Genomic DNA, 72,089 nt, shown 5'->3' with positions numbered 1-72,089 from the left:
GTCCTATCTGGTCCAGCGATGGTGGGTTTGTGCCCAAAGGCGACGTTGTTGCCGGTGCTGTCTGGTGAGGACTTACCTTGCAACAGGCCTACAAACCCTCAGTCCAGCCTTTCTCAGCCTATTGCGGACAGTCTGAGCACTGATGGAGGGATTGTGCGTACCTGGCGTAACTCGGGCAGTTGTTGTTGCCATGCTGTACCTGTCCCGCAGGTGTGAAGTTCGGATGTACCGATTCTGTGCAGGTGTTGTTACACGGGTTCTGTTGTTACACGGGTTTTGTGAATTATCTTTGAAAGACAGTGTCCTGAAAAAGGGACATTTCTTTTTCTGCTGCATTTTGATGCACCTCCGAATTGGATAAGGACGTGTGCAGTCGTGTCCCCGATGTGACCTCTCTGGGATATGTGGGACGCTAGCGCCAGTGAAATTGCAGGGCGCCAAATTCAATCAACAGAAATCTTATAATTAAAATTCCTCAAACATACAAGCATAATACACCATTTTAAAGATAAACTTCTTATTAATCCAGCCAAAGTGTCTGATTTCAAAAATGCTTTATGGCAAAAGCACACCTTGTGATTATGTTAGGTCAGCGCCTAGTCACAGAAAACCATACAGCCATTTTCCAAAGAAGGAGAGGTGCCACGAAAGACAGAAATAGTGTTAAAATTCATCATTAACCTTTGATGATCTTCACCGGATGGCACTCCCAGGACTCCATGTCAGACAATAAATGTGTGTTTTGTTCAATAAAGTTCATCTTTATGTCCTAAAACCTCATTTGAAATTGGTGTGTTATGTTCAGAAATGTATTGTCTCAAACAAACATCCGGTGAAAGTGCAAAGAGCCACATCAAATTAAAGAAATACTCATCATAAACATTGATCTAAGATACAAGTGTTGTTCATACGATTATAGATAAACTTCTCCTTGATGCAACCGCTGTGTCAGATTTTTAAAAAACTTTACGGTAAAAGCACACCATGCAATTATGTCAGCGCCTAGCCACAGAAAATTATACAGCCATTTTTCAACCAAGCAGAGGTGTCACAAAACTCAGAAATAGCATTATAAATATTCACTTACCTTTGATGATCTTCATCGGAATGCACTTCGAGGAATCCCAGTTCCACAATAAAGGTTTGTTTTGTTCGATGAAGTCCATAATTTATGTCCAAATACCTCCTTTTTGTTTGCTCGTTTAGTTCACAAATCCAAATTCACAAGGTGCAGGCACTTAGTCCAGACGAAAAGTCAAAACAGTTCCATTACAGTTCGTAGAAACATGTCAAACGATGTATATAATCAATCTTTAGGATGTTTTTATCATACATCTTCAATTTTCCAACTGGACAATTCCTTTGTCTTTAGAAATGAAAGGGAACACAGCTCACTCTCACGTCCGCGCACGTGACTTAGCTCATGGCATTCTGCCAGATACCTAAAGACTGTTGACATCTAGTGGAAGCCTTAGGAAGTGCAATCTGACCACATTTACACTGTATATTGTATAGGCAAAGACTTGAAAACATACAAACCTCAGATTTCCCACTTCCTTGTTGGATTTTTTCTCAGGTTTTTGCCTGCCATATGAGTTCTGTTATACTCACAGACATTCAAACAGTTTTAGAAACTTCAGAGTGTTTTGTATCCAACTCTACTAATTATATGCATATTCTAGCATCTGGGCCTGAGTAGTGGGCAGTTTACTCCGGGCACCTTATTCATTCAAGCTACTCAATATTGCCCCCAGTCCCAAATAAGTTAATCTTCACTTGTAGCCTGTTAGAAAGACCCGATCATGTGATGGAGAGCTGTGTGAGTGAGAGGTGCTTTGGAGCAGGCAGCACTCAGGGAGAAGGGCCGCAAAAGGCATGGATTTTTTTAGGTTGCATTATGACTACACGAAGGGGATGCTGCTGGGAAACTCGAGGCATTATCAAGTGCTTCTCAAATTGTGAATGATAGACTGACAAAGTTTGTACAGCCTGCGCAAAAAAAACAAAGCAGAGCTCATGCCTTTCAAGCTACTTTTTTCAAATCATCATTAGTCTCACAATATATAAGAGCCTTACAATATCTTTAAAAAATGAAACATATAGCCCAACGTTTGTAGAACAACAAGTTACATTATTAACTTTAAATTATGCATATAGTAGTACTTATTTAATGGTTAACTGCTCAACATGGAACAGCCGCATGTGCGCACTCCCTCAAATCGTTTGAAGAAAATATAATTCATATTTTTTCTGCTATGTTCAAATGTATTCTTCATACATAAAATAATGCCACAAAATTCTAAGCAAATCTAGTCTGCTAAATGAACTAGTGTAGTTGTCACGTTCTGACCTTAGTTCCTTTGTTTTGTCGTTGTTTTAGTGTGGTCACGGTGTGAGTTTGGGTGGGCAGTCTGTTTGTTTTTCTAGGTTGGTTTTTGAGTTTGGCCTGGTATGGTTCTCAATCAGAGGCAGGTGTTGTTAGTTGTCTCTGATTGAGAATCAAACTTAGGTAGCTTTTTTCCACCTGTGTTTCGTGGGTCTTTTCTGTTGTGTGTCTGCAACAGCCAGAACTGTTTTCGGTTGTTTCTCTTTGTTATTTGGTTATTTCCGTGTTCATTTATTAAATATGGACACATACCACACTGCACTTTGGTCCTCACCTTCTTCCACCGACGACGACCGTTACAGAATAACCCACCACCAAAGGACCAAGCAGCGTGGTAACGGGCAGCAGCAGCAGCGATCTCAGGACTCCTGGACATGGGAGGAGATCCTGGGTGGCAAAGGACCCTGGGCACAGGCTGGGGAATATTGCCACCCCAAGGCAGAGCTGGAGGAAGCGAAAGCTGCGAGGAGGCGTTATGAGGAGGCAGCATGGCAGCGCGGCTGGATGCCCGAGAGGCAGCCCCAAACATTTCTTGGGCAGAGGCACACGGGGAGTGTGGCTAAGTCAGGTAGGATACCTGAGCCAACTCCCCATGCTTACCGTGGAAAGAGAGGGTCCGGGCAGGCACCGTGTTATGCCGTGAAGCGCATAGCCCGGTTCGGTACATTGCAGCGCCTCGTATTAGCCGGACTAGAATGGGCATCGAGCCAGGTGCCGGCTCAGCGCATCTGGTCTCCAGTGCGTCTCCTCGGGCCGGGGTACATGGCACCAGCCCTACGCATGGTGTCCCCGGTTTGCCAGCACAGCCCAGTGTGGGCTATTCCACCTCGGCGTACTGGCCTGGCTACGGGGAGCATACAGCCAGGTAGGGTTGGGCAGGCTCGGTGCTCGAGACCTCCAGTGCGTCTTCACGGTCCGGTCTATCCGGTGCCACCTCCACGCACCAGCCCTCCGGTGGCAGCCCCCCGCACCAGGCTGTCTCTCCGTCTCCTTCCTACAGGTGCTCCCGCCTGTCCAGTGCTGCCAGAGTCTTCCTCCTGCCCAGCACTGTCAGAGTCTCCCGTCTGTCCAGTGCTGCCAGAGTCTTCCTCCTGCCCAGCGCTGTCAGAGTCTCCCGTCTGTCCTGAGCTGCCAGAGTCTCCCGTCTGTCCTGAGCTGCCAGAGTCTCCCGTCTGTCCTGAGCTGCCAGAGTCTCCCGTCTGTCCTGAGCTGCCAGAGTCTCCCGTCTGTCCTGAGCTGCCAGAGTCTCCCGTCTATCCTGAGCTGCCAGAGTCTCCCGTCTGTCCTGAGCTGCCAGAGTCTCCCGTCTGTCCTGAGCTGCCAGAGTCTCCCGTCTGTCCTGAGCTGCCAGAGCCGCCCGCCAGTCAGGAGCTGCCAGAGCCGCCTGCCAGTCAGGAGTTGCCAGAGCCGCCGGTCAGTCAGGAGCTGCCAGAGCCGCCCGCCAGTCAGGAGCTGCCAGAGCCGCCGGTCAGCCAGAAGCTGCCAGAGCTGTCGGTGAGCCAGGAGCTGCCAGAGCCGTCAGTCAGCCAGGAGCTGCCAGAGCCGTCAGTCAGCCAGGAGCTGCCAGAGCCGTCAGTCAGCCAGGAGCTGCCAGAGCCGCCAGTCAGCCAGGAGCTGCCAGAATCGCCCTTCACACCGGTGCTGATGGAGTTTCCCGTCCGTCCGGTTCTGCCGGAATCTCCCGTCTGTCTGGTGCTGCCGGAATCTCCCGTCCGTCCGGTGCTGCTGGAATCTCCCATCCGTCCGGTGCTGCCGGAAACTCCCGTCCATTCAGGACACGTGGCTTGGGTCTCCAGTCCGAGGTCAGCAGCGAGGGGCGCCGTGTTAAAGAGGCCACGGAGGTGGGTAGAGAGGCGGAGAAGGACTATGGTGGAGTGGGGTCCACGTCCCACTCCAGAGCCGCCACCGCGGACAGACACCCACCCAGACCCTCGCCTATAGGTTTAGATTTTGTGTCCAGAGTCCGCACCTTTTGGGGGGGGTACTGTCACATTCTGACCTTAGTTCCTTTGTTTTGTCTTTGGTCCTCACCTTCTTCCACCGACGACGACCGTTACAGTAGTCCACAGCCATATGGCATAGCCAGATCAGGACCTAACATAAGGTTAACTCAGTGTGCTCTTCTGTTCTTTTCCTCATATCATGTTTCTTTAGGCCTTTCTAAAATAAATAATGGTTGTATTGTGAAGGTGTAGGCTAAATTAGATGGATTTACTTGACTTTTTAAATGTATACATTCCATAGGTTTGCATCAATGTGTGGAAGCCAGGAGATGCTAAATGTGTCTGTTAATTAACCGTCAATTACCGTGAGACTGACAGTTATTTGCTTGACAATAATTTTGTGACCGCAACAGCCCTAATTGAAAGTGGCCACAGTAAAGGGAAACATTGCCACAGTAAAGGGAAACATTGCCACAGTAAAGGGAAACATTGCCACAGTAAAGGGAAACATTGATAGTGTTAACAGAGAAAACTGCAGAGCAGCGGTCACCAACCTTTTCTGGATCATTTTGAATCAAAATGCAAGCCGAGAACTACCGATCAGATATTTTTTTACATGACTTAAAAAACGTAAGCTTATGCAACATTAACCAATTAAAAACTGTACTGTAGCAATGAGGTTTGTGCAGTAAGCTATAGGCCCAATACTTTACCACCCCATATATTGCTTGAATTGCCCTGCCGATGTTCAGGCATTTAAAAAAAAAAAAAAATATTTCAACATTTGAGGTAGGCAATACTGTATGATCACAACGGTAATAGATCCCCGTTGTATTACTTGAGAAGAACAGCTGAGTGAACATACATTTAAATCATTTGCTTTTTATTTGTATTTTACTGGGCTGATGGTGCCTGCATATGATGGTCAGTCACTGTGAAGGGAGAGAGCAGCAGACTTGAGGGTCCACCTCTCAACATCCCTCCGCTCTCCCTTTCCTCCACTGTCTTCCAGCTGATGGCGAAACTTGAGTCGCAACACTTTATTTCTGCCTCATGCACAAATTCATGTTGTTACTCCTATGACCAGAGAAATATAAATATTTCTCGATATTAATAACAAAGAAAGACTATAGATACACTTTCCTACTCATTGATTACTGCTGCACTGCTTGTTGTAGCGCTGAGTGGTAATGGGAAGAATGTGCATTTTATGGCTTATAAAAGTGTTAAGTAAGAACTTAACATGAACTAAAAAAAGCATATCTTTGCTGTATTTGTTGAGTCTCTCTAGTCATGGTTTTAAAAGTTTTGAAATCTCACAGTATCAACTTTGCTGTTGCTTTCTTTTATGCCTGCTATGTTACTGTAGACACGGTCATCTGAGCCATCGATTGGCCAGTGGTAGGCCTATAGTGCACTTAATTTGCTTTCTGGGCGTGCCGGGAAGGCAGAATTTGTGCCTTCTAACACATGAAATGGTTAAAATGGCAACAGTTCGCCTACCTGGAGCGCAGGGCAGCTGAATTGGGTGGATCTACCGCCAACAGCCCATAACAAATAAATAAAAAAAATAGGAACACAACGGTTGTTTTTTTACAGAAAATGTTTGACAGTCGACCAGTTGGTGACCACTGCTTTAGAAAGTTGAGTGAAGTTCAATGTCATGCTTCTCTCCATGGACTGATATTTCTGTGTGGCAGTGCCAGGGAGCTGGGAACATTGGCCAGAAGCCATGCAAATTGCTGCCTTGCTCAATGGCACATTGACAGATGTTTCACCTAGTCTGCTCAGGGATTCAAACCAGCAACCTTTTGGTTACTGGCCAAACACTCTTAACTGCTAGGCTACCTGCCACTTAGAAGCTAGAAGCCTAATTATTGTGCTGGTTCTGAAGCATGGTAGCCTACATGCACACACAGCACAGGTGTAATGAGGTCTGTGTGTAGCTTGTGTAGAAGAGTAAACGGAATTTACTCAAAAATAGACAAATGCAATACAATAAAGGTAGCCCACATAACGGACCGTATTACATATAAACAATTACTCACAAACAAACATGGGGGAACAGAGGGTTAAATAGTGAACAAGTAATTGGAGGATTGAAACCAGGAGTGTAAGATTTGGTGGTGTTTTTACAATTTTTTATGTCTCCCCCCACCAGTTGGGGAACCCTGCTCTATTGTCATGACTTCTGCCGAAGTCGATCCCTCTCCTTGTTCGGGCGGCGTTCGGCGGTCGACTTCACCGGCCTTCTAGCCATCGCCGATCCACTTTTCATTTTCCATTTGTTTTACTTCAAGTGATTTTAATTTGGAAAATCTGTTCCAAAGTATTCCCACACATAATAGAGAGATATGTGATTGTATACAAACGCAAGCAAGACTTGAAATGATGAGGTTTTAGTCAAATATGATATTTCTTCAGTCATTTTTAGCAGATGCTCTTATACAGAGACCAACTTACAATAGTGAAGGCATACATTTTCCCATACTGGTCCACCGTGGAATCGAACCCACAGCCATGGCGTTGTAAGCGCCATGCTCTACCAACTGAGGCACACTGGGCCATGTTTGAGCTTCTTGTGGATCAATTTGCAGTCTTCAAATTCTTAGTAATTATGTTCCGGCCTCCTGACCACCTGCTCAATAACAAATTGTCCCCTGGCTGAATCTAGTTGATGATCCCTGGACTAGGGGAACTCCAGGGTAAATGAGAAGACTCCTACCATAACAACTGTGTTGAACCCTGACCTGGCCTTATCTCGTCATGTCCACAGTGGAATCCTCATGGGACGTGTTGTTTAAAGGACACTCCTCTTGTTGATTTGGTGATTCAGGATGTAGACTGTTCTCCAAACACAGCTTGGCTGTGTCTGTACCTCCTGTTGTTGACGTGACTGAGTAATGTGTGTGACACACACGTAACCTGTGGACCAGCTGGATAGCCACAACTGGGTCCCAAATGGCAACCCATTTCCTACATAGAGAATATGACCATAGCCTAAGTAGTGCACTATGTAGGGAATAAGGTGTCATTTGTGGCCTAGACAACCGTTACAGTCGCTGTCAAACAAGCCCTCAGCATCTCACATTCTCTTTCTCCACCCGCTCTCTCTCTCTCCATCCGCTCTCTCTCCATCCGCTCTGTCTCTCTCTCTCTCTCCCCCCCCCCATCCGCTCTCTCTCCATGAGGCTCCCTGGACCCAGCTCAAGCTTAGCTCCGATGATAAAATATGCTCAATGAAGAAAAGGTTTTTTTTGTCTTATATAACCAAGCGTACTGGTGGATATCTTTGATAAACTTTCTGGACATCTTGTCAGAGCTCTCCTCTGCCTCTAATCTTTCAATTAAATTGAGTCATTCTCTATTGTGGTGTGATGTTGAAGCATGTGGTGGTTCTGGAACATAACCAATTCAGAGAGAGACGGCAGTGGTGGTGGTGGTGGGGGGGGCCTCACACTCTTGGTCTCATTTCAATTGAACACATAAACATTCCTTAGTGTAGCCCTTTTCATTGATCTAATTGGAAAAGCCTGGATGCCTGACACTAACCACCCCTCATCACTCTGAGACATGCCTTCAACCTATGTTCCTGTATAAATCGTCATCGTCTCTTCATTCTCTCACTCTATCTTGAATAACTTAGAACTTGGTGAAGACCATTTATCCCCCGGTTGTGGAGAGTAAGTTCCCTCTGATAGCCAGCCAGCTTCAGATACATTGCCTTAGTGTTTAGTGCTGACCGACCTGGCTGACCGCGTTATGACTGGGACAGTGTCAAACTGTAAACAATGAGGGCCCTCCGAATGGCGCAGCAGTCTAAGACACTGCATCGCAGTGCTTGAGTCTTCACTACAGATCTGGGTTCAATACCAGGCTGTGTTGCAGCCGACCGGGAGAACCATGAGGCGGTGCACGATTGTCCAGGTTAGGAGAGGGTTTGGCAGGCCAGGATGTCCTTGTCTCATTGAGCTCTAGCAACTCCTTTTGGAGGGCCGGACGCCTGCACGCAGACATGGTCGGCAGGTATCGGCAGGTGTTTCCTCCGAAACATTGGTGCGGCTGTCTTCCGGGTTAACCAAGCAGTGTGTCAAGAAGCAGTGCTGCTTGGCAGGGTCGTGTTTCAGAGGACGCATGGCTCTTGGAGGACGCATGGGCCAAAGACCAGCTATGGTGTGTTAGGAAGTTGATATGCCCATATTAGGATATCGACCTTCGCCTCTCCTGAGTCCATACAGGAGTTGACTGCAACTCCCAATTGGATTCCACGAAATTGGGGAGATAAAGGGGTAAAAAGTACAAAATAAATCAACTGTAAACAAAAGCCAGATAACCCCCGCTCAGGCCGCGTGACACATTCCGTACTTCGACCCACACAGAGATAACCCAAACCCAGCCTACACACACACACCACACACCACCATCACGGCCACAAAAAAACAGAAATAACACCACTAATCCCATTAATACACTATCTCATGAACTCGACAGAAAATAAAAGCCCAGTTTTCTCTACTGAAGGCCTGCTGCGTTTGGCCAAGATTTTAATCTCCAAACCTCCCCCCCCTAATTTACAAAGTATTTACTTGTGAATTTGAACCAGTCTCTAGCTAGTTGTTTTCAATAAAAGCCAGAAAAAGAAGGAGGAAGTCTTCATCCGGTTAAAATCCGGGGTCTCTGTGGTTAGGGCTGAGGAGGGTTTGATCTCTGGACGTGTGTAATGCCTACAGCCACGTAGCCACACTCTTTGTCTTGCAGGGCCACTTTTATCCCTGACAAACGCTTATCACATGAGCCCTCCTCTAATCCCCTGTATTCAGACTATGCGCCGTTCCGCCGCAAACTGTCTGAGTGTGTGGCCCGGCTCTGTGGCCCGGCCCTGTGGCCCGGCTCTGTGGCCCGGCCCTGTGGCCCGGCTCTGTGGCCCAGCCCTGTGGCCCGGCTCTGTGTCCCGGCCCTGTGGCCCGGCCCTGTGGCCCGGCTCTGTGGCCCGGCTCTGTGGCCAGGCTCTGTGGCCCGGCTCTGTGGCCCGGCTCTGTGGCCCGGCCCTATGGCCCGGCTCTGTGGCGCTCGCTGTGTTTGTGTGTGTGTGTGTCTTTGCATGTGGGGCTATTATCATCTTATCCTATAATCTCCACATGTCTGCTTATCTCAATCAGACCATGAAGGCTGCATTGTAGATCTGTGATGGGGATTGAGCAATTGTTCTATTCCCTTTTTTCAGTCTGTCTTTCAGCCAGGTGATCAGTATTCTCTTCGTCTTTAAGCCAGGTGTTCAGTATTCGCTCTGTCTTTAAGCCCGGTGTTCGGTATTCACTCTGTCTTTAAGCCTGGTGTTCGGTATTCGCTCTGTCTTTAAGCCTGGTGTTCAGTATTCACTCTGTCATGAAAAGCGTGCCCAAAGTAAACTGCCTGCTACTCAGGCCCAGAGGCTAGGATATGCATATTATTAGTAGATTTGGATATAAAACACTCTGCAGTTTCTAAAACTGTTTGAATAGGTCTGTGTGTAAAACAGAACTGATTTGGCAGGCGAAACCCCAAGCCCAATCCATACAGGGAACATTTTTTTGAGGTCAATCTGTTTTCTATTTGTTTTCTTTGGCAGGCCCATTTTAATAAAAAATATGCTTGCAGTTCCTATTGCTTCCACTAGATGTCAACAGTCTTTAGAAGAAAAAAAATGTTTCTTTGAGAAATGAAGAAGTAGCCATTTCCTATCTGGGTGGACAGCCATGTGTTCTGTTGTGGTTGGGGCGCACGACCTGAAGCTCGCTCTACTTTCATTTTATCCGCTATTGAACGCAGTTTATCCCGTCTTAAATTTGATTGATTATTTACATTAAAAAAAATTTTTTTAACTGAAGTTGGATAAGGAAAGTTGTTTGAAATGTTTGGACAAAGTTTACAGGTAACTTATTAGATAATGTGTAGTCATGTCGGGCGAGTTGGAACCGGTGATTTTCTGAATCAAAAGCGCCAAATAAATTGACATTTTGGAGATATAACGACGAAATTGATCAAACAAAAGGACCATTTGTGATGTTTATGGGACATATTGGAGTGCCAACAGAAGAAGCCCTTCAAAGGTAAGGCATGAATTATATCGTTATTTCTGAGTTTCGAGCCTGGCGGGTTGAATTATGATTGTCGTGTGTTTGTTTGATGGGGTGCTGTCCTCAGATAATAGCATGGTTTGCTTTCGCTGTAAAGCCTTTTTGAAATCTGATACATTGGCTGGAATAACAAGCAGTAAAGCTTTAATTTGGTCTATTGCACTTGTTATTGTATGAAAGTTAAATATTTCTAATAATTTAAATTGAATTTGGCGCTCTGCCATTTCACTGGATGTTGTCAAATCGATCCCGTTGACGGGATTTGATCCAAAATAGTTTTAAGCCGGGTGTTCGTTATTCGCTCTGTCTTTAAGCCCGGCGTTCAGTATTCGCTGTGTCTTTAAGCACGGTGTTCGGTATTCGCTCTGTCTTTAAGCCCGGTGTTTAGCATTCTCTCTGTCGTTAAGCCCGGTGTTCAGCATTCTCTCTGTCGTTAAGCCCGATGTTCAGTGTTGCTTTTGCTTGCTGAATTTGTTAAGATTGTGTCTCTTCCTCCCTCCCTCCCCCTCCCCCTTCCTCTTTCTGTACTTCCATCACTTTGTCCTTCCCTCTCCCTCTATCCTTTCTCTCTCTCTCTCTCTCCCTTAGTCCTTCCTCTCTCTCTCCCTCAGTCCTCTCTCTCTCTCCCTCAGTCCTCTCTCTCTCTCCCTCAGTCCTCTCCCTCAGTCCTCTCGCTCTCTCCCTCAGTCCTCTCCATGTGGTGGGCTTTACCTTAGCCTGTGGGGTCCCTGGTATCATCGTGTTGACCCTGGCTGTGAACCCTCTAACAGGGCCCTTGGGGGCCCTCAACATCTTCCTCTACACCTGCTGTTACACCCCCCTGAAGAGGCTCAGCATCACCAACACCTGGGTGGGAGCCGTGGTGGGGGCCATTCCCCCTGTCATGAACTGGACGGCTGCTACGGGTGCTCTGGACACACACAATGTACACACACACACACACACAAACACAGTACTGATACCTCATCTTATGTTTCACGATGAAGCTGTGGGTTTATGACAAGCTGTTCAAACTGAATATGTTGGTAAACGGGGGATTGAGGAGAGAAAAGAAGGATACACCCACACTTGTTGATCCAACTTTGGGCCAAAGAGCAGCTATGGTGTGTTAGAAAGTTAATGTCTGTGTACTACATCCTACTATTAAACATGTTCAACTCTGGTTCAAATCTGACTCTTCCGAGCGACTCAGATGTGGATTACTGTTTTCCAAACTTGATATCCAGCTACTCGGAAAGATGGTGTTTATCGCCACCTTAAATAAGATTTTTTATTGTATTTTATGTAACCTTTACTTAACTAGGCAAGTCAGTTAAGAACAACTTCTTATTTACAATGACAGCCTACCGCGGCCAAACCCAGAGGACGCTAGACCAATTGTGTGTCACCCTATGGGACTCCCAATCACGGCCAGATGTGATACAGCACAAACCAGGGATTCAAACCAGGGACTGAGGGAAACCCATAGCCTAATGGCCTCAGACTGAGCATTTCTCACCATTTATTTACGGAGAGCAATTTCCATTTTATAACAGGTAGTGTCCATTTATTTACAGTAGTGTTGATTAATTATTGCTTCTTCAGTGGAAATACAGAATATGTATAAAAATGCCAAATATACCAAACGCTAAATCAAGCAGAGATTTAACACTATTTATGCATGTTAATCACTACTGAAATGTGCAAACTACAAACACTAAACCAGTTAAAGATAATGAATACATGTTCTGAACACCTCCAAAACAAAGGTCATGTGGTTTGGTAAGAATAATGCCCCTCTCCCTACAGGTGTGATTACTACCTCTGAGGGTTTAGAGCTTGGAGTTGTCACCTCAACGATACACTGTCCTTCTCTCAGCACATATCAAAGCTGCAGGCTAAAGTTAAATCTAGACTTGGTTTCCCCATTTCATAATCGCTGCTCTTTCACCCCAGCTGCCAAACTAACCCTGATTCAGATGACCATCCTACCCATGCTAGATTACGGAGACTTAATTTATAGATCGGCAGGTAAGGGTGCTCTCGAGCGGCTAGATGTTCTTTACCATTCGACCATCCGAATGTGTTAGAAGGCCAGCATCCCAGAGTCGCCTCTTCACTGTTGACTTTGAGACTGGTGTTTTGCTGGTACTATTAAATGTAGCTGCCAGTTGAGGAATGTTTCTCAAACTAGACACTCTAATGTACTTGTCCTCCTGCTCAGTTGTGCACCAGGGCCTCCCAATCTGCTTTCTATTCTGGTTAGAGCCAGTTTACGCTGTTCTGTGAAGGGAGTAGCACACAGCGTTGTACGAGATCTTCAGTTTCTTGGCAATTTCTTGCATGGAATAGTCTTCATTTCTCAGAACAAGGATAGACTGATGAGTTTCAGAAAAAAGATCTTTGTTTCTGGCCATTTTCAGCTGTCCTAACATAATAAGTGTTTTCTAATGATCAATTAACCTTTTAAAATGATACATTTGGATTAGCTAACACAACGTGCCATTGGAACACAGGAGTGATGGCTTCTGATAATGGGCCTCTGTACACCTATGTAGATATTCCATTAAAAATCAGCCGTTTCCAGCTACAATAGTCATTTACAACATTAACAATGCCTACACTGTATTTCTAATCAATTTGATATTATTTTAATGGAAAAAATGGCTTTTCTTTCAAAACCAAGGACAAAGACTGGCCTTTCGGTAGGCCGTCATTGTCAATAAGAATTTGTTCTTAACTGACTTGCTTAGTTAAATAAAGGTTAAATACAAATGAAAATAAACATTTTGGGGGTATTTAACACAAAAAGTTACACAGAAATGCACAAAATCTGCTAAAATATTTGTTGTACATATTTGCACGAATTGAGTGAGATTGTGTTGCCATAGGCTACCATTAACAGAAGATGTTCTCAGTGTACAAAACATTAGGAACACCTGCTCTTTCAATGACAGGCTGACCAGGGGAATCCAGGTGAATGCTATGATCCCTTATTGATGTCAATTGTTAAATCCACTGCAAATAGTGTAGATGAAGGGGAGGAGATATGTTAAAGAAAGAGTTATAATCTTTCAGACAATTGTGACATGGATTGTGTGTGTGGCATTGAGGGTGAATGTGCAAGACAAAATACTGAAGTGCCTTTGAACAGGGTATGGTAGTAGGTTTCAGATACACCAGTTTATGCGTCAAGAACTGTATGAAGAATGGTCCACCAACCAAAGGACATCCAGCCAATTTGACACAACTGTGGGAAATATTGAAGCCAGCATGGGTCTGCATCCCCCTGGAACGCTTTCGACACCTTGTAGAGTGCATGCCCCAACTACTTGAGGCTGTCCTGAAGGTGTGCTTAATGTTTTGTGCACTCGATGTGTATCCCGACTCCCGAACGAGCCCGAGTCCCGAAGGAGGACTGAGTTGATTCTTGACGGTAACATCTGGCCGAGTCTCCCAGCGCGGCCTTATTGTGCCTGGCCAGTCATGTAAAGTAGCCTACTCTTGGAGTCGTGGATTTACCTCCGATCCCTCGGTAATGTAGCATACTTTAAAAGTAAATATGTGGCCTTTTAACAGATCCTGGCCAATTTACTTGATCTTATACGAAATGTATTTAGATCTTGTGAGATATTCAAGCTCAGATACAAAAACACTAAGTAGTGCAAAGATATCAGTGACTCATAAGGATTTCAATTGTATCCCGAACTGTCTTTTTATGGTGGCCTGTAAATTATATAGCATTAACATTACTGATATCTTTGAAATGTGAAGTGTCTTTGTTAAATGTTCAAGTAGCCTAATCTTTTTTGGCAGTCGTTGTTTTATCATCTGGTTTATCAGTTATTCATTTTAATAATAATAAGTAAAATAACTCCTACAATAACAGTATTTTTTTCCAGTCACATCGGTGCTAGGACCCCTAATTCATGTGAAGTTACATGTCCTTTGAAGTTATATTAAACAATGTTAGGGTTTTCATTGAGTCACGTCAGCCGTGCAAAGTTGTGTTAAAAAATTGCTGTAATTTAGGCCTGCTAAGATATTGTTGATGTTTTGTCATTTTTTATGGTTTGAAAATATTGTTCACGACGATCATGCTAAAATAGAATAGTTTTTTTGTCCTCGGAAAATGGGTTTAGTTTTCATGTAACATGCATCAGTTTGTAGGCTGTTGGGCAGACGCTGTCTGTAGGCCACTAGGCTACAACAGTTGCCTTGACAATTTACGAAAAAATACTTGGTTTATTTACCAAACTTTTGTCTAATTTATTTAAGAAGAACATGTTCACCAGTTCATGAGGTTTCCTTATGAGTTCATATGCAGTAAGAAATAATAAACAAAGGTGCACCTTTATGAATGAGCATTCATATGTTGCTCCAAAAACGTAAAACATGTTTAATCCACATTATAACATTCATATCCATGTGAGAGTGAAAACGTTCTCAACAGGTATGCAAATGCGTTTATTTAATCTTATCAGAGCGAACAAAAAGTTTGGAGGCTTGTTGGTAAACTGGATCGAAAGTTCCAGCACACACAGCTTTCATTTAAAGTCGACATTTCTCTGAGTATTTACATTGAATTTAGGCCAACATGGGGTATTTGCCGTTGGCATAAAAAAAAGAAGTAGTTTAACATTAACAAATAACAAACGGATAGGGCAAAGTCCTCAACGAATGAAGAAAATGTTTTTCTTACAACACTAACATAACTCAAAATGAATTACTGTGTCGTTTTCGATCATAATAATAATAACAAAATAAATCATTTTTTAAAATCTTGTCATTGTTGTCATGCAACTGCGGATAATTAATGTCTTGTTATCAATAATAAAGGTATGAACCATTGTTATTAATATTTATTTAATGGTTACTTTTGTTCAGTGTAAAAAATAAATACTAATAATCAAATGGCTAAGGCTACTTACTTTCCTTTGATAACCACCACTACTTTCTGCATCTACAATTATTTGCAAGCACAATAATCGAACTGTTTTTCTCCTTGAAAATATGGAAGGAATTATTTAATGTATAATGCAGCCTATTTAACCTTATATACAGCCTATATACTGTGCTTCGCACAATCGATGGCCTATATGTGTGGCAATACAGAAGATCTGTGCTAGCAACAATTACATCAGTTGATATTGAGTTTGAGAAGACAAGATGGGTCATCGTTATGCATAATAAATCATGTATTACCGTAGGCCTGTAGGATATATGACACAGAACCAGGGCAGACAACCCTATCCAATACAATGTGTTCATATACACATTAAATAATGCTCAAAGATTTTTAAAAAATGAAAAAAAGGGAATAGCACAGCTGGTGGACTTCACAGCTGCCTCGACAAAGATAATTTTAACTCTTTAGAATTTCTTTAGTGATTAGAATCCATAATGTCTCTTCGTCCAATAAGAGCATTTATAAACCGGATGGTTCGAGACCTGAATGATGATTGTCTGACATCCGTGGTATACAGACATTATAAACTGGGTGATTCGAGCCGTGAATGCTGATTTGTTTGAAAGCCATGGTATATCAGACCACATACCGCAGGTATGACAAAACATTTACTTTTACAGTTCTAATTACGTTGGTAACCCGTTTATAATAGCAATAAGGCACTTCAGGGGGTTGTGGTATAGGGCTAAGGGCTGTATCCAGGCACTGTTGTCGTGGTTAAGAACAGTCCTTAGCCTTAATATATTGGTCATATATCATACCTCCTCGGGCCTTATTGCTGAAATATGTCATGGCATTGTTGAATACTTGTTTCTGAATGTATTGAAGGGAATTTTAGAGCGTGCATTATTTCCCTTTACAAACTGGGTGGTTCTAGCTCTGAATACTGATTGTCTGACTGACAGCCGTGGTATATCAGACCGTATACCAGGGGTATGACAAAACACTTATTTGGTAAACAGTTTATAATAGCAATATGGCACCTCGGGGGTTTGTGATATATGGCCAGTATACCAGCCCTTTGTCGTGGTATATTGGCCATATACCACATCCCCTCGGGCCTAATTGATTAAATAAGGCACATTATATTTGCATAGTATAATTTAATGGATATAGTTATTTTTTACATGTTTTGTTTGAGCTGCTTTTGAAAGCAAAAGTCGAATTGAAAACATTATTGACATAGTTGATTTTGATGTTCATAATAGCAAGCTGGGACTGATGGTTTGGTTACCACGGCAACTACTGTACATATATAGTAAACTTACCAGCTACTTCAGTTAATGTTGAACACATTTCTACCGGAAAATTAACTAATTTCTATCAGCAAATGTTTTAAATTATAGCCCTGGTATAAAACGGATGATCAACTCGGGGCTCCATGCGTTCTCTGGAAAATAATGCAACTCCTTGGAAGGTCCGTTCCACGTCGTTCATTGTTTTCCATAGAACGCTTAGCCGCTCGTTGACTATCCTTAATGATCTCAACGAGGATGCCACGCGAGCGCCCTCCCACAATCTCCTGTGATAGGTCAGTTTAGCTTACTAATTAGCTTGCCTGCGTCAATTGGCCATGGTGATTGTCAATCAGAAGTACCCGTACGCCCCCTCGCGCTGTAAATGTCTTGTCCTCGGAGGAAGCCCTCAAACTAACAGTTTGAAGAAAGGTTTGGCGACGGTGGTGCTTATGGAGAGAGACGGCTGGGGCTTGGAGTAGCACCACTGAAGTGCACCAGTCGTTCCTTTCAATTTCCCAATTATTTCCCGTGGCTCTGGTGAATAACAACTATAGCATGCAATGACTTTGCACTCGTGGATACATCATCCGCTTTAGATTAATTGCTTGGTTTATTATTTTTTTCGTTTTAGGTGAACGGCGAGAATACTTGAGGTACAATCGAGAGTGAGTGGTTTTGACAATATGTGTTGCTGCAATATGGTATGCAACCTAAAGGCTTATGGAATATAGCCAGATTTCCCACAATCTGTATGCGTTCTCATTCAGCCCGGTTAAAAATAAATTATTTCTGCTCGGCATCATGTTTTTACTCTGGGTATATATGCTCTACTCCTGCGTGGGCTACTGCGCCCCCATGCCAAGTTTGGTCGTGGACAATAACCGGGGAAAGGAGACTGGGATGGGGTCCGTGGTCGGTAAAAGGACCGAGAATAACGGCAGAGCGGACCTCATGTCCAGACTACTCCCTATCCCACCCTGGGTGGATATAGAATCCGATTATGACGAACCATCCGTCCGGACCTCCTCCAGAGACCTGCTCAATAAAGAGATAGACGCGTACAGAGGAGTTGAGGACTGGGGTGAGATGAGGGGTGAGGGGCAGAGAGCTCCTGAACCCGGTGCGATGTCAAGTTTCTCCAACGACTTGGGGAGCAAGAAACTGCCGCAGGCGATCATCATCGGGGTAAAGAAAGGAGGGACGCGCGCGCTGCTCGAGTTCCTCCGCGTGCATCCAGACATCAGAGCTGTGGGAGCCGAGCCGCACTTCTTCGACCGCAACTACGAGAACGGACTGGAGTGGTACAGGTAAATACATCAACATTGTATGCTCTCACGTTCGATGTGCATGAAAGATAGGCTATCAGACGTACATCGATGATTCCCATAGATCAACCAGCGCTATACAAGACACGGCGAGGGAATAGGCATGACAGTCATAGCTATCCATCCAGTTATTAGAGCTCAACTTCCAATAGTTGTCCATAGCAGCCTATTGCTTTTCATTTCGTTGCCTATATCTGTGAAGGGTTTCTTCGCGTTAAAACATTCGAATATCGACTTAGAATGGTATAGTTAACAAAGTATTTAAATCACAGGAAAAGTTTGATTATCTTATTTATTACGAAGTTATAATCATTATATAATTAAACAGTGCATGTAAAGGATTCGATAGCATAATTCAGGCGAATTGTGTCTGTGCGTTTTTTACAATACGATTTGTATTATCAAATAGAACTAAATATGTCCCAAAAATCAATTTAGTTAGCTCCATAATGCATACTAATAGGTCTTGATCATATCTTAATCTCTATTTACCACATACATGTATTCTAAATAAATGTTTAGGGATAATGTCAGTGACCATATTTGGGCCGATATAATATCTTTATAAGATACAGTTATTTACTATTATTTCAATCGATGTTTTGTTCTGTATATTTGTTATTAGGGTGCTTTTCCAAAATCCAATCAGTCTTGGCATCAACGTGGACATATGATCATCCAGTATTCAAACCCGAGTAAAACTGTAGGGTAATTGAATAGCATTAGTGAGAACAAATTCATATTTTTGTATTCAACTTTCACCATGTTCCGGGAGTAGGCTAGACTATGCCTGAATAATGAATCAATACACTGTCACATAGGCTAATCTATGGGCTGTGCGGTTTTCACGTTGTGCAGTGGTCTCTATTGGACACAGTGCAACATTGCAAGTTAACGGGTTACTTTTCAGCGCTGTTGAGGTGAGTTTTACCTTTGAATATAAATAAATAATTGGAATGAATACAAGTTTACATACATGCGTTTCTTATACTATAACGCTGAAAAGGTTAGGCAATGTGCAAGTTGTGGTCTGATGTGGAAATGTAATGAATTCAAGATCGAGAAAGTGTAGGCCTAATGTATTTGAAGTAAGATGTGCTTGATTACTTTAATTATTAATTACATTTTTTCTATATTTACACATTTCAATGTAAATAAATACGCAATGTCAGGCTATACTTATTATTTTAGTTAGTCCTATGCGAGTTTGAAGAAATGATGTTAATCTTAAATAAATTATAAACTAAGCAGGGTTGTCCTACCTCTCTCCTTCAATAGAAATACATAATACATGCACTCGGATGGAACAGTAATTACTCTACAACACAATAGCACTGAGCTTCTCTGAGAACATCAATCAAACAAAAATGATTCAAACGTGTTTTCAGATGGTAGCTATACCTTGACACCAGCCATTTACATTTTAACAGACAATGAGTGGCAGGAGGGCAATGAGTGGCAGATATACTAGGCTAAGTAGGCTACTGTAGTAGAAAGAATAAAACATTTATGCCAGAATTACTTCAATAATTAATTAATACAAAATCCCACCAACAGTTTGAGCGCTATTCCTTGATCAATATTTGGAAATACATGACCCACCCTGTCCCTCCCTCTCCTATATTCTTCATGCATAATTAACCATTATAAACAACGTGCAGAGCAAGTGTGACTAATAACAGAAATATTGAGGACTCTATCTCACGTTGCATTCTCTTGACTCGACCTGTAAAAGAACTAGGGCCTACTCAATTGATGGCGCCTGGATTAGTAATATAATTTAGACGTGTTTTTAAATAGGCCACTATAGTCAACGACGACTCGACAATTGCAACTCATATCCAATCAATATGAGTGGAACATTATGTAGCCTAATCATCTTACCTAAGTAAATTAGTCAAAGCAACACTTTAAAAGAATGAAGTCCATGGATGAAATGTGTGAATTTTTATTTAAGTGAAACGTAGCCGAGGTATTTGCAGCAAAATCCGAGAGCATAGTGGATGGTTTCCTTCTCGCCTAAACCCCTGGGACATTGTTTTAGCTTAGGGAGAGTTTCTTCCTCTCTTTTCCCTGGACGCGGAGCAGAACTAATAGCTTATCTGACAAGTTGATAAAAACACTTCTGGATTGCATGCCCCTCTGAATAACCGGATTTGGTGCAGTATGGTGTGAAGAGCCGGGCTGTTAAATATGCGAGGTGGTTGAGGGCCCCAACTAAAGTAAGGCAATGAAATGAAATAAAAAGCGGCATGATAAATCTGGGTGTTTAGAGGGGGTGACGGGCTATATGGATTTGATTTCAAATAAAAACACTTTCTGCCGCCCAATTATTCAGGGAGGGATCCAACTTGAGCTTTTGAATTTGCATTGATAGACATAGCTTACAAGTAGGCTTTATTAAACTGTGCACACTTTGGCTGAAATACGTTATCCAAATGGTGCTAGTTATATCATTTTATTTACATTGTCCATTAACCCGATCTCCTCGTCACAAATGCATCATTTTAGAAAGAACATCCACGGATAATAGGGAACATTGAACAGTTTGTGATAACGGTCATGTGGACCATGGCTACGGTGGATTCTTTTGGGTCGGTGTTGCGGGTGTGTTCGTAAATTCAATCTGGAGTGCCAGAGTGCGCTCAGACTGCGCTCTGGGTGTTCAGAAATTCAGAGCGTTGGCGACTGTAACTGTGCTGCTGGCAATAATTTAATGACGCTTTTTTTTGCCGACGTTTACTGGTCATATTCAACGGGTGTTGAGCGTTCGTAAATTCATCAGTTATTCTGGTCTCGGAACACTCATACGAGAGTGCTCTGAAGTCAGGGTAGATAGCCTGAGGGAATTTACCAACGCGCCCTAAATTAGACGGCCAATGTCATAAACCCTCAAAGTTCCAGAATGGAATGAAATTGGCATTCCATTTCTCCCTGACATTGGTCAGGAAGAAATCAAAACCAGTTTAATTGGAATGATTGGCAGTAGAGACATAATACCGATTTTTCTTAAGCAGGAAAATAAAAGAAAGGCATGGGATATATTAGAAATTGTATAATATAATTATTGTCAACGTAAAATATTGTCACAAAGTTATAAATACAGTTTATACAGGTTTTATACACATTTTCTGCATGAATAGCCTCTGAAATATATGTAAACAGACCATAAATGTCAACATTTTGTTTTCTTGGAAAGTGTGAGTGCTTTTATGATATAGTATCAGTAGTTGTTGCATTTACAACTTGTCTCAGTCCTATCATCAACTGATTTCAGCCAGTGTATGGCTGTGGATTGACGGCATTGTTTGAGTGGAATTTTGGAATATTGGCAGCTAATTTGAAAAATTTATGTAATCACTCCTCTAAAACTGTCTGGCTAGCTAGCTAACAAACATACAGTGCAGATCAATTCTACACGATCTTATCACAGGACTGGCAAACCATGGTTGACCAATTCCCTGACCAAAATGGCTGACCTTTATCCCATCATAAGAAGGTTCATGGCCATTCTAGTATTCTAATTATATGGTTGTAATCCTCTCTCTTGCAACCCTGTTTACAGAGAAAATATGATGCTGGCTGGGAACCAACAGATAAAATAAACACAAATGCATCTACGTTTTATCTACTCCTGGCTGTATTTTATCTGGGCTCCTGGCTGTGTTTTATCTGTGCTCATGGCTTCGGTTTGGCTGGGCTCCTGGATGTGGTTTGGCTGGGCTCCTGGCTGTGGTTTATCTGGGCTACTGGCTGTGTTTTATCTGGGCTCCTGGATGTGGTTTGGCTGGGCTCCTGGCTGTGTTTTATCTGGGCTCCTGGATGTGGTTTGGCTGGGCTCCTGGCTGTGTTTTATCTGGGCTCCTGGCTGTGTTTTATCTGGGTTCCTGGCTGTGGTTTGGCTGGGCTCCTGGCTGTGGTTTAGCTGAGCTCCTGGATGTGGTTTGGCTGGGCTCCTGGCTGTGGTTTGGCTGGTCTCCTGGATGTGCTTTGGCTGGGCTCCTGGCTGTGCTTTGGCTGGGCTCCTGGCTGTGGTTTATCTGGGCCCATAAACCCCTATCTGTTTCTATCTCCTTAGGCTTATCATTTGATGGGACAATGGTAATAACATTGGAACACAGTTAGATCTGTGGTCAACTTGCTATTTAGTACATACACACACTTGTTCAGCTAACCTTGTGGGGACACACAATTCAGTCCCATTCAAAATCCTATTTTCCCTTACCTCTAACCCTAACCTGTACTCTTACCCTAACCTTAACCCAAAACCTAACCTTAACCCTAAACCTAACCCTAGCTCTTAATCCTAAAACTAACCCTAACCCGTACTCTTACCATAAACCTAGCCTTAGCTCTTATCCCTAAAACTAACCCTAACCCGTACTCTTACCCTAAACCTAGCCCTAGCTCTTAACCCTAAAACTAACCCTAACTCGTACTCTTACCCTAGACCTAGCCCTAGCCCTAGCTCCTGACCCTTAACATAACTCTACCCCCCCTAACTCGTACTCTTAAAGACCTAGCCCTCTAACCCTAACCCCTACCCCCAAAAAATTCTAACCCCTGTTGGTCGACCTTTTGTTAGTTTACTATTCTTGTGGAGACTTCTGATCCCCACAAGAATAGTGAAACACATCCACACACACACACACACACACACACACACACACACACACACACACACACACACACACACACACACACACACACACACACACACACACACACACACACACACACACACACACACACACACACACTGTTCAACTGACTGAACAGTTCAGCTGGGTTTTTCGATCTAACCCAGTTTGTCAGAAAGCATCTCATGTTTTTAGTATGCTGTAGTGACTCCTCTCATGCAATCACAGATGTCTATATCTGGGCACCAGTTTCTTTTTTTCTTCAAGGAGAAGATCAATGAAAGAGATGTATGGGTCTTTTATAAAGGGTTGTGTAATGCCATGATGTTCATTTGCCTTACACTGTTCTTCTCTGGCTAGTTTGCACCATCTTTGTCTCTGTGAGCCCATGGACACCTATATTTAGCCTTGGAATTCCTCCAACTAGAGAGAGATATTTTCTCAGTCTTATACTTTTTAGAACATAACATGGATCACTCTTGTGTTCTACCCATAGAGATCCTATTCAATTAGTATTCAAATTCTATGGTTCTACCTCCTGGAACTGAACCTGAATGTAGATTTATTAGTTCTAGAGGTACTGTTAGGTCCATTCATTTGGACTGTTTTCATTAGCTGCACACAATTCCTTCTTCACACTTTTCACTCTCTATTTCCTACCATTTGACTGTTTCTTCTGTCATGTCAACGTTTTTGTTTCCTCATCCAAATGAGAGATTTTATCTACAACTTAGTCTACATTTGTCAAGTTGATTATGACAGTTTGGTGGTATGTGGTGCTTCTCTTTCTGTGCTCCCATTCCATGGAGATGTATTGATCATGAAGGGGCTTTGATTTATAATTACTGTTTCTGTGGTTTGCTAACGTGTCGTAGGCTTTCATCTTAGCTGCCTGTCAGCTCTCTGCAGTGCTGTACTGAGCCCTTTCACGGCTCCTCCCAACAAGTGTTTTTATGGTTTAACAAGTACTTCTGAACACTTATATCCACAAGGCTCCTTCTAACTTTCAAGCTCTAGATATAGAATCTGTCACTCTTGTGTGAATAACTGAGGAAAGATCAATCTGTACTTCTGCATAATGTCCCCAGCCTCTGCCTATAAGAAAGAGAATAGTTGAGCTTAGTCTGAACAAAAGTTTAGTTTCTGGCATTCAAACCTTTTTGTCTTGAAAATAAAGTGGATTCTTCCCTTGATTTGGAGCTCTTGGGGAATGTGCAACGTTCCTTTGTTGACCGTTACTGTCTGTGGTTAATGAGTGTACTTATGATACTTGTGAACTGTCATGTTTATTATTATACATTAGGGAATGCCGGCTCTTTGAACCTCTCTGGAACCTGTATACTCAGAACAATGACACCACCATGGAGAGCTGAGGTGTTGTGAACATCTATATAATGGCCCTGCATTAAAAATGACCCTTAGTTCACCATTATATGTAAGTTATTTAAATTTTTTAATTTTATTTTATTTAACCAGGTATGCCAGTTGAGAACAAGTTCTCATTTGCAACTGCGACCTGGCCAAGATAAAGCAAATCAGTGCGACAAAAACAACAACACAGAGTTACACATAAAGAAACATACAGTCAATAACACAATATAAAAATCTATGTACAGTGTGTGCAAATATAGAAGAGTAGGGAGGTAAGGCAATAACTAGACCATGGAGGCGAATTACAATTTAGCAATAACACTGCAGTGATAGATGTGCAGATGATGATGTGCAAGTAGAGATACTGGGGTGCAAAAGAACAAGAGGATAAAAAACAATATGGGGATGAGGTAGTTGGGTGTGCTATTTACAGATTGGCTGTGTACAGGTACAGTGATCGGTAAGCTGCTCTGACAGCTGATGCTTAAAGTTAGAGATGGAGACATAAGAATCCAGCTTCAGTGATTTTTGTAATTCGTTCCAGTTAATGGCAGCAGAGAACTGGTAGCCAAAGGAAGTGTTGGCTTTGGGGATGTCGAGTGAAATATACCTGCTGGAGCGTGTGCTACGGATGGGTGCTGCTTTGGTGACCAGTGAGCTGAGATAAGGCTGGGCTTTATCTAGCATAGATTTATAGATGACCTGGAGCCAGTGGGTTTGGCGACGAATATAAAGTGAGGGCCAGTCAACGAGAGCATACAGGTCGCAGTGGTGGGTAGTATATGGGGCTTTGATGACAAAACAGATGGCTCTGTGATAGACTACATCCAGTTTGCTGAGTAGAGTGTTGGAGGCTATTTTGTAAATGACAATGCCGAAGTCAAGGATCGGTAGGATAGTCAGTTTTACGAGGGCATGTTTGGCAGCACGAGTGAAGGGGTCTTTGTTGCGAAGTAGGAAGCCGATTCTAGATGTAATTTTAGATTGGAGATGCTTAATGTGAGTCTGGAAGGAGAGTTTACAGTCGAACCAGACACCCAGGTATTTGTAGTTGTCCACATATTCTAAGGCAGAACCGTCCAGAGTAGTGATATTGGTCGGGCGGAAGGGTGCAGGCAGCAATCGGTTGAAGAGCATGCACTAAGTCTTACTTGCATTTAAAAGCAGTTGGAGGCCTCGGAAGAGGTGTTGTAGTAATGACATTCCCATATAGAGAGTACAGTCCTTTCATGTGATGTATTCAATTAATATACATAACTCAGAAATAACTCCTAATCAATAATTGAAACGTGGATGGACTTTCTCAACAATACCAAGTTAATCTGGCTGCTGTTTTGTTTGCAGTGGTTGATCAAGGTTATGCTTCAGTCTTCTGTTGAAGGACTAGTTGGACTTAAATGACGCCATCCCTGAGCGGGGTGTCTTTTTGGGCCTTTGAACCTTGTTTCCCTCCACCCCGTGATAAAGAACCAAAGAAGTAAACACTTAAGGGCAGCTTGCTTTGGTTATCTAGTGTCATGACGTTGCCCTCTTTGAGTACAGCGAGCACCATCCCCCGCTCTCTGCTTCTACAACCAGACTGCTGTGGTCAGAGGTCGTAAATTCCTGAGAAGACCTCATGGACACGCAGTTATAGAGAGTAGTTTTTCATGGAGACAAAGGAAATCCTTCCACCTCACAGAACTTGAGGTACGAACAAATTTTATGTTCCAGATAAAGTGTAAAAGATCGGTGAAGAATCCAGCTACGAACTGGTCAGTTTGGCACAGCTTGGGAAGCTCAAGAGAGACGGTGTGGCCACATTACCATAACGCTGTTTATATAATAGCCTCAGATCTGAGGTTTACATCTAATTGTTGTATAAGATGAATGAGTGAGTATGATACTGTTTGTATAATTGTATAATATGATTGTGGACGGTTTAATGAAGAAAAATACAATTCCCTTTTTCCATTTGAACTAAATCAGAGGACCGCCCCTGATCCCAGTTAGGGTCAGACATCCTGGGACAGCCCTCTTCTGCCATTCCGAATAAAACCCAACTTTGAGAAATTAACAGCAGACCATGTTTCTCTCAATCACGGGAGTACAAAGGTTGCAGACCATTGCTGAATCTTTTAACCATACCACGTGGTTAAACTCTTAGACTATAGATACCAACAGAATAAGAACAAGTCTTTGATATTGACTACTAGTCTGCGGCTAGGAATTCAGTATCATTGAAAGCGAAGAACGACAACCGCCGAAACATCCATCCTATAACGAATGTCACTCTGAACTATCCCCTCTAACCAAGACAGAGAGAGAGAGAGAGGGAGAGAGACGGACAATTCTACAAAAGAAAGACTTTTCACCAGCGATCAAGACGACACACTGAGCATAAATATATATATTGATTGCAGTTGTTCCCGAATGAGTGAGCGTTCATGTGTAAAGGATTAGCATTTCAATTGTATAATCATCATTCTGTAGTGACTTCTTAGTCGACCCCCCATTGCCCCTTTGTCTAAAAAGCCGCCATGCCGGTTCAGCACACTAGGGCACATTCTATCATTTCATGTAACCATATTTACTGTTTGTTTATGCATTTTTGTGAATTACTTAGTTAGTAATAAATAAATGATTTAAGACAATTGATGTATGGATGACTCATAGTGAAGACTGGGTTCGTGCAGATAACCAACAATTTACGACGTTTGGAATGAGACTAATGTGAGGTAAAATAAATTAATCATTAATCAGAAGACTATTGATCAGATATGAAAATATCTGAAAGGTTATATTGGGAAATTATAAATTTGTAATCTGAATACTTTCCTTGGTGCCCCAACTTCCTAGTTAATTACAGTTACATGATTATTCAGTTTAATCGAGTAACTAATTACAAAGAATCTTTGATAAAACAAAGTCTTCAGTTTAATGATAGTAAAGACATGACACTAGTTAAGGCCTGCTTAGAAACTTCACCACAACAAAGGGACAAGTGGAGCATTGTTCAAAAGGGAGCTTCATAGTGGAAAAATCATGTTACGCTATCAAACTGGAGATGGTTGCAGAAGTCGGTGAGTTGATAGTTATCTATGGGCCAGCCTGTCCTGCCCCTTGCTTCCAGAGACCAGACAGGGGCTCATGTCCGTGTCAAGGACGGTTCTGGTTGGATGTCTCTTATCTCTTCACTACAGGAGCACTCCTGTTTACATGTAGGTGATCCAACACACACTGTCCTCTCCACTGACCTCTCCCTACTCTCTCTGGCAGGCAGAATGACAGGAATTACCTCTCCCTTTTCTCTCTGGCAGGCAGAATGGCAGAAAGACCTCTTCCCTTTTCTCTCTGGCAGACAGAATGTCAGATATACCTCTCCCTCATCACTGGCAGGCAGAATGGCAGATAGACCTCTTCCTCTTCACTGGCAGGCAGAATGGCAGAAAGATCTCTCTCTGGCAGGCAGAATGTCAGATAGACCTCTCCCCCTTCACTGGCAGGCAGAAGGGCAGAAAGACCTCTCCCTTTTCTCTCTGGCAGGCAGAATGGCAGATAGACCTCTCCCTCTTCATTGGCAGGCAGAATGGCAGAAAGATCTCTCTCTGGCAGGCAGAATGTCAGATAGACCTCTCCCCCTTCCTTGGCAGGCAGAATGGCAGAAAGACCTCTCCGTTTTCTCTCTGGCAGCCAGAATGGCAGAAAGGCCTCTCCCATTTCTCTCTGGCAGGCAGAATGGCATAAAGGCCTCACCCTTTTTTCTCTGGCAGGCAGAATGGCAGAAAGACCTCTCCCTTTTCTCTCTGGCAGGCAGAATGGCAGAAAGTCCTCTCCCTTTTCTCTCTGGCAGGCAGAATGGCAGAAAGTCCTCTCCCTTTTCTCTCTGGCAGGCAGAATAGCAAAAGACCTCTCCCTTTTCTCTCTGGCAGGCAGAATGGCAGAAAGGCATCACCCTTTTCTCTCTGGCAGGCAGAATGGCAGAAAGGCATCACCCTTTTCTCTCTGGCAGGCAGAATGGAAGAAAGGCCTCACCCTTTTCTCTCTGGCAGGCAGAATGGCAGAAAGACCTCTCCCTTTTCTCTCTGGCAGGCAGAATGGCAGAACGACCTCTCCCTTTTCTCTCTGGCAGGCAGAATGGCAGAAAGGCCACCTGGTTTTAATGCCATGCCGGCAAAGTTTAAACTAATTTGATCGAACACGAACGTCTGGAAGGAATGTGAGTGTTGTCCAAAAAAATAGAAACTACCTCAAATGGAGAATGATGGAGTCAGTCAACCAGTTTTTAAGTCTTCTCCTGTGATGAGGAAATGCTTTGAGACGCAGCTGTGAAACACTATAATTTTCTTCTCCAGTCAAAAGAATGGTCAACACACACACACAGACAGACACCAAACACACACAGATGACACAAAGCCTTGTCCCTGGGTCCTTAGAGAGTAGTGTGTATTGATTAGTCTGGCCTGATTGTAGGTGAAGCGTGTAGAAGGGTTAGATGGGTTAAGGGCCTTTGACTGGAAGCCAGTATGGCTGCTGCTGACTGACAGGCTCTATGTGCTTGACCATCTGCAGAGCAGGAAAATGCGGCTGAACCCTACAGGGCTGCTGGACCCTACATGGCTGCTGGACCCTACAGGGCTGCTGAACCCTAAAGGGCTGCTGAACCCTACAGGGCTGCTGGACCCTACAGGGCTGCTGAACCCTACAGGGCTGCTGAACCCTACAGGGCTGCTGGACCCTACAGGGCTGCTGAACCCTACAGGGCTGCTGGACCCTACAGGGCTGCTGAACCCTACAGGGCTGCTGGACCCTACAGGGCTGCTGAACCCTACTGGGCTGCTGGACCCTACAGGGCTGCTGAACCCTACAGGGCTGCTGAACCCTACAGGGCTGCTGAACCCTACAGGGCTGCTGAACCCTACAGGGCTGCTGGACCCTACAGGGCTGCTGGACCCTACAGGGCTGCTGGACCCTACAGGGCTGCTGAACCCTACAGGGCTGCTGAACCCTACAGGGCTGCTGAACCATACAGGGCTGCTGAACCCTACAGGGCTGCTGGACCCTACAGGGCTGCTGGACCCTACAGGTCCCATTGGGAATTCCAAATAGTTTCACTCCCTCAGTCCACACTGGGAAATATGGTTAGTTACATTATTTACAGACTAACCTGCTGAGTATCCACTATCAACACAGGAAAACATGATTTGTTATGTCGATATACAAACTAACCTGCTGAATTAAGGAACCTGACTTTCCATCTGTGAGACAGAAAATGTATTCACTGTAAGGGATTTGTCTGATGAGGTAGCTGAAATATTCTGTGAAAACGCAAACTGAAAACGGCTGCTATTACGTTGTAGTTATAGCTAGAGAGGAATGTTGACTCTGCGACGGTCTGATACGTTGCGCTCTGATGGCTTCCTGTATCCTACATCCTGGCCGTCCCTCCCTCCACAGCTCCCCTCCTCAGGGGCCAACATGGCCGACCAGCCAACCGTACCACTGACAGCAGGTTGACATCCCCTCCTCAAAGAGCGAGAGCCGCAAACATAAAAACAAGTAGCTCGAAACCATTTCTCAGTGTTGGGTAAACTTCCCCAGTGGTCCCAAATGAGAGCGGATTATTTTCTTTGTGGTCAGGCTTCAACCCTCAACCCTGACTGCCCCCCCCCCATTCTCCCCTCCACCCCAAAATAACCCATCCTCTCTTTTCAGAATCTCCTTTCTCCATTCTCCAGCTGTGCACTCCGTCTATTGGCAAATAAGAATAGTGTCACATGTTGTGCTCTGTCCGCCGATCCTGGGCGGGTCTCCCTGCAGGCCTCAATGACCCAGAGAGCCCTTTGGTCAGCACAGAAGGGGAGAAGAGCCCCTCGCTCCCGCTGCCTAAGCCGGTATGGCCCTACTGAATGGAGGCTAGAATAGGGGTGGAGGAGGAGGCTGGATGCTGGAGAAAGGCAGCTTTGAGCTTGCATCCCCAAATTACCACCGGCTAATTGTGAAAGGGGTGACCTGGGGAGAGGGGAGTGGCAGCTAGCTAGTGCAGCACTGCGGTGGCCTGGTGGCCCATGTGAGAGCCTATTGAGGACTGACCACAACATTGGGAAGAAGATGGCCTCCACAGGCAGGAACCTCCTACTGGAACTATGGATAAAGGACACTGAGCCGGACAGGAACTCAGTGTCGCATGCACACACTCAAACACACACACAGTAAATAACTTTTTAAAAACTCTGGCTATTGCTTGCACTCATTCATTCACTCTGGATGAGGAGAGCAGACACTTGTTTGTCTGTCTGTTTCTTGAGAAATCGTTTATGTATTCCCCCCGGGACTGGAGTCAGAGCTAGAGGAGGGAGGCAACGATGAAGAATAAATCATTGAAAAAGAAGAAGATAAGCTATGGTCTTCTGAGGTAGTGATGTTATTCCCCCCTCTCTCTCCTTGAACAGACCCTCCCTCTGTGGCGTTGGTGAATTGGGCAGTATTTAACGAGGTGATTATTTGGATGTGGGAACACATGTCAGAGCAATATCAGACCTCCCTCCTGAGTTAATGGTCATTCATTGCTGCTAAATAAACACTGTTTGGCACATTAAAAAGAGCCCAGGGGCTTGGTGTAAGAGAGAAAAACACGTAAGCTTTCCTATATGCTTTGTTATTCATTAGCCTCTTTCTTACACAGCTTTCCTTCCAACACCATGGTCAGTTAGTGTTCTGTTGGCTTTGCTCCCCCAGATATTAAGAGACGAGAGTGGTAGGTGAGAAAGGGGTGGGCGTGGAGGAGGAGGAGGAGAAGGAGATGACAGTAAACCTGTAAACCTCGACTTGTCCCAGGTATTAAGTCCCAGAGGTAACCATTAGGGTGTGGTTGAGTATTGGCAGGGAATGATGATAGGGTAGGGGCTGGGGCTGGGGCTGTGAGAGGGAAAGTGAGAGTTAGGAAGCAGGGACTAGGATGTGTTCTATTTATCCTCAGCCATAAAAGAGCACACCTCATTAGGAGCTCTGAGTGATGTCTCTCTCAATTAATTTCAAGGGGCTTTAATGGCATGGGAAACTATATATATAAATATATATATATATATATATACTGCCAAAGCAAGTGAAATAGATAATAAACAAAAGTGAAATGAACAATAAAAAATGAACAGTAAACACTACACTCACAAAAATTGCAAAAATAAACAATAATAAACAAAAGTGAAATAAACAATAAATAATGAACAGTTAACACTACACTCACAAAAATTGCAAAAATATTAGAGACATTTCACATGTCATTATGTCTGTATGCAGTGTTGTAATCATGTGCAAGGGAAAATGAATAAACATAAATATAGGTTTTTATTTACAATGGTGTTTGTTCTTCACTGGTTGCCTTTTTCTTGTGGCAACAGGTCAAACATCTTACTGCTGTGATAGCACACTGTTGAATTTCACCCAATCGATATGGGAGTTTATCAAAATAATATTTGTTTTCAAATTCTTTGTGGGTCTGTGTAATCTGAGGGAAATATGTGTCTCTAACATTGTCAAATATTTGGCAGGAGGTTAGGATGTGCAGCTTAGTTTCCACATTTTATGGCGGCCTTTCTCAATAACAAGGCTATGCTCACTGAGTCTGTACATAGTAAAGGCTTTCCTTAAATTTGGGTCAGTCACAGTGGTCAGATATTCTGCCACTGGGTACTCTCTGTTTAGGGCCAAAGAGCATTCTAGTTTGCTCTGTTTTTTTTCTAAATTCTTTCCAATGTGTCAAGTAATTATCTTTTTGTTTTCTCATGATTTGGTTGGGTCCAATTGTGTTGCTGTCTCTCTCTGTCTCTCTCTCGATAGTGAATGGGCCTCAGAGGAGAACAGCTCAGCTCCAAGGCAACCCAGCCAATCAAACCCAGGGGCCAAACTCCCATTGGCTCTCTCTCTCTCTCTGTCTCTCTCTCTCTCTCTCTCTCTCTCTCTTTCTCTCTCTGTCTCTCTCTCTCTTCCACTTTCTCTATTGGTTCTATCTTCTGCTTTCCTTTATTTCCTGATCAAAGCACTGGGTGGAGTTAGCATTCTTTCTTTCCCTGCACAGTTGTAAAGCTACACTATAGCACTGGGTGACGTTAGCATTATTCCCCTGCACTGTTGTAAAGCTACGCTATAGCAGTTTTCTAAACTGAACATCTAACATAAAAAGTTTGTAGAAATCTTTTTAACTTGGACCATATTGAAAACCGATTCTGTTGAAAAACATTTCTTTAATGGAAGCAAACGGAATGACACAGGGATAAACATACCTGAATTTATCCTATAGAAACTCACATTTGCAACTGTTGGATTAATGATTGATCAGCTAGATGCAGATATATTGTGAAAAGAGTTATTGAAAATGCTCTCAACCTGTGCACCTACGCTGTACATTTTCATTCATAGGCTAGGTTGTAGCACCCTCCCGATGGGTACAGGGTAGACTAAACCAATAGATGTTACATTGAACTGGGCGAATGGAATATGAATGACAGTCATCCAACCAGCTGTAATAGTAATAAGGCCATTCCCATCTTAAACGGCACCGACCGCCACTGGTGTGTACGTGTCGAGGAAATGTCTGCGCTCGGAGTAGATTTACTTGTTGGCATGGCTCACTATTGCAGTGTCAGGTATACCTTATTTTGTATCACATGTCAATCAAAGTGATGAGGTGAACGTTGTCTTACCCAAGGAACCAATGGGACCTCCATCGTTCTGAAAGGAATTGTGAAATAGAAGGAACCTTTTAGCACAGCTAGTCCTCATTCCTCCTGCTTCAGTAGAAAACCACTTCTGTAAATGGCAACAGCTCAAGGTAGAGACTCGGGTTGCATCCCAAATGGTACCCTATTCTCTAGTACCTATGGGTCCTGGTCAAAAACAGTGAGCTACATGAGAGGAGGAAGTGAAGGGGGCACATTATATCCCCAACCCTCCACTCCCCTACTCCTCCACCATTGTTCTCCCCACCCCTACTCCCCCACCAACGTTCTCCCCCACCCCCATACTCCTCTACCACCATTCTCCCCCACCCCCTACTCCTCCACCACCATTCTCCCCACCTCCCTACTCCACCACCATTCTCCCCCACCCCCTACTCCTCCACCACCATTCTCCCCCACCCCCTACTCCTCCACCACCATTCTCCCCCACCCCCTACTCCTCCACCATCCTCACTGTTTTATTTATACCACATGGAGAGCTGCCTCTCCTTACCACAGTCCTTTTATTAACACTCAGTGATGTCACTCACACTGCATGGCCACATGCCTGTAAGAAATTGTTTTAACCTGGACCATATTCCCTCTCTGTGTGTTCAGTAGGACTGTTTGAAGTTAGTATGCAGGTTGTTCCTGTAAGAGAGAGCAGAGTTGAGTGGAGCTTTGCTGAATTGCTGGACAAATCCCGGAACAATGTAGATTTACCTAGCAGCAAGGTATGCACCTTTACCTCTGCAAACCTCCACCAGAACAATTTGAATAAAATAAATACACAAATTTGACACAGAAGGGGTATTCAACCAGGGGTCCATGAAAAATTAAATAATGATATATACACTACCGGTCAAAAGTTCTCAATTTGGTTGAGGTCGGAGGATTGTGGAGGCTAGGTCATCTGATGCAGCACTCCATGACTCTCATTCTTGGTAAAATAGCCCTTACACAGGCTGGAGGTGTATTGGGTAATTGTCCTATTGAAAAAAAAATGATAGTCCCACTAAGCCCAAACCAGATGGAATGGCGTAACGCTGCAGAATGCTGTGGTAGCCATGCTGGTTAACCTGCAGTGACGCCCAGCCCGTGAACGGGACCGTTATTATCATCTGACACTAATTAGCATAACGCAATGGACATAAATCTTCCTAGAAAATATTCCTATTCATGAAAATCACAAGTGAAATACATTGGAACACAGCTTAGCCTTTTGTTAATCACCCTGTCATCTCAGATTTTCAAAATTAAATGAATTTCAAATTAAATCGTTTACCTTTGATGAACTTCAGATATTTTCACTCACGAGACTCCCAGGTAGACAGCCAAAGTTCATTTTTTCCCAAAATATTATTTTTGTAGACGAAATAGTTCCGTTTGTTCTTCACGTTTGGCTGAGAATTTGCCCGGAAATTGCGGCCACCACAACACCGAAAAATATTCCAAATTAGCTCCATAATATCGACAGAAACATGGCAAACGTTGTTTATAATCCATCCTCAATGTGTTTTTCTAATATCTATTCGATAATATATCAGTCAGTCGGGACAACTCGTTTTTCACTCTGACCGATTGGAGTAATGGCTACCTCTGTATTTTACGCGAGAATCTCTCTCGGAGCCACCATGTGACCACTTACGCAATGTGGCTGCCTACAGCTATTCTTCAACAGAAATGCGTAAAACTACGTTACAATGCTGTAGACACCTTGGGGAATACGTAGAAAGCGTATGCTCGTTGATGGTACATTCACAGCTGAATAGGGAGTCATTGGAACGCAGCACTTTCAAAACCTGGGGCACTTCCGGATTGGATTTTTCTCAGGCTTTCGCTTGCAACATCAGTTCTGTTATACTCACAGACAATATCTTTACAGTTTTGGAAACATTAGAGTGTTTTCTCTCCTAAGCTGTCAATTATATGCATATTCTAGCATCTTTTCCTGACAAAATATCCAGTTTAAAACGGGAATGTTTTTTTTTTCAAAAAATGAAAATACTGCCCCCTAACACCAAGAGGTTTTAAGTGTGCCTTGAATTCTAAATAAATCACAGACAGTGTCACTGGCAAAGCACCATAACACTATAACACCTCGTCCTCCATGCTTTACGATGGGAAATACACCTGCAGAGATCATTCTTTCACCCACATCGCGTCTCACAAAGACACAGCGGATGGAACCAAACATTGGCAATTTGGACTCCAGACCAAAAGACAATTTTCCACAAGTCTAATGTCCATCCCTCATATTTCTTGGCAGAAGCAAGTCTCTTCTTATTATTGGTATCCTTTGGTACTGGTTTCTTTGCAGCAATTCGACCATGACCATGATTCACACAGTCTCCTCTGAACAGTTGATGTTGAGATGTATTCTCTTACTTGAACCCTGAGAAGCATTTATATGGGAAGCAATTTCTGAGGCTGGTAACTCTAATAAATGTATCCTCAGATAAGAGGTAACTCTGGGTCTTTCTTTCCTCTGGCGGTCCTCATGAGAGACAGTTTCATCATAGTGCTTGATGGTTTTTGCGACTGCACTTGAAGAAACTAAAAAAGTTATTGAAATGTTCCGTATTGACTGACCTTCATGTCTTAAAGTAATGATGGACTGTCGTTTCCCTTTGCTTATTTGAGCTGTTCTTGCCATAATATGGACTTGGTATTTTATCAAATAGGGTTATCGTTTGTATACCCCCCCCACACACACACACACCTTGTCACAACACAATGCATTAAGAAAGAAAGAAATTCCACAAATGAACTATTAACAAGGCACACCTGTACATTGAAATGCATTCCAGGTGACTACCTCATCAAGCTGGTTGAGATAATTCCAAGAGTGTGCAAAGCTCTCACCAAGGCAGAGGGTGGCTATTTGAATAATCTCACATTTTAAATATATTTTGATCTGTTTAACACTTTTTTGGTTACTACATGATTCCATATGTGTTATTTCATAGTTTTGATGTCTGTCTTCACTATTAATCTACAATGTAGAAAATAGTCAAATAAAGAAAAACTCTTGAATGAGTAGGTGTTCTAAAACTTTTGACTGGCAGTGTACACTAAACAAAAATATAAACGCAACATGTAAAGTGTTGGTCCCATGTTTCACGAGCTGAAATAATATGCCAGAAATTTTCCATACATACACAAACCCTATTTTTCTTTTACATCCACTTTAGTGAGCATTTCTCCTTTGCCAAGATAATTTTACATTTAATTAATTTAGCAGACACTTATCCAGAGCGACTGACTTGTCCCCCATGGGAATTGAACCCACACCTGACAGGTGTGGCATATCAAGAAGATGATTAAACAGGTGCACCTTGTGCTAGGGACAATAAAATGTCACTCTAAAATAATCAGGTTTTGGTCACACAACACAATGCCATAGATGTCTCAAGTTTTGAGGGAGTGTGCAATTGGCATGCTGCCTGTAAGAATGTCCACCAGAGCTGTTGCCAGATAATTTAATATTAATTTCTCTCCCATAAGCAGTACATGGCAGTACATCCAACCAGCTTCACAAGCGCAGACCACATGTAACCATGGCAGCCCAGGACCTCCACATCCGGCTTTTTCACCTGCAGGATTGTCTGAGACCAGCCACCCAGACAGCTGATGAATGTGAGGAGTAATTCTGTCTGTAATAAAGCACATTTTGAGGCAAATTCTAATTGTTATTGGCTGGTTCTGGCTCCCCAGTGTGTGGGGCTTTTCCTTTTTTGCTAATGTCCCTGGGTTGCCGGTTTGCCTGCGAGGGGGTCACTTTGGCAGGAACAGTTTGAGTTTCCTAAATAATTGTGAGAGAAAAGTAAACTATCATATAGTGAGACAACAGGATATGATTCTCCTGTGGAACTGAGCACAGAAAAGCACAGCAAGATGTACGTGAGGTAAAAATACAGTGAAGAATTACTGTATAACAGTTGAAAAGTCTTGTGAAAACAAACTCTAAAGTGTTCTGGCCAAGGCTCACATATTTTGTTGGCAGGACCCATTTCTCAAATGTCTTTTTCAAATCTCAGATTTGTTTTGGTCTTTCTGGCATGGAGTGTGAGCGGATCATGTTTCGCTGCGAACCATGAGGCCCTCGCTAGAGACCGCGGAGGGCGAAAAGAAAACATTTGTCATCGTGCTGTCGATGGTTATCCGACATACAAATGAAATAATGAAACCCTGAGATCTCGCTCCATCTTGGACATCAACGTTGGCCGATAACTGGAACTAGCAGCAGTTGGTTAACAACGTGTGCCCCGACCAGCTCACTATACTTAACTGCAATTTATCTTGTCTTCGGGATGCACTGAGATATCATAGCAGACATTATCTAGGCTATCATCCAAGACCGAGCTTTAGAACTGCCTGAGGATCCAAGAGCACAACAACACTGCTGTCATTATTCTCCTTACAAATGAACAGTTTAATTGTCACTTGTGTTACTATTGCCACACAACACTAATTATATGTTAGCCAGAGGAATTTTTACACCATTAACCCACACCACAGCTGTACTGTCTGGGAGTAATGGAGGAGAGACATGTCATGGTGAACACACACACACACACACACACAAATATGGATCCCTGTAAAATGACTGACAAGGAGAAAATCCCCTCGTTTTGTAGCTCACCTGCCTTTAAAAAGTGCTCAGGCAGTTCAGGATGTCAGCCAATATATACAGTGCCTTGCGAAAGTAGTCGGCCCCCTTGAACTTTGCGACCTTTTGCCACATTTCAGGCTTCAAACATAAAGATATAAAACTGTATTTTTTTGTGAAGAATCAACAACAAGTGGGACACAATCATGAAGTGGAACGACATTTATTGGATATTTCAAACTTTTTTAACAAATCAAAAACTGAAAAATTGGGCGTGCAAAATTATTCAGCCCCTTTACTTTCAGTGCAGCAAACTCTCTCCAGAAGTTCAGTGAGGATCTCTGAATGATCCAATGTTGACCTAAATGACTAATGATGATAAATACAATCCACCTGTGTGTAATCAAGTCTCCGTATAAATGCACCTGCACTGTGATAGTCTCAGAGGTCCGTTAAAAGCGCAGAGAGCATCATGAAGAACAAGGAACACACCAGGCAGGTCCGAGATACTGTTGTGAAGAAGTTTAAAGCTGGATTTGGATACAAAAAGATTTCCCAAGCTTTAAACATCCCAAGGAGCACTGTGCAAGCGATAATATTGAAATGGAAGGATTATCAGACCACTGCAAATCTACCAAGACCTGGCCGTCCCTCTAAACTTTCAGCTCATACAAGGAGAAAACTGATCAGAGATGCAGCCAAGAGGCCCATGATCACTCTGGATGAACTGCAGAGATCTACAGCTGAGGTGGGAGACTCTGTCCATAGGACAACAATCAGTCGTATATTGCACAAATCTAGCCTTTATGGAAGAGTGGCAAGAAGAAAGCCATTTCTTAAAGATATCCATAAAAAGTGTCGTTTAAACTTTGCCACAAGCCACCTGGGAGACACACCAAACACGTGGAAGAAGGTGCTCTGGTCAGATGAAACCAAAATTGAACTTTTTGGCAACAATGCAAAACGTTATGTTTGGCGTAAAAGCAACACAGCGCATCACCCTGAACACACCATCCCCACTGTCAAACATGGTGGTGGCAGCATCATGGTTTGGGCCTGCTTTTCTTCAGCAGGGACAGGGAAGATGGTTAAAATTGATGGGAAGATGGATGGAGCCAAATACAGGACCATTCTGGAAGAAAACCTGATGGAGTCTGCAAAAGACCTGAGACTGGGACGGAGATTTGTCTTGGAATGGTATGGAATGGTTCAAAAATAAACATATCCAGGTTAGAATGGCCAAGTCAAAGTCCAGACCTGAATCCAATCGAGAATCTGTGGAAAGAACTGAAAACTGCTGTTCACAAATGCTCTCCATCCAACCTCACTGAGCTCGAGCTGTTTTGCAAGGAGGAATGGGAAAAAATTTCAGTCTCTCGATGTGCAAAACTGATAGAGACATACCCCAAGCGACTTACAGCTGTAATCGCAGCAAAAGGTGGCGCTACAAAGTATTAACTTAAGGGGGCTGAATAATTTTGCACGCCCAATTTTTCAGTTTTTGATTTGTTAAAAAAGTTTGAAATATCCAATAAATGTCGTTCCACTTCATGATTGTGTCCCACTTGTTGTTGATTCTTCACAAAAAATACAGTTTTATATCTTTATGTTTGAAGCCTGAAATGTGGCAAAAGGTCGCAAAGTTCAAGGGGGCCGAATACTTTCGCAAGGCACTGTACATATGTGTGTGTGTACACTACCGGTCAAATTTTTAGAACACCTACTCATTCAAGGGCTTTTTGTTATTTTTACTATTTTATACATTGTAGAATAATAGTTAAGACATCAAAACTATGAACTAACACATATGGAATCATTTTATAATGAAAAAAGTGTTAAACAAATCAAAATATATTTTATACTTGAGATTCTTCAAATAGCCACCCTTTGCTTGATGACAGCTTTGCACACTTGTGGCATTCTCTCAACCAGCTTCACACTGTCTTGAAGGTGTTCCCACATATGCTGAGCACTTGTTGGCTGCTTTTCCTTCACTCTGCGGTCCAACTCATCCCAAATCATCTTATTTTGGGGTCGGGTGATTGTGGAGGCCAGGTCATCTGATGCAGCACTCCATCACTCTCATTCTTGTTAAAATAGCCCTTACACAGCCTGGAGGTGTGTTGGGTCATTGTCTTGTTGAAAAACAAATGTTATTCCCACTAAGCCCAAACCAGATGGGAGGGCGTATCGCTGCAGAATGCTGTGGTAGCCATGCTGGTTAAGTGTGCCTTGAAATCTAAATAAATCACACACAGTGTCACCAGTAAAGCACCCCCACACCATCACACCTCCTCCTCCATGCTTTACGGTGAAAAATACACAAGCAGAGATTATCCGTTCACCCACACCTCGTCTCACAAAGACATGGCGGTTGGAACTAAAATATCTTAAATTTGGACTCCAGACCAAAGGACAAATTTCCACAAGTCTTGGCCCCAGCAAGTCTCTTCTTATTGTTGATGTCCTTTAGTGGTGGTTTTCTTGCAGCAATTCAACCATGAAGGCCTGATTTGCACGGTCTCCTCAGAGCAGTTGATGTTGAGATGTATCTGTTACTTGAAACTCTGTGAAGCATTTATTTTGGCTGCAATTTCTGAGACTGGTAACTCTAATGAACTTGTCCTCTGCAGCAGAGGTAACTCTGCATCTTCCATTCCTTTGGCGGACCTCATGAGAACCAGTTTAATTATAGCGCTTAATGGTTTTTGGAACTGCACTGAAGTTTTGACCGGTAGTGAGTGATTAAGTGAGTGAGTATCTGTCTGTCTGTCTGTCTGTCTGTCTGTCTGTCTGTCTGTCTGTCTGTCTGTCTGTCTGTCTGTCTGTCTGTCTGTCTGTCTGTCTGTCTGTCTGTCTGTCTGTCTGTAATGGGGATGGTGACATGTATGTTCTTCTATAGTCTGGAGCCATTTTGTTCATCATGGCCAGAGAGCCAGTGCTGAATATAGACCAGCGAGCCAGGGCTGTATCCAGACCAGAGAGCCAGTGCTGTTTCCAGACCAGAGAGCCAGTGCTGTTTCCAGACCAGAGAGCCAGTGCTGTTTCCAGACCAGAGAGCCAGTGCTGTTTCCAGACCAGAGAGCCAGTGCTGTTTCCAGACCAGAGAGCCAGGGTTGTATCCAGACCAGAGAGCCAGGGTTGTTTCCAGACCAGAGAGCCAGTGCTGTTTCCAGACCAGAGAGCCAGTGCTGTTTCCAGACCAGAGAGCCAGTGCTGTTTCCAGACCAGAGAGCCAGTGCTGTTTCCAGACCAGAGAGCCAGGATTGTATCCAGACCAGAGAGCCAGGGTTGTTTCCAGACCAGAGAGCCAGGGTTGTTTCCAGACCAGAGAGCCAGTGCTGTTTCCAGACCAGAGAGCCAGGATTGTATCCAGACCAGAGAGCCAGGGTTGTTTCCAGACCAGAGAGCCAGTGCTGTTTCCAGACCAGAGAGCCAGTGCTGTTTCCAGACCAGAGAGCCAGGATTGTATCCAGACCAGAGAGACAGGATTGTATCCAGACCAGAGAGCCAGGATTGTATCCAGACCAGAGAGCCAGGGTTGTTTCCAGACCAGAGAGCCAGGGTTGTTTCCAGACCAGAGAGACAGGATTGTATCCAGACCAGAGAGCCAGGATTGTATCCAGACCAGAGAGCCAGGGTTGTTTCCAGACCAGAGAGACAGGATTGTATCCAGACCAGAGAGCCAGGATTGTATCCAGACCAGAGAGCCAGGGTTGTTTCCAGACCAGAGAGACAGGATTGTATCCAGACCAGAGAGCCAGGGTTGTTTCCAGACCAGAGAGACAGGATTGTATCCAGACCAGAGAGCCAGGGCTGTTTCCAGACCAGAGAGCCAGGGCTGTTTCCAGACCAGATAGCCAGTGCTGTTTCCAGACCAGAGAGCCAGTGCTGTTTCCAGACCAGAGAGACAGGATTGTATCCAGACCAGAGAGTCAGGGTTGTATCCAGACCAGAGAGCCAGTGCTGTTTCCGGACCAGAGAGCCAGTGCTGTTTCCAGACCAGAGAGCCAGTGCTGTTTCCAGACCAGAGAGCCAGTGCTGTTTCCAGGCCAGAGAGAGTGATTTGGTTGTATTATTTTTATTTTTTACTTTCACATAGCTAGCAAATGCAGCCTACTCACAGAGAGGGATGATATCAAGCATGCTATGGTTATCCAACACTGGAACTCTTCCAAGTCAAGGTAAGCTTTTGGTTTTATTCATTTAATGCCATCAGGGCCTGATGAACTGCTTTGTAATTTTGTAAACTGACTGTAAATTGGGCTGCCTGATCATAGGGGGTTTACTAACACATTAGTTCAAGTAGTTTTGTTGAGTATGACTTGACAACGATGTAGGCTGTGTGTAGAGCTTAGTGGTCATAATATGACGATTTGGCTTTGATTCATTTTTTTTGCCTGGTCACAGACAGCTGATGAGGGAGTGTGACAGGGAAAAGGTGAGAGGAGGAGAGCGCGTAGATAGTTGCGAGAAGGAATTACTCTGCCTTCGGGAAGTATTCAGACCACTTGACTTTTTCCACATTGATACATTACAGCCTTATTCTAAAATGGATTAAATAAATAAAAATCCTCAACAATCTACACACCCTTGCCCCATAATGACAAAGCAAAAACTGTAAAAAAAACAAAACAGAAATACCTTATTTACACAAGTATTCAGACCCTTTGCTACATGACTCGAAAATAAGCCCAGGTGCATCCTCTTTCCATTGATCATCCTTGAGATGTTTCTACAACTTGATTGGAGTCCAGCTGTGATACATTAAATGTATTGTACATGATTTGGAAAGGCATTCACCTGTCTATCCAAAGTCCAACAGTTGACAGTGCATGTCAGAACAGAAACCAAGCCACAAGGTCGAATGAGTAGCCTAAAGAGCTCCGAGAAAGATTACCAGGAAGTGTACTCAAAGCATGCGCGGACCAACTGGCAAGTGTCTTCACTGACATTTTCAACCTCTTCCTGACCGATTTTGTAATACCTACATGTTTCAAGCAGACCACCATAGTCCCTGTGCCCAAGGAAGCGATGGTAACCTGCCTAAATTATTACCAACCCGTAGCAATCACGTCGGTAGTCATGAAGTGCTTTGAAAGGCTGATCATGGCTCACATCAACACCATAATCCCGGAAAGCCTAGACCCACTCCAATTCGAATACCTCCCCAACAGATCCACAGATGACACAATCTCAATCGCACTCCACACTGCCCTTTCCCACCTGGACAAAATGAACACCTATGTGAGAATGCTGTTCAATGACTACAGCTCAGTGTTCAACATCATAGTGCCCACAAAGCTCAAAACTAAGCTAAGGACCATGGGACTAAACACCTCCCTCTGCAACTGGATCCTGGACTTCCTGACGGGCCGCCCCCAGATGGTAAGGGTAGGCCAGAGAGGGTAGGTAACAACACATCTGCCACACTGATCCTCAGCACTGGTGTCCCTCAGGGGTGCGCGCTTAGTCCCCTCCTCTATTCCCTGTTCTTCCATGACTATTTACATTGACACGCCTCCCCCCCTTTAGTTTTTACACTGCTGCTACTCACTCTTTATTATCTATGCAGGTACCCTATATATAGCATTGTTATTTTTATTGTGTTACTTTTTATTTTTAGTTTAGTTTATTTAGCAAATATTTTCTTAACTCTTCTTGAACTGCATTGTTGGCCTTTACGATGTACAAATTTGACAAATTTTATTTGTCACATACACATGGTTAGCAGATATTAATGCGAGTGTAGCGAAATGCTTGTGCTTCTAGTTCCGACAATGCAGTAATAACCAACAAGTAATCTAACTAACAATTCCAAAACTACTGTCTTATACACAGTGTAAGGGGATAAAGAATATGTACATAAGGATATATGAATGAGTGATGGTACAGAGGAGCATAGGCAAGATACAGTAGATGGTATCGAGTACAGTATATACATATGAGATGAGTATGTAAACAAAGTGGCATAGTTAAAGTGGCTAGTGTTACATGTATTACATAAGGATGCAGTCGATGATATAGAGTACAGTATATACGTATGCATATGAGATGAATAATGTAGGGTAAGTAACATTATATAAGGTAGCATTGTTTAAAGTGGCTAGTGATATATTTACATCATTTCCCATCAATTCCCATTATTAAAGTGGCTGGAGTTGAGTCAGTGTCAGTCTCTGAATGTCCTTGAGTGGCCCAGCCAGAACCCGGACTTGAACCCGATCTAACATCTCTGGAGAGACCTGAAAATAGCTGTGCAGCAACACTCCCCATCCAACCTAACAGACCTTGAGAGGATCTACAGAGAAAAATGGGAGAAACTCGCCAAATACAGGTGTGCCAAGCTTGTAGCGTCATACCCAAGAAGACTCGAGGCTGTAATCACTGCCAATGGTGCTTCAACTAAGTACTGAGTTAAGGGTCTGAATACTTATGTAAATGTGATATTTCATTTAAAAAAAAGAAAATATTTCTAAAATCCAGTTGTTGCTTTGTCATTATGGGGTATTGTGTGTAGATTGATGAGGTGGGGGAAAAGTCTGTAACTTAACAAAATGTGGGAAAAGTCAAGGGGTCTGAATTCTTTCCGAATGCACTGTATATATAAAACAACCAAAGTGATCATGCTGTTATTATGTGGCTGCTATGCAAGTGAACTGTGTTTGTGTGTAATCAGGGGTGTATTAATTCCACCGATACTGTTGAAAAACCTTTCTTAAACTGAATCAAACGGAATGAAACAGGAATAAACATACCTGCATTTGTCCGATTGTCACACCCTGGCCATAGAGAGGCGTTTATTTTCTGTTTTGGTTAGGCCAGGGTGTGACTAGGGTGGGTTCTCTAGTTTCATTATTTCTATGTTTTCGATTTCTTTGTTTTTGGCCGAGTGTGGTTCCCAATCATAGGCAGCTGTCTATCGTTGTCTCTGATTGGGAATCATACTTAGGCAGCCCTTTTCCCACATGTGTTTGTGGGTAGTTATTTTCTGTTTAGTCTCTGTTACCTGACAGAACTGTTCGCTTTCGTTTTGTTACTTTGTTCAAGGGTTTTTTGATAATAAAAATAATCATGAACACTTTTCACGCTGCGCTTTGGTCCACTCCTTCCGACGACAGGCGTAACATCAACAGAAAATCATATTTGCAACTGTTGGACTAATACTTACACCCTAGATCAGGTAGATGCAGACAAGATTGTGCAAGGAGTTATTGAATGTGTCAATGACTGTCACCTTGATTTACCAAAATTCTCTCGATCTGTGCACCTACGGTGTACATTTTCATTCATAGGCTAGGTTGTAGCACCATCATGATGAGTACAGGGAACATGTGAGTGTCATGTAGTAGACTAAACCTATCAATGTTACATTGAACTGGGTGAATGGAATATGAATGACAGTCATCCAACCAGCTGTAATAGTAATAAGGCCATTCCCATCTTAAACGGCACCGACCGCCACTGGTGTGTACGTGTTGAGGAAATGTCTGCGCTCGGAGTAGATTTACTTGTTGGCATGGCTCACTATTGCAGTGTCAGGTAAGGAAGTGAAGGAGCACTTTATATCCCCACTCCCCTACTCCCCCACCACCATACTCCCCCACCCCGCTACTCCCCAACCACTCCCCTATCCACCACTCCCCTATTCCCACACTACCCTATTCCCCACCACTCCCCTACTCCCCCCACCACCCAACTCACCAACCACTCTCCTGCTCCACAACCCCCTATTCCCCCACTTCCCTACTCTCCCACTACCCTATTCCCCCACTTCCCTACCACACCCACCACCCTAATCCCCCACCACTCCCCTACTTCCACACTCCCCTACTCCCACACTCAGCTACTCCACCACTCCCTACTTCAACACTCCCCTACTCCACCACTCCCTTACTCCCCCAATCCTCTACTCCTCCACTACCCTATTCCCCCACCACTCCCATACTCCCCACCACCCTATTCCCCACCTCTCCCCCACTGCTACCCTACTTCACCACTTCCCATTTCCCTAATCCCCCACTCCCGTTCTCCCCTACCACTCCCCTACTTCCACACTCCCCTACTTCCACACTCCCCTACTCCCACACTCCCCTACTTCCACACTCCCCTACTTCCACACTCCCCTACTTCCACACTCCCACTCCCACACTCCCCTACTCCCATACTCCACCACTCTCCTACTCTCCCACTCCCCTACTCCACCACTCCCCTAATTGCACACTCCCCTACTCCCCCACACTCCCCCACCACCCTATTTCCCCACCACTCCCCTACTTCCACACTACCCTATTCCCCCACCAGTACCCTATTCCCCACTCCCACACCTTGCTACTCCCCCACCAACATTCTCCCTCACCTCCCTACTCCCCCACCATCCTCACTGTTTTATTTATACCACATGGAGAGCTGCCTCTCCTTACCACAGTCCTTTTATTAACACTCAGTGATGTCACTCACCCTGCATGGCCTCAGGCCTGTAACTCCTTCCGATTAGAACAATGACACATTCTTACTGTTATTTTTTCCTTCCAGAGGTGCTGATTAGCAAAAAATATACCCAAAACAGACCGTGTAGCAAATGGTGAGTTATTGAATTGAGTGATTTGTGTGTGTCATGCTGTGGGGATGGTAACCCACCACAAAGGAACCACTGTGGTTGTGAGAAAGGCTTCTGGAGCACTCTATCCGCAGTTAAGTGTTTTCATGGAAAAACAGACTATTGTGATGTGAATGCATTCCAAATAGCACCCTATTACCTATAAAGTGCACTACTTTTAACCAGGGCCCAAAGAGCTCTAGTCCAAAGTAGTGCACTATATAAGGAATAGTGTACCATTTGTAGTGCAAGCAAGTATATAAAGCTGGTGGGTACAGTAATACAGTGTTGGTGTGTCTTTTTGACTCTGCCTGAGATACAATCCCTCACTCTGTATGTGTCGGTTACTTTCTCTTGATTTACTCTTCTCTGGCTGGTCCATAGCCTGAACTAAAACCAGATAGACATTAAGAGTAAACATGCTTAGATAAGAATGCCCTTTTTTTGGCATATTTCTCCCTGTGATTTCAGTGATGTATGGGACTGTTTAAGTTCATTGTTTGTTAACGTTGGAGCCAAAGGTCAATTCTTTCCTACGATGTTCTGAGAGTCTGACTCCTTGTATGCGGTAGAGGTTTGAAAGAGGCTGGGCTCTACCAGCCAGCCAGCCAGCCAGGTCAGGGTGTCAGTGTATCTGTGAGGCTACGCCTGTCTACATTATTCATCTCTCCTCTTCAGTAGACCGCTCAGACAACCTCTTCCAGGGGCTTGTGTCTGTATGTGGTGTGATTGTTTGTGCCGTCTGTATGTGGTGTGATTGTTTGTGCCGTCTGTATGTGGTGTGATTGTTTGTGCCGTCTGTATGTGGTGTGATTGTTTGTGCCGTCTGTATGTGGTGTGATTGTTTGTGCCGTCTGTATGTGGTGTGATTGTTTGTGCCTGTTCCACCATCCAACCCGACATCTTACAGGGATCCAGTGACACCATTTATTCAGCGAGGTCTATTAATGTGTAGCTCCAGGCCTGGATGGAAAGCATCCTGACAGTCTGAAGAGGGGCTCCTTCTCAAGGCTTAATGGTGCTTTAGTATCAAATAGGGTTAAATCACACAGTCAGCCAGTCAGCCAGGCAGTCAACCAGCCAGCCAGTCAGGCAGCCAGCCAGTCATTTACTCACTAACAAAGAGACTACACACACAATCAAGAGAACGCACAGTCGTAAGTGCGAACACAGGCAATCCACGCATGCAATCTCCTGCCCCTTAGGTTAAGAGGAGATCCCTGGATATCTTCAAACTGGAAATGATGCCAGGAAACACTAAATGGCCATGTACAGGAACCTAACATCCTCTCCTCTTATCTCCTCTTTGCTCCTCTACTCTTATCTCCTCCCCTCCCCTCCTCTCCTGTCCTCTTATCTTCTTACCTTTCTTTTCCTCTTATCTCCTCCTCTTCTTTCCTCACCTCCTCTTCTCTCTTCTCCTCACCTCCTCTCCTCTTATCTTCTCTCCTCACCTCACCTCCTCTCCTCTTATCCTCTCCTCTCCTCTTCTGTCTTCTCGTACAGGAACCTACCATCCTCTCCTCTTATCTCCTCTTTGCTCCTCTTCTCTTATCTCCTCCCCTCCTCTCATCTCCTCTTATTTTCTTACCTTTCCTGTCCTCTTATCTCCTCTCCTCTCCTCTCCTCTCCTCCACTCGTCTTCTTTCTTCTCATCTCCTGTCCTCTTCTCTCCTCCTCTTCTCTCCCCTCCTCTCCTCATATCTCCTCCTCTCCTCTGAAGTCCTCATCCTCTCCTCTCCACTTAGCTACTCCCCTCCTATCCTCTCCTCTTATCTCCTTCTCTCCTCTCCTGTCCTCTTATATCCTCTCCTCTTATCTCCTCCTCTCCTGTCCTCTCCTTACCTCTTATCTCCTCTTATTATTTTGAATTTATAGCCGCAACCTTGCTCTGCGTTTACATATAATGTCAGACTCCCGGTTCATCGGGGTATATTTCAAAACATCTGGCTTCTGTCTGTGTCTCAACACTGCTTTGAAAATATGTATGCAGTGATCCAGGATAGTTGAGCTTGCCTGCCTGTCTGCTCAGTCAGTGGCATCCACTGTATGTGTGTGTTACATAAACTCTTTCTACTAATTTCAATCCCATTTCACAGACAGACAAGCTGGGCCATTACAAACAGACTGTAGTACCTTTCTTTCAGCACCCTATAGAGGCCTCAAGCTGTTGAATTTGTTCAAATGAGTTCTTACAAAAAAACGGTGAAATATAATATACTTTCCTTTGTTGAATGGACCCTTCATCATCCATGCCGTGATAGATGGTGCTTAGGAAAACAGACAACTTCAATGTGTCCTCAGAGTGGAACAATGCAGAAGGATTCTTCTAAATTCAGAACAGAGAGAGGCACCAATAGAATACTTAACTACTTTGAGCCCACACTTATTTGTCAGCGTTTGTCGAGAACAGGGGTTAAATAGTTATAATTCACGACATTCTCCAAACTTTGTGCCCAGTCAAGGAACAAGTGGGGTTGAAGATGCCTGTCTTATACCGCAAAAGAAAGACAAGTCTTTGTATTTTACCAGACGACGTTGTATCTACATCTCTCTTCTCGTGTTCATCTGAGAGAGCGAGAGAGAGAGAGAATAGAAAAATAATAGTGCAATTTGGTAAATTTGGTAAAATATGTCATACTAAAGCATGGATAGATGTTAGTTGTTTAGTGTAAAGACATTTCTCCCATGTGAGACAGAGCAGAGAGAGACAGTGGAAACTTCCTAGAGCTCATGGAACCTAGGGGGCAGCCGAGTGTTCCAGGGGGAACCTCTAGGCACACGTTCCACTCCAGAGCTCTCCAAAAGCTCCTCTCACTCAAAGCTGAGAGTGATCTAGAAGTGCTTCCACTCAGTCCTCAATAGGAACCCAGCCCCTCCACCCCCGCCCCCGCCCCCATGGCCTGGCCACTGCCCTGTTCACCCCGCCGCCAAAGGACAATGCCCTCGTTTCGAAAGGAAAGCAGGGAAAAAGAGGGGCTCGTTGTCACACAATTGCCGGTTTGCTGACAGAACTACCTCATAAATCAAATTGAGCATAATAGGCATTGTTCCCCGCAAGAGCTACTCTTCCCACTGAACTGATATCCCTCCTCCTCTTCTCTTCTATTCTACTCCCTCCCTTTCTGCTTCTTTGCCACTCTTCTCAGAGTTGAGTGGGTCAAGTCAGAGGGGGATGTTTTTATTGAGGGGCCTTCTCTTCTTGTGGTGGATTTGTCAGGTCTTGTCTTCCTACTCTCTCTGTCCAACTCTACCCTCCTTTTACCTTCGCCATCCATCCAGCCATCTCAACCTCCAACAATTGATTCACAAGCGAATCCCTAGATCAGCATAATCTATCAGCATGCACATTCTACGTCAATCTGCCTTCCCATTCTACCTCTCCCTATCTCTCCCTATTCTCCCTATCCATTCCTATCCCTCCCATATCCCTCCTATACCCCTCCCTATCATTCACTATCCCTTCATATCCCTCCCTATCTCTTCATATCAAATCTAATCTAATTTTATTAGTCATATGTGCCGAAAACAACAGATGTAGACCTTACAGTGAAATGCTTACTTACAAACCCTTAACCAACAATGCAAAAATACAGACAAGAATAAGAGATAAAAGTAAGAAGTAATTTAAGAGCAGCAGGAACACAACAATAGCGAGACTATTGACTATTGACTATTGTTTTGGCACTCCGGTACCGCTTTCAGTGCGTTAGCAGAGAGAACCATCTACGACTAGGGTGGCTGGAGTCTTTGATAATTTTTAGGGCCATCCTCTTACACTGCCTGGTATATAGGTCCTGGATGGCAGGAAGCTTCGCACTACCCTCTGTAGTTACTTGCGGTCGGAGGCCGAGAAGGTGCCATACCAGGCAGTAATGCAACCAATTAGGATGCTCTTGATGGAGCAGCTGTAGAACCTTTTGAGGATCTGAGGACCCATGCAAAATCTTTTCAGTATCCTGAGGGGGAATAGGTTTTGTCATGCCCTTTTCATGACTGTCTTGGTGTGCTTGAACCATGTTAGTTTGTTGGTGATGTGGACACCAAGGAACTTGAAGCTCTCAACCTGCTTAACTGCAGCCCCGTCGATGAGAATGGGGGCGTGCTCGGTTCTTTTTTTCTTGTAGTTCACAATCTTCTCTAATGTCTTGGTCACGTTGAGGGAGAGGTTGTTATCCTGGCGCCACATGGTCAGGTCTCTGTCCTCCTCCCTATAGGCTGTCTCGTCGTTGTCGGTGATCAGGCCTACCACTGTTTTTTCATCTGAAAATTTAAATAGATGCTGTTGGAGTTGTGCCTGGACGTGCAGTCATGAGTGAACAGGGAGTACAGGAGTGGACTGAGCAAGCACCCCCGAGGGGCCCCTGTGTTGAGCATCAGCGTGACGCATGTGTTGTTGCCTACCCTTACCACCTTGGGGCAGCCCGTCAGGAAGTCCAGGATCCAGTTGCAGAGGGAGGTGTTTAGTCTCAGGGTCCTTAGCTTATTAAAGAGCTTTGAGGGCACTATGGTGTTGAACGCTGAGCTGTAGTCAATATGAATAACATTCTCACATAGTGTTCCTTTTGTCCAGATGAGAAAGGGCAGTGTGGAATGAAATAGAGATTGTATCATCTCTGGATCTGTTGGGGCGGTATGTAAATTGGAGTGGGTCTGGGGTTTCTGGGATAATGGTGTTGATGTGAGCCATGACCAGCCTTTCAAAGCATCTCATGGCTTCAGACGTGAGTGCTGCGGGTTGGTAGTCATTTAGGCAGGTTACCTTAGTGTTCTTGGGCACAGGCACTATGGTGGTCTTCTTAAAACATGTTGGTATTACAGACTCGGACAGGGAGAGATTGAAAATGTCAGTGAAAACGCTTGCCATTTGGTCAGCGCATGGTTGCAGTACACGTCCTGGTAATCCGTCTGGCCCTGCGGCCTTGTGAATGTTGACCTGTTTAAAGGTCTAACTCACATTGGCTGCGGAGAGCGTGATCACGCAGTCTTCCGGAACAGCTGGTGCTCTCATGCATGTGTCAGTGTTGTTTGCCTCGAAGCGAGCATAGAAGTAGTTTAGCTCATCTGCTAGGCTCATGTCACTGTGCAGCTCTTGGCTGTGCTTCCTTTTTGTAGTCTGTAATGGTTTGCAAGCCCTGCAACATCCGACGAGCATCAGACCCTGTGTAGTACAATTCAATCTTAGTCCTGTATTAACGCTTTGCCTGTTTCATGGTTTGTCAGAGGGCATAGCTGGATTTCTAATAAGCTTCTGGGTTAGAGTCCCTCTCCTTGAAAGCCACAGCTCTAGCCTTTAGCTCAGTGCTGATGCTGCCTATAATCCATGGCTTCTGGTTGGGGTATGTATGTATGGTCACTGTGGACGATGTCATCGATGCACTTTTAATGAAGGCAATGACTGATGTTGTGTACTCAATGCCATCAGAGGAATCCCGGAACATCTTCCAGTCTATGCTAGCAAAACATTCCTGTAGCTTAGCATCTGCTTCATCTGACCACTTTTTTATTGATCTAGTCACTGGTGCTTCCTGCTTTAATTTTTGCTTGTAAGCAGGAATCAGGAGAATCCCTCCCTATCCCTCCCATTTCCCTCCCTATCCTTCCCATGTCCCTCCCATATCCCTCCCTATCCCTTCCTATCCTTCCCTATCCCTTCCTATCCTTCCCTATCTCTTCCTTATCCCTCCCAATCCCTATCTATCTCTTCCTATCCCTTCATATCGCCAGGTCCCATTGTCATTAGAATGAGAGCTGTTGTTCTGAGTTGTTTTGGTTCTAGGCACTTCATGCAGCATGTTAGCACTACATAAGACAAAAACGTTTCCGGCTGTATCACCATCATTTCTACAGAGAATTAGTGACTAATGCTTTGTATTTGAAGGCTGACTTTGGTTTGTATTCCTTGAAGACATTCTAGAAGGCTGTATAAACACTTTAAGTGGGATCAACGCTCTTGAAGAAACAGTGGAATGGAGTGTGTGTGCGTGCGTGCGCGTGTGCGTATGTGTAAGGGCTCACCTGTGTGTGTGTATATATATAATCAGTCTAGCCTTTACTTCTCTCTTCTCTATCTATTAATGGTTCTGCTTACTAAAGGGAGATCTGTCATGCTCTTGCAGAGAGAGATTCAGTGCATCCCTATCTCTTTTGATTTCAATAGGCAGTTCATTAGCTTTTGGAAGGAGCCTTGGTTCTCTTCCATCTTCTCACTTCTCTTCTGATATGTCAGCAATCAATCTCATATGATTAAGCAATAAGGCCAAAGGGGGTGTGGTACATGGCCAATATACCATGGCTAAGAGCTGTTCTTAAGCACTACGAAATGCAGAGTGCCTGGATACATCCCTTAGCCGTGGTATATTGGCCATATACCACAAACCCCTGAGGTGTCTTACTGCTATTATAAACTGGTTACCAATGTAATTAGATCAGTAAAAATAAATGTTTTGTCATACCCATGGTATATGGTCTGATATAACACGGCTGTCAGCCAATCAGCATTCAAGGCTCGAACCACCCAGTTTATAATCAGAATTAGATCAATGGCCGGCTCTTGAAATACTCTGTTGAAACTACTACACATCTGCCTAGTTACCTCACACCCCCCTGGGCTTTGTCTCTTTTCTTTGATCACCCCCCCTCTCTAACACCCCCTCTCTCAATTCAATTTCAATTCAAGGGTTATATTGACATGGGAAACATATGTTTACATTGCCAAAGCAAGTGAAGTAGATAATAAACAAAAGTGAAATAAACAATCAAATTAACAGTAAACATTACACTCACAGAAGTTCCAAAAGAATAAAGACATTGCAAATATCACATTATATCTACATACAGTTTTGTAATGATATGCAAATTGTTGAAGTACAAAATTGAAAATAAATAAACATAAATATAGGTTGTATTTACAATACTGTTTGTTATTCACTGGTTGCCCTTGTCTTGTGGCAACAGGTCACACATCTTGCTGCTGTGATGGCACGCTGTGGTAGTTCACCCAATAGATATGGGAGTTTATCAAAATTTGATTTGTTTTCAAATTCTTTGTGGGTCTGTGTAATCTGAGGGAAATATGTGCCTTTAATATGGTCATACATTTGGCAGGAGGTCTCTCTTTTGCTCTGTCTCTCCAACACCCCCCTCTCTCTCCTCTGTCACTTGCACTGTCTCTCTCAGAAAGGGAATTTCCACTACACACCATGTCTAGTAGTCCATTGAAGGGACCAGCCAGTAGTTCATGTCCATGAGGTGCAGTAGTTTGCAGTAGAGGTGCAGTAGTTTTAGCCATGAGGTGCAGTAGTTTTAGCAATGGGCTGCAGTACCTTTAGCCAGAAGTACATGCCCATGAATTAGCCACGAGGTGCAGTAATTTTAGCAATGAGGTATAGTAGTTTTAGCAATGAGGTGCAGTAGTTGTAGCAAATAGGTGCAGTTGTTTTTGCAATTAGATGTAGTAGTTTTCACAATGAGGTGCAGTAGTTTTAGCCTTGAGGTGCAGTTGTTTTAGCCATGGGGTGCAGTAGATTTAGCCATGAGGTGCAGTAGTTTTAGTCATGATGTGTAGTAGTTTTAGCCTTGAGGTGCAGTTGTTTTTGCAATGGGGTACAGTAGTTTTAGCCATGAGGTGCAGTAGTCTTAGCTAGAGGTACATGTCCATGAATTAGCCATAAGATGCAGTAGTCCTAGCCATAAGTAAATGTCCATGAATTAGCCATGAGGTGCAGCAGTCTTAGCCAGAGGTACATTTCCATGAATTAGCCATGAGGTGCAGTAGTCTTAACCAGAAGTACATGTCCATGAATTAGAACCTGATGTAGCCAGCTAGATAGCCATTTGTTTTTTTCTCCATGACCAAAACACGATGTTCTATGTTTAGCTGATATGGGAATGAATATCAAATCAAATGTATTTATAAAGCCCTTCTTACATCAGCTGATATCTCAAAGTGCTGTACAGAAACCCAGCCTAAAACCCCAAACAGCAAGCAATGCATTTGTAGAAGCACGGTGGCTAGAAAGGCCAGAACCTAGAAGAAACCTAGAGAGGAACCAGGCTTTGAGGGGTGGCCAGTCCTCTTCTGGCTGTGCCAGGTGGAGATTATAACAGAATATAGCCAATATGTTCAAATGTTCATAGATGACCAGCAGGGTAAAATAATAATAATCACAGTGGTTATCGAGGGTGCAACAGGCCAGCACCTCAGGAGTAAATATAGTTGGCTTTTCACAGCCGATCATTCAGAGTATTTCTACCACTCCTGCTGTCTCTAGAGAGTTGAAAACAGCAGGTCTGGGACAGGTAGCACGTCCGATGATTATTTCACATGGACTGAATGTGGGAAACTAAAAAGGCTAGCGAGCTTTCTATGTTTTTAGCCAGGCTAGCAAGGCTGCCAGCTAGATCCTTCTAGCAAGGAAAAGCAACTCTTCCTTGATTTTGCCAAATGAAAAGACATTACAAGAAAACGTTGCCCCCTTGTGAATGGGAGTGGGACTGGTGGGGATATCATGTTAACAAAAATTGTCCAATGCTCCAAAAATCCTGCTCCGCACACAAACACACATGTAGATCAACTGAGTGAAGCACCCCTCAACAACATTCTGCTGAAAAGGCAGCGCGCAAAATTCACATTTCACACTTTCACACAATACAGCAAATGAAAGATAAACATCTTGTTAATCTACCCATCGTGTCCGATAAAAAAAAGAAAGCTTTACATCGAAAGCACAACATATGATTATGTTACGTCATAGCCACGTCGAAAAAACACACAGCCATTTTTCCAGCCAAAGATAGGAGTCACAAAAAGCAGAAATATAGATAAAATGAATCACTAACCTTTGATGATCTTCATCAGATGACACTCATAGGACATCATTTTACACAATACATCTATGTTTTGTTCAATAATGTGCATATTTATATCCAAAAATCTCAGTTTTCATTGGCGCCTTACGTGCAGTAATGTTTTGATTCCAAAACATCCGGTGATTTTGCAGGAATACTCATAATAAACATTGATAAAAGATACAAGTGTTGTTCACAAAATTAAAGATAGACTTCTCCTTAACCTTTTTGGGATAGGGGGCAGCATTTTCACTTTTGGATGAATAGCGTGCCCAGAGTGAACTGCCTCCTGCTCTGACCCAGATGCTCATATATGCATATTATTAGTAGTATTGGATAGAAAACACTCTGACGTTTCTAAAACAGTTTGAATGATGTCTGTGAGTATAACAGAACTCATATGACAGGCATGAGAAAAATCCAACCAGGAAGAGGGACATCTGAGGTCTGTAGCTTTTCAAAGCTTGCCCTACCGAATACACATTGAGATATGGATAAAGCACTTCCTACGGCTTCCAATAGATGTCAACCGTCTTTAGAAACTTGAATGAGGATTCTACTATAAAGGAGAGGCTCATGAGACCTCTTTGAGTCAGTGGTCTGGCAGAGTGCCTTGGTCTCATGACCCTCACTCCCGACAGAGTTACCTCTCGTTCCAGTGCTTTTCCGAAGACAAACAAATTCTCCGGTTGGAACATTATGGATGTTTCATGTTAAAAACATCCTAAAGATTGATTCCATAGATTGTTTGACATGTTTCTAAAGGACTGTAACGGAACTTTTCGAGTTTTTGTCTGGATGAAGTGCCTGTGCCTCATGAAGATGGATTACTGGGCTGAACACGCTAACAACAAGTGGCTATTTGGACATAAATTATGGAAATTTATGGAACAAATCAGTCATTTATTGTCGAACTGGAATTCCTGGGAGTACCTTCTGATGAAGATCATCAAAGGTAAGTGAATATTTATGGTGTTGTTTCTAACTTTGTTGACTCCAAAATGGCGGATATTCCTCTGGCTGTTTTGGGTTCTGAGCTCCGTTCCCAGATTATGCTTCTTCCGTAAAGTTTTTTTGAAATCTGACACAGCAATTGCAATCCAATAAAAGTGATATAAAAAAAACTAAAATAAATACTCAGGCGACAATAGGCTAACAGGAACCCTTATCTCTGTGAGTGTATGCCCCCTACAGCCTGCCTGCATGGGTTATATGAATTCAATTCGAAGGGCTCCAATGGCATGCGAAACGTGTTTATATTGCCAATGCAAATGAAAAAGACAAAAACAAAACAATGACAAAAACCACCAACAACCAGACATGAACAGTAAATAGGGGGGAGGGGGGAATAAATAAACAGATAATTCTGGGTTATATTTCCATTGGTGTTTCTTCTTGTATCACTGCACACTGCTGCACTTGATTGGGGTTCAAACAAGATAATATCATGCTTCTAGTGTGCATTTATGCGTATGTGTCCTGCAGGGTTGTATCAAGGTTGTGTGTCCTGCAGGGTTGTAATCAAGGATGTGTGTCCATCTGGGTTGTACCAAGGCTGTGTGTCCTGCAGGGTTGTATCAAGGCTGTGTGTCCTGCAGGGTTGTATCAAGGCTGTGTCCTGCAGGGTTGTATCAAGGCTGTGTGTCCTGCAGGGTTGTATCAAGTGTGTGTGTGTGTGTGTGTGTGTGTGTGTGTGTGTGTGTGTGTGTGTGTGTGTGTGTGTGTGTGTGTGTGTGTGTGTGTGTGTGTGTTAATGAGCATGTATAAGCATGAGTACTAGTTCCTGTAATCTCCGGTTTATAGCAGGACCACCTCACCTCCAGCTAGCGGTATCAGAAACACATGATTACGTGTAGAAATCAGAGAAATACAGGGTTTTCTGACAGAGGCTCCAGGGGTTCTCCACCAGTGCTGGAAATGGGATCCGTGTCCCGGTGTCCATCAAAGCCCCTCTTATTGTCTCACCATAATCCACTCTCTATGATTGGCTACCATTTTTGAAACAGGAAATCACAGTGGAGAGCACATTCACTTTGCATTCAAAATGTGTTGTTCATATAGGTTTTACTTTATAGATTTGAGATGTCTGTCTCACTCCCCCTATCACAGCCACCCTGGCTGGCCCGTTAGAAACAGTGGCTGGTCTGAAACAAGTCAAATCTCCTTTCAGACAGCTCCAGAGCTTGTTGTTGAAGCAGCACTCCACCATGGGCATGCAATAGAGGGCTCTAGCTGAGTCAGTGAAAGGCAGATTAAGCTTTGCTGCCTACGTGGTTAATGGTTTGAAGAGGCAGGGTGGATTTAGACTTAGCCCAGCCTCACTGGACCATTAGGGTAGTTGGCACAGCCAGACAGATAGAGAGACAGAGGGATGAGACTGGGCACTTCTCTGTTTGCTATTGCCCAGGTAAGAAGTGACCTTCTCTGACTGACTGGCTCATTGATTGTAGAACACTGCTCTCCTTCTGGTTGATGACTATATGCAAGATTATCCTCTCTCTCTCTCTCTCTCTCTCTCTCTCTCTCTCTCTCTCTCTGATTGCTTTAAAATGTAATATTTCATAGTTGTAATAGTCATGAGTCATAGATTTTCTTTTAACCCTGTCCTCCTTCTCCTCAGGGAGCTGATGCCCAAGACCCTGGAGGGCCAAATCACCATGGAGAAGACCCCCAGCTACTTTGTGACTAGAGAAGCCCCGGCCCGGATCTCCGCCATGTCCCGGGACACCAAGCTGATCGTGGTGGTGAGGGACCCCATTACCAGGGCTATCTCTGACTACACACAGACACTGTCCAAGAACCCAGACATTCCCACCTTCGAGAGCCTGGCCTTCAAAAACAGGACTACGGGGCTCATCGACACGTCCTGGAGCGCCATCCAGATCGGCATCTATGCCAAGCACCTGGACAACTGGCTACAGTACTTCCCCATGGGCCAGATTCTGTTCGTGAGCGGGGAGCGTCTGATCAGCGACCCGGCCGGAGAGCTGGGCAGGGTGCAGGACTTCCTGGGACTCAAGAGGATCATCACAGACAAACACTTCTACTTCAACCAGACCAAGGGCTTCCCCTGCCTCAAGAAGGCTGAGGGCAGCAGCAAGCCCCACTGCCTGGGCAAAACCAAAGGGCGGACCCACCCCAACATCCACCCAGAGGTGGTGCAGAGGCTACGGGACTTCTACAGGCCTTTCAACATGAAGTTCTACCAGATGACGGGACATAACTTTGGTTGGGATTGATGGATGTGAATTTGGGAGAACACATTGTTTCTTTTCTTTTCTGTAATTCAATGAATGGCAAATAAGACATGGGAGATGTTGCTATATACATATATATATATATATATATATGTACATGTATGTGTGTGTGTGTAAGATGTACAGAAATCTATTTTATAATAATTTATTTTTTATTTCTAAGAACTTAATTCACTAAGCTGCCTAACCATATATGTACATGCATAATATCTGGCCCACACTTATATTTTTTACATTCCACCTTTCATGTTTTTTTTCTTTACTCTTCACTTAATGGTCCCTCATGTCAACTCAGTAGAGTTAAAATGGTCCCTAATGTCAACAGTATACTTTAAGTAAGAATAGAGGGATATTGATTAAGGCCCCATTTTATGGGTATAGAGTGTTGACAGAACAGTAATACATACTCCATTCATGTGCATTCTGATTTAAACATTCATATTCAATAGCCATCATCAAACCCTTCCTCAATAGCCATCATCAGACCCATCCTCAATAGCCTTCATCAAACCCTTCCTCAATAGCATCATCAGACCCATCCTCAATAGCCATCATCAGACCCTTCCTCAATAGCCATCATCAGACCCATCCTCAATAGCCATCATCAGACCCTTCCTCAATAGCCATCATCAGACCCATCCTCAATAGCCATCATCGGACCCTCCCTCAATAGCCATCATCAGACCCTTCCTCAATAGCCATCATCAAACCCTTCCTCAATAGCCTTCATCAAACCCTTCCTCAATAGCCATCATCAGACCCGTCCTCAATAGCCTTCATCAAACCCTTCCTCAATAGCCTTCATCAAACCCTTCCTCAATAGCCATCATCAGACCCATCCTCAATAGCCATCATCAGACCTGTCCTCAATAGCCATCATCAAACCCTCACCCCCACATTACTCCTATCGGTTTCTGTTCCATCCATTCAAACACTGTGTATAACTAACATTTATTATTCAGTTATTACCGGTTACCACCATCCACAACCCATTATCCTACCGTCCCATTGGCCTAACCAGCTGATCTCCTGCCCTGTCATTGGCCTAACCAGCTGATCTCCTGCCCTGTCATTGGCCCAACCAGCTAATCGCATGTCCATTTCATTTAATAACAGGTGGATCAATATGCCTAACTGCTGCTCATTGTGTCAGCCATGCTTAATGCGTGGCCTTCCTCTTCTAGTGCTCCTATAGCCTGTTCTAATGAATGGCCCATCCACCAAAGGTCTAAATCCTATTTCTGACTGCATCACATTGATATGGCTCCATATTGACATGATGCTAATGGAATAACTTTACTGAGGCCCATTGATTCAGGCCTCCTCTCCGCTATACTCTTGCTCCCATTACAAGACACTGTTGGCTCAGAGCCAGGGTTCAAAGGTCATACACAATCAAATTTGCTCTGAGGGACATTTGATTTGTTGAAGAGACTGAGAGGGGAGGACACACTGGATCAGGGGAGGACTGTAGTATAGTCCTTGAATGCATCCCATATGGCACACTACCCTATATATTGCACTACTTTAGACCAGAGCCTTGTGACCCCTGGTCAAAAGTAGTGAAATATAAAGGGGTGGCATTTGGGACATTTTATAATAGGGTGGCATTTGGGACACCCATTGTCTTCATGGTGCAGTGAGAATGTTTGGCATGAGTTGAGGTAGGATGTCTGATGATATGAAAACGTTCTTCATATGAGAAACAGTCTATGCAGTTTATGCTGGCCCATACTCTCGCAGGTAGGGGCTACTTCAAAGCCATCCTATCCTCTTTGGATTGTAAAACTGCTGAATATGCACCCTATTCCCTACAGTGTACTACTTGTGACCAGGGCCCATAGTGAATAGGAGACCATTTGGGTGGTAAGCCTAAAACGGCTGAGTGTGGAGGGACCCAGAGTGAATATGCACATTCTTTCCCCTACAAACTACATATTAAATTCCCTCCAATCAAATGCAAAGTTGAAAGTGTCTGTTACTGACTATTGGCAATTTAAAAGTATATCAAAAAAAGAAGTGACAGTATGGTACTTTTTTCAAGTTTTAAGAAAATGTTGCTAAACAGTCTAATTCAAATACCCAACCTCCATCTCATTTCAACAGTGTGGAACCAGTTATGAAGGTAGATTTTTAAAAATCTCAAACCAGTGGATGGTATTAGTGGAGATGATGGGTTGTCCCAGCATTTTACTGGTCCCTTATTCACATAGTGGCTTTTACCACCAAGGAATTTACACCTGTTTTCAATGATCATGCCTATATGGACAACGCCTCAACCTCCCCTTCTCTCCTTATAGTGCAATGTTTGTTGAAAACATTTAAAATGGCCTTTGTATAGAGCAGGAAATTCTGAATCTGAGTAATGTCAATCTTTCTCCCTGTAACGGTTGGAGTAAAGGAGTCTGGGGCTGTTGCCCTCTGTTACATTTACAGTCCCACTAATGCATTGGAATTATGGTGTTATTCATGTTACTAAGAGAGTAGGTGTGCATCCTAAATGGCACTCTATTCCTTATTTAGTGCACTACTTTTGACCAAGGCCTACAGGGCTCTGGTGAAAAGTAGTGCACTTTATAGGAAATAGGATCGGTCCGAAAGGAAACGCTATCTCAAAAGCTTGCACTCATGGTCACGATCCACGCTGCTGTATCCGTTCTGGTTGAGTTTTATTCAACCCTTTTAGAGATCTACAAAATATAATGCTAGGGTTGTTTGTCTTTCACACCCCGTCTGTGTATAATGTGATTCATATTTAGAGGTTTAGCAGATTCGGTGTGTTTAAAAATGAAAAGGAACATGGACATCAAGTATTTTGTGGCATCTTGTACATCAAAGGAATTTGACACAGTGAAAGAGCAAAATGGAAGAAATGTTTTTAAATAATGAAATGCTGAACATTCAAACTATTTCTTTGTATGAATAAATAAAGTATATATTTTACCAAAAATGTGTCTAACTTTATAAGATCATCTTTTGAATGTAAATGTGAAAATATGAAAAGAATATGAAATGTAGAATATGAAATCTTTGCACATCAAAAGAACATAATAAAGTAATGATCTGTCGTTCTCTCCACATGACATGCACAAAGTGCTAGTTTAGCTGTCTAGCAATTCCAATAAGTAAGCTAGTAAATCGCTGTTTACACATTTAGTTACTCTCAGACAGTAAATAGTTGTTCCTAGTGCACTCAGACAGTAAATAGTTGTTCCTAGCGCACTCAGACAGTAAATAGTTGTTCCTAGTGCACTCAGACAGTAAATAGTTGTTCCTAGTGCACGCAGACAGTAAATAGTTGTTCCTAGTGCACTCAGAGAGTAAATTGTTGTTCCTAAATAGTTGTACTCAGACAGTAAATAGTTGTTCCTAGTGCACTCAGACAGTAAATAGTTGTTCCTAGTGCACGCAGACAGTAAATAGTTGTTCCTAGTGCACTCAGACAGTAAATAGTTGTTCCTAGTGCACTCAGACAGTAAATAGTTGTTCCTAGTGCACTCAGACAGTAAATAGTTGTTCCTAGCGCACTCAGACAGTAAATAGTTGTTCCTAGTGCACTCAGACAGTAAATAGTTGTTCCTAGTGCACGCAGACAGTAAATAGTTGTTCCTAGTGCACTCAGAGAGTAAATAGTTGTTCCTAGTGCACTCAGACCGTTAATCAAATCAAAAATCCAATCAAATCAAATTGTATTTGTCACCTACACATGGTTAACAGATGTTGATGCAAGTGTAGCGAAATGCTTGTTCTTCTAGTTCCGAAAATGCAGTAATATCCAACTAGTAATCTAAGCTAATAATTTCACAACAACTACCTTATACACACAAGTGTAAAGGAATGAATATGTACATTAAAAATATATATGAATGAGTGATGGTATAGAACGGCAGAGGCAAGATGCAGTGGATGGTATCGAGTACAGTATATACATATGAGATGAGTAATGTAGTGTATGTAAACATTATATGAAGTGGCATTGTTTAAAGTGGCTAGTGATACATTACATCAAGATGGCAAGATGCAGTAGATGGTATAGAGCACAGTATATACATATGAGATGAGTAATGTAGTGTATGTAAACATTATATGAAGTGGCATTGTTTAAAGTGGCTAGTGATACATTTATTACATATGTTTTCCAGTGGCTGGAGTTTAGTCAGTATGTTGGCAGCAGCCACTCAATGTTAGTGATGGCTGTTTAACAGTCTGATGGCCTTGAGATAGAAGCTGTTTTTCAGTCTCTCAGTCCCTGCTTTGATGCACCTGTACTGACCTCGCCTTCTGGATGATAGTGGGGTGAACAGGCAGTGGCTCGGGTGGTTGATGTCCTTGATGATCTTTTTGGCCTTCCTGTGACATCGGGTGGTGTAGGTGTCCTGGAGGGCAGGCAGTTTGCCCCCGGTGATGCGTTGTGCAGACCTCACTAACCTCTGGAGAGCCTTACGGTTATGGGCAGAGCAGTTGCCGTACTAGGTGGTGATACAGCCAGACAGGATGCTGCTGATTGTGCATCTGTAAAAGTTTGTGAGTGTTTTTGGTGACAAGCTTAATTTCTTCAGTCTCCTGAGATTGAAGAGGAGCTGCTGCGCCTTCTTCACCACGCTGTCTGTGTGGTTGGACTATTTCAGTTTGTCCGTGATGTGCACGCCAAGGAACTTAAAACTTTCTACCCTCTCCACTACTGTCCCGTCAATGTTTATTTATTTTATTTATTTTACCTTTATTTAACCAGGTAGGCAAGTTGAGAACAAGATCTCATTTACAATTGCGACCTGGCCAAGATAAAGCAAAGCAGTTCGACAGATACAACGACACATAGTTACACATGGAGTAAAACAAACATACAGTCAATAATACAGTATAAACAAGTCTATATACAATGTGAGCAAATGAGGTGAGAAGGGAGGTAAAGGCAAAAAAGGCCATGGTGGCAAAGTAAATACGATATAGCAAGTAAAACACTGGAATGGTAGTTTTGCAATGGAAGAATGTGCAAAGTAGAAATAAAAATAATGGGGTGGAAAGGAGCGAAATACATTAATTAATTAAATACAGTTGGGAAAGAGGTAGTTGTTTTGGCTAAATTATAGGTGTGCTATGTACAGGTGCAGTAATCTGTGAGCTGCTCTGACAGTTGGTGCTTAAAGCTAGTGAGGGAGATAAGTGTTTCCAGTTTCAGAGATTTTTATAGTTCGTTCCAGTCATTGGCAGCAGAGAACTGGAAGGAGAGGCGGCCAAAGAAAGAGTTTTGGGGGTGACTAGAGTGATATACCTGCTGGAGCGTGTGCTACAGGTGGGAGATGCTATGGTGACCAGCGAGCTGAGATAAGGGGGGACTTTACCTAGCAGGGTCTTGTAGATGACATAGAGCCAGTGGGTTTGGCGACGAGTATGAAGCGAGGGCCAGCCAACGAGAGCGTACAGGTCGCAATGGTGGGTAGTATATGGGGCTTTGGTGACAAAACGGATTGCACTGTGATAGACTGCAACCAATTTGTTGAGTAGGGTATTGGAGGCTATTTTGTAAATTACATCGCCAAAGTCGAGGATTGGTAGGATGGTCAGTTTTACAAGGGTATGTTTGGCAGCATGAGTGAAGGATGCTTTGTTGCGAAATAGGAAGCCAATTCTAGATTTAACTTTGGATTGGAGATGTTTGATATGGGTCTGGAAGGAGAGTTTACAGTCTAACCAGACACCTAAGTATTTGTAGTTGTCCACGTATTCTAAGTCAGAGCCGTCCAGAGTAGTGATGTTGGACAGGCGGGTGCAGGTAGCGATCGGTTGAAGAGCATGCATTTAGTTTTACTTGTATTTAAGAGCAATTGGAGGCCACGGAAGGAGAGTTGTATGGCATTGAAGCTTGCCTGGAGGGTTGTTAACACAGTGTCCAAAAAAGGGCCGGAAGTATACAGAATGGTGTCGTCTGCGTAGAGGTGGATCAGAGACTCACCAGCAGCAAGAGCGACCTCATTGATGTATACAGAGAAGAGAGTCTGTCCAAGAATTGAACCCTGTGGCACCCCCATAGAGACTGCCAGACGTCCGGACAGCAGACCCTCCGATTTGACACACTGAACTCTATCAGAGAAGTAGTTGGTGAACCAGGCGAGGCAATCATTTGAGAAACCAAGGCTGTCGAGTCTGCCGATGAGGATGTGGTGACAGAGGCGAAAGCCTTGGCCAGATCAATGAATACGGCTGCACAGTAATGTTTCTTATCGATGGCGGTTAAGATATTGTTTAGGACCTTGAGCATGGCTGAGGTGCACCCATGACCAGCTCTGAAACCAGATTGCATAGCAGAGAAGGTATGGTGAGATTCGAAATGGTCGGTAATCTGTTTGTTGACTTGGCTTTCGAAGACCTTAGAAAGGCATGGTAGGATAGATATAGGTCTGTAGCAGTTTGGGTCAAGAGTGTCCCCCCCTTTGAAGAGGGGGATGACCGCAGCTGCTTTCCAATCTTTGGGAATCTCAGACGACACGAAAGAGAGGTTGAACAGGCTAGTAATAGGGGTGGCAACAATTTCAGCAGATCATTTTAGAAAGAAAGGGTCCAGATTGTCTAGCCCGGCTGATTTGTAGGGGTCCAGATTTTGCCGCTCTTTCAGAACATCAGCTGAATGGATTTGGGAGAAGGAGAAATGGGGAAGGCTTGGGCGAGTTGCTGTTGGGGGTGCAGTGCTGTTGACCGGGGTAGGAGTAGCCAGGTGGAAAGCATGGCCAGCCGTAGAAAAATGCTTGTTGAAATTCTCAATTATGGTGGATTTCTCAATGGTGACAGTGTTTCCTATCTTCAGTGCAGTGGGCAGCTGGGAGGAGGTGTTCTTATTCTCCATGGATTTTACAGTGTCCCAGAACTTTTTGAGTTAGTGTTGCAGGAAGCAAATTTCTGCTTGAAAAAGCTAGCCTTGGCTTTTCTAACTGCCTGTGTATAATGGTTTCTAGCTTCCCTGAACAGCTGCATATCACGGGGGCTGTTCGATGCTAATGCAGAACGCCATAGGATGTTTTTTTGTTGGTTAAGGGCAGTCAGGTCTGGGGAGAACAAGGGCTATATCTGTTCCTGGTTCTACATTTCTTGAATGGGGCATGTTTATTTAAGATGGTTAGGAAGGCATTTAAAAAAATATCCAGGCATCCTCTACTGACGGGATGAGATCAATATCCTTCCAGGATACCCCGACCAGGTCGATTAGAAAGGCCTGCTCGCTGAAGTGTTTCAGGGAGCGTTTTACAGTGATGAGTGGAGGTCGTTTGACCGCTGACCCATTACGGATGCAGGCAATGAGGCAGTGATCGCTGAGATCTTGGTTGAAGACCGCAGAGGTGTATTTAGAGGGGAAGTTGGTTAGGATGATATCTATGAGGGTGCCCATGTTTAAGGCTTTGGGGAGGTACCTGGTAGGTTCATTGATAATTTGTGTGAGATTGAGGGCATCACGTTTAGATTGTAGGATGGCTGGGGTGTTAAGCATGTTCCAGTTTAGGTCGCCTAGCAGCACGAGCTCTGATGATAGATGGGGGGCAATCAGTTCACATATGGTGTCCAGAGCACAGCTGGGGGCAGAGGGTGGTCTATAGCAGGCGGCAACGGTGAGAGACTTGTTTTTAGAGAGGTGGATTTTTAAAAGTAGAAGTTCAAATTGTTTGGGTACAGACCTGGATAGTAGGACAGAACTCTGCAGGCTATCTTTGCAGTAGATTGCAACACCGCCCCCTTTGGCAGTTCTATCTTGTCTGAAAATGTTGTAGTTTGGAATTAAAATTTCAGAATTTTTGGTGGTCTTCCTAAGCCAGGATTCAGACACAGCTAGAACATCCGGGTTGGCAGAGTGTGCTAAAGCAGTGAATAGAACAAACTTAGGGAGGAGGCTTCTAATGTTAACATGCATGAAACCAAGGCTATTACGGTTACAGAAGTCGTCAAAAGAGAGCACCTGGGGAATAGGAGTGGAGCTAGGCACTGCAGGGCCTGGATTCACCTCTACATCGCCAGAGGAACATAGGAGGAGTAGAATAAGGGTGCGGCTAAAAGCAATAAGAATTGGTCATCTAGAACGTCTGGAACAGAGAGTAAAAGGAGGTTTCTGGGGGCGATAAAATAGCATCAAGGTATAATGTACAGACAAAGGTATGGTAGGATGTGAATACAGTGGAGGTAAACCTAGGTATTGAGTGATGAAGAGAGAGATATTGTCTCTAGAAACATCATTGAAACCAGGAGATGTCATTGCATGTGTGGTGGAACTAATAGGTTGGATGAGGTATAGTGAGCAGGACTAGAGGCTCTACAGTGAAATAAGCCAATAAACACTAACCAGAACAGCAATGGACAAGACATATTGACATTAAGGAGAGGCATGCTTAGTCGAGTGATCAAAAGGGTCCAGTGAGTGGAGAGGAGGTTGGTTGGGGGTCACGGCGATTTAGACAGCTAGCCAGGCCATCGGTAGCAAGCTAGCATAGGATGGAGGTCTGTTGTTAGCCACCTCTTGCGTTCCGTCAGTAGATTAGTGGGGTTCCGTGTGGTAGAGGGGATTAATCAAAATCACACAACAACAACAAAAATAAAAACAATAGATATAGTTAAAGAGGCCCAAGAAGAAAACATAATAATAATAAAAATAAATAAATTGTCCGATTGTCTATTCAGATAGCAGCCGGTAAGACAGCTAACGGTTAGCAGGCCGCAGGTGGGCGTTCAGGTAACATCGCGACGGAGGAGCCAGCCGGATCTCCTTCGGGTAGATAACGTTGGCAGTCCAGTTGTGAAGGCCCGGTGGGGCTCCGCGTAGGCAGTAAAACGGGTCCGGATAGGTGGCTGCAGCCCAGGAGTGATTGATGGAACTCAGGAGTGATTGACGGAGCTGGCTAGCTCCGGAATAATTGATGTTTGCTCCGGAATCGACGAAAGCCGATAGTCACACGGATAGCAGCTAGCTAGCTGTGAGATCCGGGTATGAATGTCCAGAGAGCAGTTGAAATCCAGGGACATGGAGAGAAAAATTGGTCCGGTATGTTCCGTTCCGAGCCGCGCTGCGCCGTACAAAACTGGCGATAGATTTTCGAGCTGAAGGATAGCTGATGACCACAAACCGTGGTTAGCTGAATACTAACGATTTGCCAGTAAAGAAGCTAACTAGCTTCTGAACTAGCTTCTGATTAGCATCTGGATTAGCTTCTGGTGTGGATAGGGGGGTGATCCCTCTGCTGTTTCCTGAAGTCCACGATCATCTCCTTTGTTTTGTTGACATTGAGTGTGAGGTTATTTTCCTTACACCACACTCCGAGGGCCCTCACCTCCTCCCTGTAGACCCTCTTGTCGTTGTTGGTAATCAAGCCTACCACTGTACTTGTTCTTTGTGCACACAGACAGTAAATAGTTGTTCTTACTCCACACAGACAGTACATGCTTGTTCTTATTGCACTCAGACAGTAAATAGTTGTTCCTAGTGCACTCAGACAGTAAATAGTTGTTCCTAGTACACTCAGACAGTAAATAGTTGTTCCTAGTGCACTCAGACAGTAAATAGTTGTTCCTAGTACACTCAGACAGTAAATAGTTGTTCCTAATGCACTCAGACAGTAAATAGTTGTTCCTAATGCACTCAGACAGTAAATAGTTGTTCAAATTGCGCAATTTGATCTATAATACTTTTCCTGTGGTGTACCTTTCCTCTACAATGGAGTTACTGTCAGAGTATCTCATTATTGTCAGAGGAGCTCTAGTGCAGACTGAGGCCATGTTGTGTCATCTACCACGTTTGGGAGGTGCAGACTGAGGCCATGTTGTGTCATCCACCACGTTTGGGAGGTGCAGACTGAGGCCATGTTGTGTCATCCAGCACTGTTGGGAGGTGCAGACTGAGGCCATGTTGTGTCATCCACCACGTTTGGGAGGTGCAGACTGAGGCCATGTTGTGTCATCCACCACTGTTGGGAGGTGCAGACTGATGCCATGTTGTGTCATCTACCACTGTTGGGAGGTGCAGACTGAGGCCATGTTGTGTCATCTACCACTGTTGGGAGGTGCAGACTGAGGCCATGTTGTGTCATCCACCACTGTTGGGAGGTGCAGACTGATGCCATGTTGTGTCATCTACCACTGTTGGGAGGTGCAGACTGAGGCCATGTTGTGTCATCTACCACTGTTGGGAGGTGCAGACTGAGGCCATGTTGTGTCATCCAGCACTGTTGGGAGGTGCAGACTGAGGCCATGTTGTGTCATCCAGCACTGTTGGGAGGTGTAGACTGAGGCCATGTTGTGTCATCCAGTACTGTTGGGAGGTGCAGACTGAGACCATGTTGTGTCATCCACCATGGTTGGAAGGCGTGTGCGCATGCATGCATGTTTGGGGTGTGCACATTTGTGTCTGTGTGTTTTTCTGTGTGTGTGGTAGTGGAACTACGGGCTTTTGTGGTTGTTGGGTGACCCAGAGCAGCATGGGAGGTTTGGGTCTGATGCCCCCCTCGCATAAACCCTGGTACCCTCTGTTGAAAGAGATACACCGTTTCCTAGTACCTAGTGTGGGCTAATAAGATACACCTCTGGCTGTTTATTTTTGGGGCTGTTTACTTATGGGGCTGTTTTTGTGTGTGTGTGTGTGTGCCAGAGAGAGAGAGAGAGAGAATGGAACACCTCCATGTCTCAACAGGGCCCCATTCACCATGTCAGAGGTGCCGTGTTTACCTCGCTGTGTTCTGACGGGGATGCTGACATGCTGGAACTAGGTTCCAAACCAGGGGCGTTCTATACGCTCCGTAACATTTCCACATGAAATATGTCAAACAAACATGAAAAATAGCATGCAGTAGTACTGTACACACGACATACACACTTCTTTTTGTTTCATAGTATAGTTAATTTTTTATTTTATTTCGTTTAGTCCCCTGATTTTTCAATTTTCAGTATGTTTGCCAATCGGTTGTGCTGCCAGACTTATTTGCCATACCTTTTGCCTCAGCCCATACCATTTTTCAATTCCTCATCAATCTAATGGGATTTAACAGTTTTTACAGCCATTTTCTTAATGAGTGCATGCTTTTTAGTAACTGCAAAAAGCAATTTCATAAATGTGTCAAGTGCAGCGTTTGGTTTCCCCTCATTACACACCACAGACCAGCAAATATGATTTACATAAGAATCACGACAAAACGTATTGTTTGACCTCTTCTAAACTATAGGCCCTGCCTTTGGAACTTTGGTTTTCCTAGATACGACTACTATATTGTGATCACTACATTTAATGGATTTGGATACTGCTTTAAAGCACATTTCTACAGCATTAGTAAAGTTGTGATGAATGCATGTTGATGATTTCTTTCCTGTGCTGTTTGTAACTACCCTGGTAGGTTGACTGATAACCTGAACCAAGTTGCAGGCACTAGTTACAGTTTGAAGCTTTCTCATTGAGTGGGAAGGTTGATGAAAGCAATGCAATATTTCAATCATCCAGAAAATACACCTCTCTGTTGATATCACATACAATATTAAGCATTTCACACATGTTATCCAGATACTGACTGTTAGCACTTGGTGGTCTATAGCAGCTTTAGGTGAGGCAGATGAACCTGTAGTCATATTACTTCAACAATATTTAACATGAGATCTTCTCTAAACATTACAGCAATGTAGTTCTGAACATAAACAGCAACACCGCCCCCATTGGCAGTTCTGTATTTTCTGTGGATGGTATAAGTGGTGGCTGGATTGGAGCCGATATGGCTTTGTCTGTCTGTTGGCACCCAGTTTCCTCCGGCTGAATCACAGACCCCTGTATTATTAAACAACGGGTAAATAACCTGATAAACGTGTTGCTCACAGGTGACAGAAAGACCGACAGAGAGAGGAAGAATATGGGACAGGCACTGGGCCTTGGAAATGGGTTTGGGCGCATCCAACATGGCCCTATAACATGGCACTATATTCCCTATAGAGTCCCTTTATAGAGTCACTTGTGGACTCTGGACAAATTAGTGGACTATATAAGGAATATGGTGCAATTTCAGAGTTGGCCGGGGACTGTCAGATGTCATCAGAGTACGTTGCCGGGTCATCATCGTCATCATAGAGGAAACAGTTTGACTGGTCTAATCAATGTTGGAGCTGGAGCAGAGGAAAGGCAGTGTGGGTAGTTGCAGTGTTCCCAGGGCGGCTGATGGCTATGGTGGGTTAGGCTGATAGGCTGCTGCTGTTGTGAGATTTGGAGGTTTAGATCATGAGAGCCCAGCTAGACACTTGTCAGCCGTATAGACACACAAAGCCAAACCCCCATCCTCTCTCTCCCTCTCTTTCTTTGCTGTCTTCTTTGCCCTTTTTTCTCATTCCCCTCTCAATCCCCCTCCTCCCGTTTCCCAATCCCCTCAATCCCTCCCTCCCTGTCCCCCTCCCTCAATCCCCCTCCCCCAGCCTTGTCTCTAGAGCGGGTTGCTATATGAGGTGTGTTTGATCTTATTAACTTCAAGCTGCAAAGCAATTGCACAATATCCAAACAGTCTTGTCACAATGGTTGGAACACAGCCATGGGGCTGCAGGGGGGGCATCAATAATTTAGGCCACTGGCCCCGCTAACCCAACATGGAGCCACTATCCATACGAATGGCTGTAAAGAGGATGGATTGCCTCCCTCACAAGCAAGGCAAGCCCACCTCAACTGTCATGGTCATTGGAATGAATGGACCAAGGCGCAGCGTACTTAGAGTTCCACATGTTTAATAAATATTCAACTCACCAAAAACAATACAGAATAAAACGAAAAGTGACGTTCTGGGCTGCTCACAGGCAGCTACACAAAAACAAGATCCCACACAGAACAGGTGGACAAAGGCTGCCTAAATATGATCCCCAATCAGAGACAACGATAGACAGCTGCCTCTGATTGGGAACCATACCAGGCCAACATAGAAATGCAAAAACTAGAGTCCCCACCCTAGTCACACCCTGACCTAACCAAAATAGAGAATACAAAGGATATCTAAGGTCAGGGCGTGACAGTACCGAAGTTGCGGACTCTAGCCTCGGTGGCGGCTCCAGTGTGGGACGTAGACCCCGCTCTGCTCGCGGATCCCTCCGTGGAACCGGACCGTGGATCGTCGCAGTAGGCTCCGGACTGTGGATCGTTGCGGGAGGAACCGGACCGTGGATCGTCTCCATGTACTCCGGACCGTAGATAGTCGCCGGTGGCTCCGTAATGGGAACCCTCGCTGGAGGCTCCGGACTGGGAACCCTCACAGGAGGTTCCGGACTGGGAACCCTCGCAGGAGGCTCTGGACTGGGAACCGTCGCTGGAGGCTCCGGACTGCAGACCGTCGCTGGAGGCTCCGGACTCCCGGCCGTCGCTGGAGGCTCTGGACTGCCGATTGTCGCTGGAGGCTCCGGACTGCAGACTGTCGCTGAAACTCTTATTTGGAAGAGAAACTCAAAGAACAAAAACAAATAAAGCGAAAAAACGAAACATGAAGCTCAAAGTAGTGCTCGCAGGCAACTATACCTAGACAAGATCCCACAAAGCACAATGGGGAAATGGCTGCCTAGATATGATCCCCAATCAGAGACAACGATTTACAGCTGCCTCTGATTGGGAACCATACCAGGCCAACATAGATATATATATTCACCTAGATAACCCACCCTTAGTCACACCCGACCTAACCAAGAGAACAAAAAGCTCTCTATGGTCAGGGTGTGACATCAACTGCTTGTTTGGAGGTATTTCTGCCTCCTTTGGTAAAGAGGCTTGGGGGTGTCTACCATTAAAACTGGGATTTTCAATTGTAGCATTTCCATTTAAATTGATGGAGAGTGAAGGAGAGAGAACAACAGTAATAGTGGGGCTGTGAAGGAGTGAAGAGAGACAGGGTGAGTCATTTCCAATGAGACATTTGTTATGTTCAGCCTCTTCTTGGAAGAACTAGCTTCTTGCTCTCTAGGAGCAAACAGGCTAAACGATACCTGCTCTCTGCTAATCCCCCCACCAGCCAAGCAGCCATCCATACAGACAGTGTCCTCCCCATTTACTAAAAGCCCCTTTAAATTTGGAGGCCTTTCTACCTATCTACTCCTCTATCCTTCCAGTGAACCTTTCTGTCTGACAGATGTCAAAC

General features: G+C 44.0%; 1 protein-coding gene across 1 annotated transcript; it reads left to right on the top strand.

The window, feature by feature from the left end:
• The first annotated feature begins 17,032 nt into the window (after nt 1-17,032).
• On the top strand, nt 17,033-60,931 carry LOC112246373 (heparan sulfate glucosamine 3-O-sulfotransferase 3B1). Its single transcript, XM_024414673.2, has 2 exons — nt 17,033-17,938; nt 57,345-60,931. Exons 1-2 carry the CDS (start codon nt 17,352-17,354, stop codon nt 57,961-57,963), a joined length of 1,206 nt encoding a protein of 401 aa, XP_024270441.1. The 5' UTR covers nt 17,033-17,351; the 3' UTR covers nt 57,964-60,931.
• The last annotated feature ends 11,158 nt before the right edge of the window (nt 60,932-72,089 follow it).

The sequence above is a fragment of the Oncorhynchus tshawytscha genome, linkage group LG01, assembly GCF_018296145.1.
Source record: "Oncorhynchus tshawytscha isolate Ot180627B linkage group LG01, Otsh_v2.0, whole genome shotgun sequence".
Classification (NCBI taxonomy): domain Eukaryota; kingdom Metazoa; phylum Chordata; class Actinopteri; order Salmoniformes; family Salmonidae; genus Oncorhynchus; species Oncorhynchus tshawytscha.
The sequence above is the reverse complement of the archived record's forward strand: the minus strand, read 5'-3'. Positions and strand labels throughout refer to the sequence as shown.

What these genes read in the sequence shown, in the direction of transcription:
- LOC112246373 (XM_024414673.2), top strand. Translation starts at nt 17,352, where the DNA reads ATGGAATATAGCCAGATTTCCCACAATCTGTATGCGTTCTCATTCAGC. An exon ending in AACGGACTGGAGTGGTACAG is followed by an intron (nt 17,939 to 57,344) that starts GTAAATACATCA and finishes CCTTCTCCTCAG; the next exon opens with GGAGCTGATGCCCAAGACCC.